The sequence below is a fragment of the Vulpes lagopus genome, chromosome 8, assembly GCF_018345385.1.
Source record: "Vulpes lagopus strain Blue_001 chromosome 8, ASM1834538v1, whole genome shotgun sequence".
Lineage (NCBI taxonomy): Eukaryota > Metazoa > Chordata > Mammalia > Carnivora > Canidae > Vulpes > Vulpes lagopus.
In genome coordinates, this window is record NC_054831.1 from 126,081,323 (window position 1) to 126,152,599 (window position 71,277).

The window sequence follows — 71,277 nt, forward strand, 5'->3', positions numbered from 1 at the left end:
GCATAACAAAAATGTCCTTGGGTCTCTAGCTCTAGACAAGGCTGGATCCAGGTACTCAGCTGCGGTGGTCAGGGGCCGTCGCTCCGCTCCCTCCAGCTCCCTCCAGCTCTCTCCAGTTCACCATTCGCCCTTGGCTTGCATTCATCCCCAGCAGGCTCTCCTAAACCTTGGCAGCTTTGGGCTTCTACCCCAACAGCAATCTCAACTGAAAGAGAGCGCTTTACCCCCCATGGCTACAGCAAATCTCCCAGAGTCCAATCTGATTGGCCTTGTTTCCGTCTCGTGCCCGTCGTCCCTAAACAGCCCTGAGATGAGGGCACTGTGACCCTCTCACTGGCCAGGTCTACGCCGCAGGTCCACTCTGCGGTGAGCCTGCCCAAAGCAGTGACCTGGAAGTTGGGGAGAAGAGGCTCCCAAAGGGTGTACACGCTGGGCAAGCAGAAGTAAAGATGTCTGCAGTCCTTGGGAAGAGGTCTTTGGCTGGAAGCTGCTCCCCACAGGAATGAAAGCCTGAGGGAGAGAAGAGGCACTCTTTGAGGAAAAGATATCATTCCTCTTGGCGAGGTTGGTCTTTGGAGGAGGGGGATCGTCCCCCCTGAAGGCAAGAGGATGGGTGGGAGGACTTCTCGGTTACTCCCAGCCCTGGAAGCCTCTGGTCTGCAGCTGTGACGCCAATTGTCTGCAGCCAGACACATTCCTGGACTGGGCTGCAAGGGTGGAGGCCAGCACTAAGCATCTAGAAGCACCTCTGGTTCTCACATCTGCACGCCCCAGACGCGCACCTCGGGCTCCCGCATCTGCACAAACATAGGCATGAGGAGAAAAGTGCAGCCTTACCTGCACAGCTCTTTGTGGCTGAGACAACGATGCTTCTCCAAGACTCAGTTTCCTTGAGTGCGTGATGGGGGAGAAAACGTCCCTGCCAACCCTTTGGGGACATTAAGACCATCAAACAGACTACAGCTCTGACCAGGCTCTGGAAAGGCTAAAGCCTCTAACCAGGATGCAGGGTACTGACCCCCACCCCTCCAGCTCCACGGACACCTGCGGGGAGGTCTCCAATCCCTCCGTGCACCGTGTTTTGAAGACGGGAGAACCTGTATCTGGTCTGGAGGCACGAAGGTGGACCAAATGATGTCTCGAAATCCTTTCATGCCTTCAGTTGTCTGGTCCAGCCTGGAGATCATCATCTCCAGAGTCCCACTGGTCTGATCCCCCAGCCCCTTTGTTGTCTCTCCGGCATGTGCTGAGCGCATCATAGGAGCTCAGAAAACATGTGCCCACAGAGCAGAAGGCCACAAGTGACACTTCCTCTTGCCTTCCCATCCAGTCTGCCTGCTGGTCCTGGAGACTCTCCTCCACCTCCCCCCTTGGATCCACCCACTTCTCACCACATCCATGGTTACTAGCCTGGTCCAAGCCACTCTCTCTCTCCTGGATGACTGGCCAGCCTCCCCGGCCTGCCCGCATCCGTTCCTGCTGCCCCAGCATCCTTTCTCCACAGAGCAGCCAGGGTGATTCAACAAAACAAACAAACAAACAAACAAACAAAAAATACATCTAATAGTTACATCAATCCCTCCCGACGGCTTCCCGGTACTCAGGAAAATATCCAAACTCTTAACTGAGGGAAAAAGATGATCTGATGTCTCTTTTTTCAAAATGTGGTTAAAAGACACATAATATAAAATTTATCCTCGTAACCGTTTTTTTTCAAAGATTGTATTTATTTATTTATTGGAGGGAGAGTGTGTGAGAGAGGGAGCACAAGCTGGAGGAGGGGAGGGCAGAGGGAGACGGAGAGGCAGGCTCCCCGCCCAGCAGGGAGCCTAACTGGGGCTCAATCTCAGGACCCTAGGATCCCAGGACTCCAGGACCATGACCTGATCTAAGTTGAAGGCAGACGCTTAACCGACTGAGCCCCCCGGTGCCCCTCCATCCGACCCTCATAACCACTCTTAAGCGTATAAATCAGTCATATTAAGTATATTCAGACTGTCGTGGTCCCAGACTTTAGGACATTTTCATCTTCCACCGCTGAAACCCCATTCCCGTTGAACAAACAACTCCCCATTCCCCTCACCTCCAGCCCCCGGAAAACTCCATTCTACATTTTTGTCTCTATGAACTTGTCCGCTCCAGGTCCTCACAGAAGCGCAATCACTCCGGCTCTGTATTTTTGTGGACTGGCTCGTGTCATTCAGCATAGTGTCCTCAAGGGTCATCCAACGCTGTAGTGTGCCTGAGAATCTTTCCTTTCTAAGGCTGAATAGTATTCCACTGCAGGTATAGTCTATACTCGGTTTCTCCACTCCTCCCTCGATGGACATTTGGGGTTTTTTTTCTACCTTTTGGCTATTGTGAGTAATCCTGCTATGAACACAGGTGTACAGATAGCTCTCTGAGTGCTGCTTTCAATTCCTTTGGACCTGTGACCAGAAGTGGAATCGGTGCATCACGTGGTAGTTCTCTTCTGAATTTTGGAGGAACAGCCACACTGTATCCCAGGGCTGCTGCACCATTTTACCCTCCCACCAGCAGCGCCCAGGGCTCCAATCTCTCTGCATCCTTACCAACTCTTGGTGATTTTTGGTTTTGTTCTGGTTTTTAATAGTAACCATCCTGATAGGCAGGGGGTGGGGTCTAATGTGTCCTGATAAAGGAAATAGCAGGACTGTGCAGGACCCCTCCGTATCACAGGACGTCTGTCATCCTCCCAGCGCTACATGCTAGTGGCACGTCCCCCAGTCCTTGGGACAACTGAGGGGCATTCACTGGGAAAGGTGGTGCACCCCTGGCTGAGAACCATCAGTCCTGCTCACTTCCTCTGCCTCGACTCGGACAGCACTCCCTCTGGCTCACTGCCCCAGCCACTCTGGCCTTCCTGTTCTTCGGTCATGCCAACATCAGTCTCGCCACGGGGCCTTTGCACTTGCCATCCTTCTGTCTTGCACATCTGCTAGATTCTCACATGACAGAGCTCAATCTTCAGGTCTCGGTTCAAATGTCCTCTTCCCAGGGAGCCCTTCTTGGACCTCCCCACCTAAGGAAGCCCCCTTGCTGTCTGTCACATGACCCTGTGTGTTGTCACTTTCCACCATCTGAAATTACCTTCTTGGTTGTTGGCACGTTCACTGTCTCTCCATCAAAACCAAGTTCCCCAAGAGCAGACCTTTTCTTTCTCCTTCCCTTGTGTCACCCGGCAGCTAGAGCAGTGCCCTGGGCGGAATGCCTGTTGACCGAGTGAATGGCTGGGGCACCCAGCGACAGAGCTGAAAGGGAGATCACCCACTCTTGCCACTGCTGTGTTCACAGAGGGGATCGTGAGGCCCAGAAAAGGGAAAGGACTTGATCTAAGTCATACAAGGTCAGTCCCGGTTTTGTGAGCCCAGCCTAGTGCTCTTTCTCCCACGTCTCACACCTGGAGGCCCTCAGTGCCAAGGTTGGCGCCCAGATGGTGAAAACCACAGGCTGTCAGCCTGCGTGGGATGCAGTCCATTGTCTCCAGCCCGTGGATTTTTCCCCTTCCATGTGGGGTCCATGTTCTTTCTTTGGGGACTAGAAGATACCGCTGATCTGCTTGGAGGCCAAGCAGTATGAAAATCCAGTCTTTTCACTGCAGAACCTGTTCAGCTGGGTGAGAGACTCCCAGGGGCCACGGGGACCCAAGGCTGCCTGCAACCTGCCAGTGCTCCCAGCCCCAACCTCACACACAGCTAAGTGCAGACCGTGGAGTGGGCCTCCACGGGGGTGCCCGTCACCCCTCCCTCTCTTCTCTCCTCCTGCTCCACCCCCTGCCTCTCCATCCTAAAGGAATACAGTTGAATTTAGGTGTATAAACTGCACAATCGATGTGTCCTCCTTTTGAAAAGGCCATAGCTGCCCCCACCCGGCTTCCTTCACATCAATTCCATGGAATGAAACTTTGGCCTCCTTGGTGGGCGGAGCTCTCAACCAGCCTTAACCTGGCATGGGCTGGAAGGTACTTCTCCAGCCAGGCAGCTTAGTGCAGGGCCAGGCTGATGTGGGGTCATATCCCAGCTGAGCCCCCGCAGGCCTGAACCAGGTGACCGGTTCCTGGGGCTGGGGTTTCCTCGTCTGCAGGGTGCAGCTACCTCAGGGGTGTTTGGGGCACAAGGATACTTGTACAAGACAGCACCGTCCGTCCTGGCACATAACTGAGGACTCCATTAGTCACTGTTCCCGTCCAGCGGTTGGGAAGACTGCGGGGCACTGTCCTCACTCACCAGCCTTACCCAAACTCCCTGAGGAAGTTCCTCCCATTTCCATTTCCAGAGGATCGGACAAGACTCAACGGTCATTGCTTCTAGAGGAAAAGAAAAATAAAAATGACATAAATGCAGTAATGCTGATGAATATGGCCCCACTTCTGGAGCATTGATGACATGCAAGGTGCCGTTCTGAGCCCTCTGCAGATGATAACAGATGGAATGCCCATGGCCACCCTGGAAGCAGGTATTATTTTATCCCCATTCAATAGAAGAAGAAACAGAGGCACAGAAAAGTTTATCAAATTGTCCAAGGTCATAAGGCTAAAAGTGGCCGGGGCCAGGTGGCCTGAAGCCAAGACGAAGAGTACACAAAGGCCATGGGGCACCAGAAGGATGCCCGGCCCAGCCTGGAGGTTTAGGTGGGCTTTGCTCCCAGGGCCTGAAAAGGGAGGTGACACTCTGCTCTAGTGTCATCTTCTTAGAGAGGTCCCTTCACTGACCACACCCCCAAAACCAGCAATCCCTCCCCTCCAACTGCCTTTGCCCTGCTTTATTTCCCCCACAGTCCAGAGCATCATCGTTTTTTGTTTTTTTTTTTAGATTTATTTATTTATTCATGAGAGACACAGAGAGAGGCAGAGACACAGGCAGAGGGAGAAGCAGGCTCCCCACAGGGAGTCCGACGCAGGACTTGATCCTGGGACTCCAGGATCACACCCTGAGCTGAAGGCAGATACTCAGCCGCTGAGCCACCCAGGTGTCCCCCAGAGCATCATCTGACAAAAGTTTATGGGGCTGCAGAAGTGGACAGAGGCCAGTCAGGAAGGGCCTAGTTACTAGGGCCTAGTGGGGTGTAGATTTTGGACTTTCTCCTTGGGTCCCCAGGAAGAGCAAGGAAGATAATAGGAAGACAGCCCCACAACACACACACACACACACACACACACACACACACACTCCTTGCCCCAAAGAAGGATTTTGGCAGTTATCCAAAGGGGCAGCCTTCCATCCACACAAGGATCAAATCCAGAGCCTGGTCCTCTGGACCAGGACAGGACTGAGCCAATAGTGACAATAAGGCGATGGCAACAGGAGCCTGCCCATGGAGCGCCCACAGTCCTGCAGGAGACACAGGTGGACTCACAGTACAATGGCCTTTTGTAGACCAGGTGGCTCGTCCACAAGTGGTGCCAGACCAAGGCATGCCTCCACACCTCTGCTTATACTGCCCCTGCCTCCTGGAATGCCATCCACCCATCTAGCAAATATTTATTAAGCTCCTGTTATATACCAGGCATTGGGAAAACAGGGACAATCCAAGGTGGATAGAGTTCCTGCCTTCACAGAGCCCTGGAATGCCTAGAAAACTCCTGTTCATGCCTCAAAACCCTATTCCAATACCCTTTCTCCAGCATGAAGCCTTCTTTGACTCCCCCAAGTAGTAAGCTGCTTGCTCTCCAGTGTTTTTCTTGATATCCTAGGACTTTAAGTGTAGAAGAAAGAGGAAGGGAACAACCAGCCACTGAAAACTCACTGTGTACCAGTCCCCAGCCTGGGGACTTCACAGGCCATATCCCACCTCGGCTCTCGGTGAGCCTGCCAGGGAGGAAATGGTCTCCCTTTTCACAGATGAGAAAATGGGCTCAGAGAGGTTTACTCTCTGGCCGAGGGTCACACAGTCAGCTGGCGAATGGTCACACTACAGGGTTGGCCGTTGCCCAAGCTGTGAGCACCCTGCAGACGGGGGGGGGGGGGCGGGGGGGCTGCCCTCAGGCCTCAGCACAGGCAGGCCGCCCAGTGGGGTGCTCCAGGTGTGGAGGGAGTGGGCGGAAGGTGCCCTGGAGCCCGGCTGGGGCTGCGCTGCCTTCCTTGGGGCCTAGGTGGCGATGTGCGCCCTCCGTCTCCCCAGCCCCTGCAGGCATCCACCTTCAGCTCCCAGCTCCCGATCCCTGGCCTGGAGAGCACTCTCCCCTTCTCCCCTCGCCCCAGCTACCTCTGCCTGGCATCCTCCCGCACCTGATGGGGGCTCCCCCCTCCCGGATGGTCATGACCGCAGGAGGGCCTCGGCGCAGGCCAAATCTCCTTTCCCCAAAATGTTGCGGAGGACCTCACTCTTCGCCAGAGTCAGCCCCAGGAAGCCCACCGCCTCAGGTGCCAGGGACGCTCCCCTGCCGGCCTCCCCTTCCCTGTTGCTCCAGGGGGGCCTCCCCACACCCTGCGAGGCCTAGAAGACCTCTCCGAAGCTCCTGAGACCCAGTCAGAACATCTCAGTGACTCCGCAGGGCCCAGTGGAGGCGGGGAGCGAGAGAGGACGGCGGCGACAGGACCTTGTCCAAAGCGCCCAGGAGTCGGGCCAGAGCTGGGATAGAACCTAGATTTCTTGATCTGTGCTCTCAGCAGTCTCCAGCACCGTTTGAAGCTGTTTCTCCAGGGCCCCGGGGGCGACTGGAGAAAAATGCAGTCCGACCAGTTATCTGCTGTGCTACTAATAAAAATAACAACAACTCCCCTCTCGGCCTGGAAGTCGGCCTTTTACCTACATTACCTGGCCTGCCAGGGGAGATGGGTGCTGCTGCCCCTCTCATTGCTGAGGCCTGGAGAGGAGGGGCGTGCGTGGGTCCCAGCTCCCTGGCCAGGGGTCCCACCCAAGGGAGGGATGGGGGTGGGGACTAGAGAGGAGAGCTGGGTTTTAGGGAGGGGGGAGGCCGTCAAGTTGTGAAGTACAGGTGGGGGACGCTAGGAGTGCTCCTCGCCTACCAGATGGTTTTACACCGTCCCCCCCCCCACACACTGAACCTCTTTCAAAGCAGCAGCCAGGCTCTGCCTGGGGCCAGACTACCTCTCCTTGCTCCCTACCCCCCTCAGCTGCAGCCCCCACAGAGCCATCTGGGCCTCCACTGACCCTCGGGGATCTGGTTTACCCTATGTGCCCTTGGGCAAGCTCCTTCCCCGTCTTGGACTCAGTTTCTCCATCTGTTTAATGAGTGAGTTGGGCTTTGAGTTTGGCCTTCCAGGTCTCATGGCCTGACCTCTCTGAGGAGAAGTATAAGGCGAGAGCAACACAGGAAAATGGGAACGGCTGCGTACAGGGCATCTGGCAGGTGTTGGGCACCAGGCGCTGGCTTCTTTGCTGGTGGCACAGGGTGGCCAAAGGCACAGGTTGCCCAGGAGGCTCAGGGTTAAAGGGCATTACCCTCCCCCCACCTTCCTGGGCCTCTGTTGTCTTATCTATATAGTCAGGACAATAAAACTACTTCATAGGGATGTAAGGAGAAGCCCACAGTGCTGACGCATATGATGTGCTTCAAACAGCTCCCAGCACAGAAGCACTCAAAAGTTACTATCACCACCGTCACCATCGCCATCATCACCATCATCCTTGTCATCCTCGTCATCCGGGTCATCAAGATTATCACTGCCATTGTCACGACTGTCCATCCCCTCCTTCTGGTCTGCTCCAGCCCCTGCAGGGATCAGTCTGTAAAGAAAGCCCCTGACTGGGCACCAGAAAAGCCTGGGCTCTGCTCCCATCTCTGCCCCCCCCCCACGCCTCAGTGTCTTCCCCTGAAAAACCGACCAAATAAGATGTGCGGAAACTATCCTGGGCACACAGCAAGGTCACGCATGGAAAGGTTCCTAGCACGGGGCACGGCAGTGGGAAGCGCCTGGTGCACACTTGTTTCCTTTCTCCTTTACTGAATCAAAGTACAATTTTCTGACAGAGCCGAGCAGGCATGCAGTAACACCCCAGCTAATATTCCCGAGCGCTTACCGTGTGCCTGACGTCGGCCTAAGGGCTTTGTTGATTTAAGTTACTTCGTTCTCCTAGATGCCACTGTGAGGTGGACAGAGACATTACGCCCATTGTACAGACAGAAACTGAGCCATGGAGAAGCAAAATGCCATTTTCTGGAAGCCTCCAGGGCTGCTCAAAGCCCACCCAGAGTGAGCCAGTCAGCTTCAAAACCCTTCCCTCTGCTGCCTTCTCCAGCGCTCCCACCAATGCTGCAAGGTAGCAACTGTCATTGTTCCTATTCTACAGGTGAGAAACTCAGACACAGAGAGGGGAAGTCATGCCTCCAGTGAACCAATGACTGAGTCAGGATTCGAACCCAGGTCTGGGTAACTCTTCTACCTGGTTCCCTTACGGCACCAGAACCCACCTGGAATCTGGCACACCCATGAGGCCTCCACAGCACCCAGGGGGTGCAGGCCAGACATCCCTGGCTCCAGGCGGCTATGGGGAGGTGAGCCCTTATATTTAGTACCCCCGGCCCCAGGAGCTGGAGGTCTCAGGTGGGGGAAAGCTACACTCTCTCAGGAGGGCAAACAGTGTTTCTCCCCCAGCCCCACCAGCGTTCCAGACATCAGGGAACAGGTGCACAGATCCCCGGGCCTGGGCTAGGTGAGGGGGGAACTCGTTTGGCAGCCAGAGCCCTGCGTGAACAAGAAGAAACCCAGCCTGCAGCCCCTTGGCCCTGGCAGGAGATTAACAAAACAAATACCCGAGCAATCTCAATTTCAACACTCGGGGAGGGGGGCCGAGTGTCAGGGCCCAGGGGGAGGGAGGGAAATGCAGAGACATTTTACCACCTAAATAACTTTCCCTCTGTTTAGTTTCACACGAACGTACACTCAAGTGCACGCTCACGCACTCTCTCTCCCTCTTTTTACATTTTTATTTTATTTTTACAAATGCTCAAACTTTCCTGCCACAAATTATTCTTGGCCGGGTTACAAGTAGAAAGGCCGTGTGTATCCTTCACTTGACAAAAAGAGAGGGGAGGGGGGAATGTGCGGGCTCTTATGAAATATTTTGGTTGTGGGTTTGAGGTGGGATTTCTTCCTTACTTTTCCCGACTGTGCCTTCGCCTGGGAGGGAGGGTAGGAGTGTTGGCCTCCTGGGTATAAGCAGCCTCCACGCTGGTCTCCATCCTTCCACTGGTGGCCTCTGTGCCTGCTTACCTCCAGCTGCCCCAATGGGGTCCTGAAGGCTCTGGTTTCACCAAGCTGATTCGGAATGGCATTTGGGAAAGGCAGACTGGAGCTGGCGTGGGGGGCATCTCCCTGCACTGGAGAGTCCTGTCTGGAGGCCTGGGGGCCAGGACATAGGTCCCCAAGTCCCCAGGTGGTCTCATCCCTCTCTATCTGGGACCCAAGAAAGGGGCTGGCCCTGGGCCCTCCCCAGCCATGCAGAGGGGGGTGAGCTATCCAGTCACCCCACTCCCCATCCTGCAGTCTCATGCCCGCAGATTTGGCTCCTGCCCCTCCCATCCTGCCCCCCACCCCACTTCACCTCACCACTCTGCTCCCCCCACTCCTACCCCCACCACCCCCTTGAAGTTCTTCGCTCTGGCCACGTCATTTCTCAAACACACTGAGCGTTTCCCACCTCAGGGCCTTGGCCAGTGCTCTTCCCTCTTCCCAGAACTCCCTCCCCTCCGCTCTCCTGTGAATCGTCCTGGGCTCAGCTGGATGGCCACCTCCTAGGAGAGACTTTCCTGACAAGCAAGGACCTTATCATTTGCCATCTCGGCCCCTTGTTGGCTTTCTTCACGGCAGGCAGTTTGTTCGAGGTTGCCCTGTCCACACTCTTGTTTTGCTCTGGTCCTGGTCGCCCCCCCCCCCACCGCGTGAATAAACAACCAAGCAAGGGAGGGAATGAGCAAACGAAGAACTGAATGAATCAGTGAGGTCCTGAAGGCTGGACCAATATTCCGTTCCTTCCACTGACAATTAACCCCGGGTTGTCCAAGGCTGTCCTCTGGGAGGGCTGCCTTTCCCGAAGCTGGTTCAGAAGGCACTGGCTAGAGGCATCTGGGGTCCACCAGGCCGGTGGGGGTCTCTGACTAGGCTCTGAGCCCCCCAGGGACCCCACTGCATCACCAAAAAACATTTCCTAGCCATTGCTGACAAAAGCAAAATCACACATAGCAACGGCCAGGTGAATGCATGCCCACTTCTGTGCCCAGGGCCTCAGGGTCAGGCCACACTCATTCCGTCAGAGAGAATTTATGAAAACCGTGCAGATTTACATAGATGGTGTTATGAACTTCTCAATGCTTTCAAGGCTCACCTTCGGAGGTGCTGTGGGGGAAGAGATTACAGATGAGGAACCTGGGGCTCGGCGGCGGGGGGCCCAGAGGCACACAGAGCACCCTCGTCGTGGCCTCTGCACCATCGCTGGGCCTGTCCTTCTGCTTTGACTGTGACTGCGCGGCTGTCCACCTTCCCCAGCTGCGTGGCCCAGACACTTGGAAGCCGGCCTCGGTGCCTCCCTCCCCCTCGACTCCACACCGGAGCAGCCTGAGCCCCGTGAGGCCTGCGCCCGGCGCCTCATCTATCCCACTGCTCCTCCCGTGTCCCGGGATTACTGTTATCAGCCTCGACTTGTCTGGCCACAGGGGAGCAGACAAAAAAAAAAAAAGTGGCCCCTGATGCCACCTTGGGAACTGTGTCATTTTATTAGTGACGAGCGAGTTTATGGAGCTCTGTGGTGTATAATTATGCTCTCATTTTATCGATCAGCAGCTTGAGGTTGGAACTTTCTCATCCCTTAATGGAACCCCTGGCGCTCCTCTCCACCAATTACAGTGGAAATTAATGGCTACTTACTTATGATTGAGCTCATGAGCAATCATCCGGGGGCAGGTTACGTGTGAACCATGAGGAACAAAACCATGGCTCTTCAGACGGGGTGTCCAGCCAGTCTCCTGGCCAGCACCCATTTGCCCTGGTCAAGACCTTCAGAGGGTTGCCCAGTGGTTGTGTGGGAGGAGTGGCGTACGGTGTCCTTGCTTAGATGGATTGTCAGCGTTCTTTCACCCATCCCCGGCTGGGGAGGACAGAGATTAGTGGTGTGTGTGGGCTGTGGGGAGATGGGCAAGAAGAGATGCCAAGTAGGAGAGCAGAGGCCCCCAGACTGGAGGGAACTGCACAGGGCGAGGGCAGGAGATGGGAAGAGGCGGAGGCTACCTTTGCTAAATACCTTCTCGGTCTTCAGAGTTATGGGCGCTGCCTCCGTCCCGTGAACCAGGCACCTGCTGAGTGCTGTAGAACAGAACAGGCAGGAATATCTGTCCGCAGGAAGCTTCTCATTCTCATGGGCAGCAATGGGCAATGGGAGGCGAACATACACTAACCGTGGGGTTTTGGGTCAGGAGCAGATGAAACAGATCAATGGGACAGAAGGAAGAGAAGCCAAGCCTCAAGACGAGACATGGAAGCCCGAAGGGGAAACATCTTCATGATCCTGGGTAGGGAGGCCCTTCCTCAGCAAGGCACAAAACCCTGAAGCCAGGAAGAAGAAACAGATGAATTTAAAAATATGTAAACATTAAGCCTTGAGGAATAAGGCCTGGACAGAAGGGGCTGGGGGTGGGGAGGGGTGAGAGCGATGTTCACCAGGCTCACAGTCCCAGGGCGCCGCTGGACACAGCCTTGGCCCACATGTGTCCCTGCCCCTGCCACTCCCTGCTCCCCTCCAGCCCTGAGAGACATACCAGGGGCAGGACCTGAGGTCTCCCAGCCCTGTTCTCAGCCCCACCGCCCGCCCCATCGGGGACTCTGGGCTCTGGCTACCCCTGGCCTGGACAGCTACTCAGCCCCAACCCCTGCACAATCCCCCACTGAGAGGGCAGGTGGAATGGGCCGCCTGGGCCCTGAGGAAGGGACCTGTCCCAGCTCTGCCCGGGTCTGTCCAGGGCCTCCCTCACCATGCTGAGGACACCACGTCTCCCTCTCTATGGCTGCCTTCCCTGCTGCTACCCCATCCCCACTCCCGCCTGGACATCCTGAGGACCGCTCCACCCCGGCCCCAGAGCCACCAGCCTCTTCAAAGATGTGCCGGACATCGTCCCTCGAGTGGTCTTCCAGGATCTGCCAAGAGGCCTTCCCCAGCCCAGCAGCTCACTCACCTGTGGTCACACAGCCAGGAGGTGCAGGCAGGATCTGAACCCAGCTCTGGCTGGCTCTACCCTCCTTTCTCCCTCTGCACCTGCCCACTGGTGACCAGCCTGCAGGCCATACCCAGATCCTGCCTGGAAGCTGGATTGCCTTACCTCTTGGAACCAGAGACAAGTTGAAATTGTGGGGGTGCCCAGGTCCCTAAAACACAAGAGTGGGGTCTAGGTATATTAGGCAGGCAGGGAGGAAGGAAGGAGAAGCCTGCAGGCTGAGACAGAAAGGACAGAGGAACAGGAGAGTTGACGGAGAGGAACAGAAGCAGAACCAGGGGCAGGGATATGAGCTTGGACCTAGAGCCCCAGTGGTGTGCCCTGGACCCTTCCCTGCAGGACAGGATGCCCTCAGCGCACCTGTGGCACAAGGCAGCCAGGCCGCTCAGTGGCAGGGATGGGGCAGCAGGGCCCAGCAAGGCCATGTGGGAGAAAGAAGCTTCCTCCAGGGTTACTGCACCCTGCTACCCCACACTGGCCTGAAGCCCCCCTGGCCAGCCCTCCCACTGCAGCCCCCAGGTGTGGAGGAGGGAGTCTCTCTAGGGAAGCAAGCAGATCAAAAGGAGGAGCAGCGGCTCAATCACCAGCATGTGCCTCCCTCCCTCTCTCCACGCACCAGGAAGCCTTCCCACAGCAGCTCCGATGTGGTTCAAGGACTCCAGGGAGGTCCCAGCCCAGCGCGGCTCCTTCCAGCCATTGCCTGGTCCCTCTGCCAGGCTCAGGCTGTCTCCCACGTGGGTCTCAGCTACCCTTCCCACCCTGCCACTGGGCACATGCACGCACTGCCGTGCACAGGTGATGCACACACCCCAGAGCAAGCAGCTGTGCACACCCACTCTCTCCTTGCCCAAACAATGGCCATCTCAGAGGACAGCGTGCCTGGGGCCTTGGGTTACACAGATCACCCCCCACACACACACACCTTCTCCCTGACATTTGTCCTGGGGAAACTGCATTGAAATGAACACCCAGTACCCTACTACAGGGAGAATGGGGAAACGCCATGAGGAGACGCGGGGCACCATCGTCAGGCCCCCAGGCATGCTTCCTGGACATGTGGGTCAGTCTTCAGACCTCAACTCCTCCTTGCCTGTACTTTCCTGGGCAAGTAGCAACCAGAAGCCATGCAGGGAACACAGCGTGGAGCTGGCTTCAGTGCCAGCTTTGCCCAGTCTGTGTGGCCTGGGCAACTCACTCAACCTCTCTAAGCCTCAGAATCCTCATTTATGATTGAAGAGGAGCCAGGCATGTAGGAAATATCACTTTCCTAAGCCCTACCCAGCAGAGGAAAGTGAATTGTTCAAAAGGTCTCCCCCCTGCATTTCAGGGTTGATGGGAACAGTCATCATTAACGGGCAGCCGGCCTATTCTAAGTTGGGCACGTACGCCATCTCATTCGGTGCCCACAGCTGCCCCGCCAGGGAGGGCCCCCTATCGTTTCTGCTTGGCACATGGCATGCCACCACTCAGTGGTTGAGGCTGGCCTTGATGATCCGAGATTGCACAAAGCTGCACACCCAGGTCCGCCAGTGGACCTCTAGAACTGTCACCTTACCCCTCATGCCTCCCCTGTGCTGTGGCGTGGGACTGGGGCCCCCCTGCTTACGGCCCCTGGCCACATCAGGGTGCACACGCACACGGACACACCCGAGCAAATGCACGATGTGGCTCCCACGTAAGCTGGGCTCCAGATGCTCTCCAAACACTAATGGCTCTGACCTGTGTCTCTCCAGGTGCGGCCTGTCAAATCCCCTGAGGGCTAATAATTATGTCGAACTCAGCGTCTCTGAGATGGGCCTTCCCTTGCCCACACAAGGCACAATCACCAGTCACCACCATCACGCATCAGCCTCCTCACTGGTCTCCCTGCCTCCTCTTAGTCCCGAGTGATCCTGCTTCAAGTCCTGCAATGGCTCCCCTGCCACTCAGAGCAAAAGCCAAAAGCTCCCCACACGCGATCATGTGGCCCCGTGACTTTGCTGACTCCTCTCCTCCCGTTCACTCTGCTCCAGCCATACTGGCTTCTCTGCTGTCCCTAGAACACCCTAATTGCATTCCCACCTCAGGGCCTTTGCACTCACTACACCCTTGCCTGGGTCACCCTTCCTCCAGACAGCCACGGGTCTCCCTGCCTCTCACCCCTCCTCAGGTCCCATCAGCCCTCAAAGGTCCCATCTGCGAGGCCCTCGTGCCCAACCACTTAGAATAACCCTCCCAGCCCCATGGTCCCTCTCCCCTCACTGCTTTCCACTATTTCCCTAGCACTTATCATCCCCTAGCATGTTACTAATTCGTATTGTTGTTTAATGCCCATCTCATCTCAGGAGGACACGCACTCCTGTGAGACCAGGCATCTCCGTCTGTTCATCTCCTATTGTGCTTGGAGCCTAGAACAGTGCCTGGCACATGGTAGACCCTTAATAAATATCTTTGCTGGAAGGAAGGAAAGGGAGGGAGGGAGGAAGGAGGGGAGGGAGGGAGGGAGGGAGGCAGGCAGGGAGGGAGGGAGGAATGTCATCAGAGTGGTGGAGTGGAGGCTGAAGAAAGTAGGGCGGGGAGAGGAAGGGAAAAGAGGAGGAAAGGGATCGGATCAGCACAGGAACAGACATGAGACAGATGCACAGCTGTGGCCCAGCATTCAGAGATGGATAGGTCAGACCGCACACACGCACATGTGCACACACCCATGATGCATCCCTAAATATGCATATACGTGCAAATCCACCCCTGTACATGTGCATACCCACACAGGGCCCTCTAGCAGTACCCCGTTCCGGCCCCGCACCCCTCATCCCCTCCACCCTACCCCTGCCCTCCACCCCTTCCCAGGCAGGGAGAGACGCTTCTCCAGCGGGCCCCACTGAGTGGGGCAGGAAAGCACCAGCTCCTTCTCAGAGCTGATTTGGCTCAGCGTCCCTGCTTGTAATCTGCTCCTGGATCAGCGCTCACAGGGGCACTGGCCCTGGCCTGAGGGCAGGACCCTCACCTTCTCCCAGGAAGTCCCACAGAGTGCTCCCACCCCGAGTCCCCACTCAGCTGTGCTCCGTCCCCTTCCCCTGACCAGTATAACCTGCTCAGCTGAATTCTTGCTGGGCATTTTCAAACAATTCCAATTATTTGGGGGAGGAGTGAGACTGTGACTCCCAGGAGGGGCTTGGGGGGAGAGGAGGGAGAACAGGGGACCCCCTCCAGGATGGGGCAGCCTCTAAGTCGCTAGTTCTGCAACCAAGAGCCCCCCGGCCCTGTCCCACCCTTACAGCCTCGGTTCTCTGAAAATAGCAGATTCAAACGCCCAGGCCTGTGCGCCCACAGTGCTTCCTGCCTCGAGGGTCCTCCCCGCACTTCCCCACTAGCAATCTCCTCCACCTCCTTCAAGGCCTCCATCAGGTGTCTGACACCCTCCACCTGTCCTCATCTCTGTTATCCGTGCCTGTTTAGGTGTCTGCCTCCCCAGCCAGAGGGGGGTCTTTGAGGGCAGAAAGCACGATGATGCATCCATACCTGCAGCAGATCCCAGCACGGGCCTGGCTCAGAACACGGGCCCCAGAAATTTGTTCTCAGAATGTGAGAATGGGATGGGAAGGGCATGCAGGGGCCTGGACCAGTGGCCAGGGTCCTGCGTCACTCACTACTTTGCTTGTGACCCTGGGCAAGTCACCCACCTTCTCTGTCCTGCCATCCCTACCAGGGCTGTGGGCGCCTGTCCCTGAGACCACTGTCCCTTTCTCCAGGACTGCTGCTGTCTCACCCATTATTGTGCCAGCACCATCATGGGCACCCACACACCTTCTACATCACCCTGTCTGCATGCAGGGGCTTTGTTTTCCAAAGCAGAGCTGCACCTTGCCCCTCTCTGGACCCCAATCAACCAGCAGAGATCCCAGCACATTCTGGAAGCTCCATGTTGTAGACAGAAGGAAGCATCCTTAGTTTGGTCCCATTCCCTTGAGCTGGCATTCCCAGTAGAGAAAGCTAGAACAGGGCAGGGCCCAAGCTCTAGGATGATCCCAATGACCTCATGTTGCTGCCCCGGCCCTGGCTGCCTAGGACCAGCAGGGCCACCAACTGAACGATTTCTCTCTGAGTCCCTATGTTATTCTACGGGAGCTGGGGAGAACCTCCAGCCCGAATTTCCAGACTCACAGAGCATGTGAGTCACAATGAGAACTCAGAGAGTGAAGCCCCCAGCCTCAGTTTCCCTGTCGGTAAACCAGAGGCCATGTTCCTGCCTTTCAAGGTTGTTGGGAAAATGAAGGGAGTGACAGCAGAGGAGGCAGCTGGGCCAGTGCCTGACATCTGACAGGAGACACCCCTCAATCCTCCCAGCCCCTCTCCTCAGCACCGCACGACTGCTGGCAATATGAGGACTGGTGCTTCTCTAGGGTTCGGGCTCCAGGTGGGGGGGTGTTACACCTTAAAATGCATTATTCTTGTCCTAGACACAGTCCCTAGATTATCTCATTGGCCTGTCACACCAGCCCTAAGAGGAAGAGTCTGCATCCCCATTTTACAGATAAACAAATGGGGACTCACTCAAAGTTACCCAGCCAAGAGCAAAGAGCCTGAGGCGATTGGCTCCCGTGACTGCCTCGGCAGGGAGGGGGCTCGAGGGATGTCACGAAGGCCAGGTCAGACCTGGCGCCTGGACCCAATGCCACCACCCTGCTGGGCAGCAGGACACTGGAACCTGGAAAGATCCAGCGTGGATGCCGCCTAGGAAAGAGTCCACACAGCTGCTCAGACTGGTGAGCCCGGGCTGCGTGGGGAAGCTCTTCCCACCCAGTAATCTCAGTCAGGATTTGGGCAACTTGTGGTTCGGGAGTCATCCCTGCTGCCCCTGACCCTCACATTCATCAGGGCGACAGGAAGACAGAGATGCTAAGCCAGGCCCCACCTCTTAGACCACTTCCTCTAGAAGATTAAGACTCCTGGGTACCCCCACTCCACCCCCCACCCCCCCACCCCACCTTCCACCCCTCCACCTCCCCACCCCCCCACCCCCGCCTGCCTCTCCCACCATCAGTGCAGGAACAGTTTCCTGTTTTGCCAGGATGGGCGCCTGTTGCTACGGTGACGGCAGGAGGTGCCCCCTCCAGGTGGCTGATACCAGGCTGGGCCCCTCCCTGGACCTGCCCTATCACTGCCGCAGCCTCTCTAGCAGCTGGGCTGGCAAAACCATCTGGTCTGCGATCAAAGGGGCCGCAGACGGGCACTGCCCTGGGGCCTGGGCAAGGCACCCCTTATCTCTCCCAGGCCTGGGGAACTTTCCAGACTCAGGACAGCAGGAGCCCAGTGGGGCAGGAGGGGCAGGCTGGTGTGCACGGGAAAGACACTCCCTGGGAGTGGCAGGAGGGACTTGAAACTTGCCAGGAATGAGGCCTGAGCCCAGAGACAGGACAGGTCGGTGGCTCGTCCTTGTGGTTCTCTGTGCCCATGTGCTCCTCATCCTGCGGGAGCCCCAGCCAGCTGTGTGATGTAGGGCACGGCACTCCACTTCCCTGAGCCTTGGTCTCCTCTGCTGCTAAGTGGGAATCAATGCAACGGTTGTGAAGACCCCAATGTGAGAGGCCTATAGGACATTGGGGTAGGGGGACTCAGCTGTAATAATAAAGATATTAGTTACCATTCATTGATGATAAGCCCTTAAAGGGCATTATTCTCATTTCATCCACATGGCCACCTGAGATATGGTCCCTACCATCACCCACATTTTACAGACGAAAACACCAAAGGTCAGAGATGTCAGGAAATTGTCCCAAATAGCACAGATCCTAAGTGGCTAGTAAATGTTAGCTGCTAATACTGCTTTTTCCCTTCTACCATATTTTGGCTAAACTCACAGCCACCCTGACTGGTCCCTGACTCCATCCTCTCTCCTCAGTCCCTCCTACTAGACCACCCACACAATCCTCATCCATTGGTTCATTTTTTAAATCCACCTAACAATAATTAAAGATTGATATTTGCTAGCCCTCGATAATAGCCGGCAAGTGCTGAGCTCAAGCACTGAGCCAAGGGCCCTATAACCTTAGTGACAGCCCTAGGAAGTCAGAACCATTCATTATAGGGCATGAGGGATTGGAGGCCCAGTGTCTACAGACACACGCACACACACGCACACACACACACACACACACACACACACACACACTGCTCCAAATGGACTGAACTTCCATTTCTGGAACATACTTCACTCTGCCTCACCTCCTGGTCCTTGCCATGCTATTGTCCCCACCTGGAACAAGCCATCCACTGGCAGTCTGCGTCTAGGCTGGAGGCTGGGCTCCCGGAGGACAAGGAGGATGTTTTCACTGTGCACCGTGCCCCAGTGCAGGACCTAGTGCAGAAGCTAGGCAGATGAGGTTTTGAGTGTGGAAACAGTGCAGGACTAATTAATAAGGGAATAACTACTTTGGGATCTTATTCATAGAAACCTGACAAAACCTAAGAGACAATACCCAAACCCCTGTGTTTTCTGAGTTCTTTCCAGATAAAACAATTTCAGCTCCTATAGCATTTCCATATGATAACGGTCAGGACGCTGAGATTCCCCTATAGCATTTCCATATGATAACGGTCAGGACGCTGAGATTCCAGCAGAGGAATAAATGAACGAGTGAGTGAGCAGCGGGATGAATCCTTGGGTGAGTGTGTTAGGAAGCAAACAAGTCCGTGAGCTAGAGCATGAACTAGAAACTTGTTGAAACGGCAAAGTCAGTGGATGAATAGAAAGATGAGCCAGTGAATGGATGGGGCGGGAGGAAAAGGAAATGAAAGAAACCCCAGCAGCGTCAAGTACACGAGAGCAGGTCAGGGGCCTCCCCTCCACAAGCATCGCAGAGGGTCACCCCAACACTGCCCAGGGAGCCCAGCACCACAGGCTCTATAGGGTTGGCAAACTACGGCTCCTGGGCCAAGTCTGACCCACTTGTAAATAAAGTTTTATTGGAATACATTTTTGCCTGCATTCTTTTTTATGTGTTGTGTGTGGTCACTTTCATCCTGCAACAGCAGAGCTCAGTAGCCACAACCATGACCATACGATCTACAGAGCCTAAAATATTTTCCACCTTGCCCTTTCCAGGCAGAGTTGGCCCGTCTCTTTAGCAGAGCCCCTTGCTGGAGGGACCTGAACAGGCATCCTGCCTGGGATCCTCCCATTGCTGGCTGGACTCCTCCCCGCCTTCAGGGGGTCCTTGGGACCCCACCTACACATCTCCGGGCCTGGGCCCACCTCGCCTCTCGAGGCAGCCCTTCTTGCTCTAGGGCAGCTCAGGCCATCAAGAGCTCTTCCTTCCGCTGAGTGGAAATGTTCTGTCCTCTTTCTTGCCCCCACCCTCATCCCGACCTCCCGCCTTGACCGCGGGTGTTTACCCTGACCTCTGCCCTGTGTCTCGTTCCCCACCAGCCAGGACGGCTCAGGCCCGGCTGGATCCATTTCTCAACCAGGGAGGCAAGTGAGTCACCGAGTCCAGAGAGGGGACATCTGCTGGGCGCCGGCCTTCAGCTAATCTCACTAATTCTGTGAGGGAGGCCCAAGCCACCCCTGCTGCTCCATGTATGCACTTGGACATGGCGTGGAAGCCAGCCGGCTTGAGAGGATACTCACTTGCCCAGAATTGTGGGGTGTTTCGGCCCCGAGTGTTTATTTCAAGTTTGGTTTTGTCTTCAGCTCCTGGGATCATTTCCCAAAAGAGCTGCAGAAATCTGGCCTCGACTGGGCATGTGCACGGGGAGGGAGAGGGGCTCCCATTTGACTCCCACAGACTTCCTGGGCCCACTTCACAGAAGAGCACACCCCAGTTATCCAGTTACTGGTCCAGGGTGCCTGTTTTCCTGTTGCCTCTCTCATTCTGGAATCTTCTAGAATCATTCGAGACCCATACAAGCCTCAGTAGGTTGCTTCGGACCCATTTCCATGGTATTCCACTGACACCTTAGCTCCATCGCACAGGTGGGAAGCCTGACTCGTGATACGCATGGCCTCAGGACCCTGATTTCCATGAGCAGGTCACAGACCAGTGGGCCCCCAGACAGAGGAGCAGGGTGTGTAGAGGCAGGCTGGGGGTTACAGAGCATGAGGCCCGGGATCCTAAACCCAGTGGGAAGAAGCGAAGGCATGCCAGGAGGGAGCAGCCCGGGCAAAGGTGTGGGGGGTCTGAGGAGCCTCCTTCCTCACCAACGCTAAAGGGGGTGGTTTCTTGTCTGTTCGACATGCCCATTGCCTCTGTAACCATGACTACACGGAAAGGATCTGGGGACAAGAGGAGGGAGAGAGAAATAAGAGAAGGGAGGGCATAGTAGTGATGCACATGGGCTGTGGGATCAGACCGACTGGGCGCAGGCCTGGCACCACCGCTTTTCAGGCGAGCCTCACTGGCCCCGTCCGTCCAATGGGGCTCATAATGCTGAGCTCACAGCTTTTCTCAGGGCGAAATGAGGTAATGCAGTGTCGAAGCCTGGGCCCAGGGGCTGGCACGGGCCAGGCGCTCGGCCAGCGGACACCCTTTCCTTCCCCACGGACTCGGGGGATCACTTGTTGTTTGAATCTAAAGCTTATCCGGAGCCAGGCACTATCTAATCACCGTGGTGTGAACCCTCCACCATCACCCGTCCGACCCAGCGAGTCTGGGAGGGGGCCACGCCGCCGCGAAAGCATACCTGGCCTGCGTCTGCCCCCGTGGCGTCACCTGCGCACATTAATGAAAAATTCACGGCGCGGAGCAGAGCCAGGCCAGACCAGGAAATTGCAAAGTCGCGGGCGCCTTACCTCAGCCCCGCTGCACACTCTCTGCTTTTATAGCTCCACGTGTAATAACATAAAAGCATAATTTATTAAAGTATCACTTTAAGTGGGGATGGCAGGAGGGGGTCCGTGCCCGAGGGACCTTGAGTGCCACATTGACTGGAGATGCCAATGGAAAGGGGGGGGAGGCAGTCTCGGGGCGCTCGGGCTGCCTGCCCATCACACTCACCGTGCAATGGGCGGACAGCCCGGGAAGTGTCCAGAAGCAGTGAGCAACAAGGGCGGCACGTCCAGGAGTCGTGAGCTGGGGCGTGTGGGTCTGCATCCTGTCTGCGTGACCCTGGATGGATCACTTCTCCCCTCTGAGCTCCAGTTTCCTCATCTGTAAATGAAAGGGTTGTGGAGAGCTCCTGAGTCCCCCGTTAGCAGCTCTCCTACTAGGCCTGCTCCTCCCAGAGCGAAAGAGACTTCCAGGCACTGAGCCGTGCCAGGAAATGGCCCTGGGATTGCCTCATTAACCACGGAGGGGTATTTACACTGGGAGAAACAAATATTTATCTCTGAACCAAGTAGGAGGAAGGTCTTTGGAACCCCAGTCTCGTATCTGGCTCAGCCCCACTTGGGAGAAAGGGACCAGGTGGGGAGGGGAAGGGAGGAGGGGGTGGGAGGGAGGGTGCAGGGACAGAGGCAGGGCTGGGAGTCACGCGAGCCTGGGTTCAAGTCTCAACTCTGCTGCCCTCCAGGGTCATGACCCTGAGCACAGGTCCTCATGCCCCTGTGCCTCTGGGTCCTCCCAGGAAACGTGGCTCTCAGGACACAGTTAGCTTTCAGGGCGAGTGGACATTTCAAGGAGATAACGTGTGCCTGAAACAGGGTAGGTGTTCAGTTATTACCGACTCTGTGCCAGGCACTGTCCGGGGCTCTCAAGATCCTGTGCGGGGGGGGAAGGCAGGCAAACAGCAGGTATTTTTATTAGGAAAAATGAGGTGGGGGGAAGGAGGGTCTCACCCAGAGACTTACAATACTCTAAGCTGGAAGCATCAGGGGGATAGCAGCCCTTTAGCACATGGACCACACAGACTTTTTTTTTTTTAAGATTTTATTTATTTATTCATGAGAGAGACACACACACACACACAGAGAGAGAGAGAGAGAGAGAGAGAGAGGCAGAGACACAGGCAGAGAGAGAAGCAGGCTCCATGCAAGGAGCCTGACGTGGGACTCCATCCCGGATCTCCCAGGTCTCCAGAATCAGGCCCTGGACTGAAGGCGGCGCTAAACCACTGAGCCACCAGGGCTGCCCCACACAGACTTTTTAAAAAGCAATAAATATACACCAAATGATGAGACACACAATAGCCCCCTTCTGACTTTCATTCGCCCACCTTCCCAAAAGGCATAGTGGATGGGGTGCCTCACAGGGACAGGATACAAATTTTCCGAACCGAATTCAGGAGCCTTGGTTTGTCCAAAGAATTATATGGTGTTTCCTGCTTGGGGTCTGGTTAGTGAAATGGGAGAACTTCTGGAATCCGGCTGGTTCTCCCTACCTGCACGGCTACCCCCCGACCCAGGCCAATATCCTCTCCTGCATGGCTATATGAGGAGCATCCTGGCTGGTCCCCCCACTTCTACCCCCACCCCCAGTCTGTTCACAGATGCAGTGTGTTCTTGTACCTTGAAACCAGTTGAGGGTGGTTGGGGTTGGCTGACAAGATGCCCGTGAAAGGGCTAAACTAGGAGACATGGACACAACACTGGAGATGACGTGGTTGGACGTGGGAAGAACTTCTTGACTTCAGGGAAGAAGCACCTGTAACGTACCCTCAGGGGAGCTGCAGAGGCTTGAGCTCCCAGTTCTGCAGGGCGGCATCAGGTAGCTTCTCGGTGGGTCCCCGACACGGGGTGAGCCCAGCAGACCTCAGAGTGTTGTGGACACCAGAATAGCGCCAGGCTGGACAGATGAGGGCGGAACTCTTTCCCGAAGCTTCTGGGGCTGAGCAGTCACCTCACGTACCAGACCTTATTTATTTAAAGTTGTGGTTGTTGAGTTTAGTGTTTGTTGAAATGACTCTGGGGCCCTCCTCCCGCGAGCTCTGGGCCCCACTGAGAACTTGAAAGTGACATTCCTCAGGCCAGCTAAGAGGGGTGGGGGAGACACCTCAGGGTGCTAGCAGAAAACAGACTCGTGCAAAAGGGATAACAGAAGAGGGGTTTCAGAGGAGTGGGTCCATTCCCATCCAGCAGGGGATGGTGTGGTGCCCAACTGGCAACAGTGGGGAGCTGTTAGCACCCCTCTGCCCCGGGCGGGTGCCAGGACTGGGGCAACACACCATGTGGAGAGCTGCAGAGGACTAAGGCCAGCCCCTGAGAGGGAGGCTGCAGGGAGGGAGCAGGCCCCCCTTCCTGCTCCTACCCACCCTCCTCCCCACCCCATGCTGGCTGGACCCAACCGGAAGCCAGAGAGCAAGGACCCCGGGGATGCATAGTGCTGTCAGGTCCCAGAGCCAGGAGCAGGCCAAGACGGGGTGGACTGGGGTGGGGGCCGGGGGCCACTCACACAGGCCCCAGGGCTGCTCCTTTTATAGAGTAGCTTGAACAGGGCCTACCACACGTCTGAAGTTTCTACTCCACCATGGCTCCTGATTCTAGGTCTTTCCCAAAGACCCCGGGCCACAGGTAGCTCTGTTCCCCAGGGGACTAATTAGAAGCCCACCTCCCTGCTTTTGCTCAACCCGAGACTTCCGCTGGGGTCCCCTCTCCCCTGGGCTCCCCCTGGAGAACCTGCTCCTCTTGTACAAACTGGTTCAACCCTGCTCAATACTCATCGCTAATGCAAAGAGGGGTCAGGAACCCATTAACGGCCAAGCTCACCCGAAGTCAGTCCCGGCTCCACCCTTCCGAACTGTGGGAGTCCAGGCAAACGACCTCGCCTCCAGAGCCTTCTGTCTGTCCCTGAAATAGTCCCACCTCCCTCAGGGGTGGATACAGGACTGGGTGGGGATTGGGTGAGGCCCCAGCACTGGCCTCGTGTTGGAGGTGTAGGAAGCTCAGGGCCGTCGTCTATGGTTACCGCACTCCAGTTCCTCACAGGGGAGAAACCGAGGCTCCTAGAGGCCCGTGACTCACCCGGCGCACACGGCCAGGGGACCAAGCTGCGGGCCCGATCCGATCTCACCCCAAGCCAGCCTTCTCGTGGCACCAGGCTGCTGCCTTCTGCGGGAAGCCCTCCGGGGTTGCTCAGTGAGAAGAAATCTCTCCTTCTGGGTGTGGTTGCTCTAAGTACAGTAACAGCTGTCACAGCCATGGCCTTACAGCGCAAGGCCCCGACACCTGGATACACGTAATCTTTGTGACAACTCTCTACGGTTGTCCCGCCGTCCTCCCCTTGTGAGGACTCGGGTGCACAGAGAGGTTAAGGCGCAGCGCCAGTTGGATCAGCACTTGAACCCTGCGGCCTAGCTCCAGCGTCTGGACCCCAGCTGGGCCTGCCGCCTGCCACACTGGAAGGAAGCTCCCGGAGGGGAGAGCAGCTCCCGCGCACGGCCTCTCCTCTCTTGGCTACGGCTGGGTCGACCTGTCTTGGGGGGAAGCTCATGCGGAGGCGGTGAGCAGTGACGAAGGCCACAGTTGGGGGGGCCTCCACTCAGCAACCCTGTCTCCCCAGCCCATCAGACCCAGCTCTTGCCCAGAGTGTGTGTAGCCTCCTTGACGGCCAAGCCATCCCTCACCCCACGGACGGCAGGCTCGGATCTGCAGCGGCCCCAGCCCCCCAGCGTTGCCTGGGAGCCCTCGTGGCACCCCTATGACACCCCGCATCCGCCCCCTTCTCTGGAAGCCCCTCCAGGTCCGGGACGATGCTTCCCAGCCAAGCAGCCTCCGCCCCTTCCTCTGCCTGGCCCGGCCGGGAGAGCTCCAGCCCGCCCATGGGAGCCGACGCCGGGAGAGGGGCTCTGGGCCCGCCTGGTGCCGCTAACTGGTCCGGACACACCCCCGCCCCTCCCCGAGCCTCAGTTTCTCCCCGCGAACCAGGAAGGACTGGAACAGCATAGCACGCTCCTTGGGTGGCTCCCATGCTGCGGAACGCTCTCTCGCCCACACTCTCTCACGCACATACTGTCTCTCCCACACTCCCCCCCCACGCACACACAGTCTGCCGCACACACTTTCACACTCGCACACTCTCACATACACTCACATACTCTCACACTCACGTATACACTCTCCCACACACTCACTCACACTCACATGTACACTCTCACACACTCACATACATTCTCACTCTCACATAGAATGTAAGACATAGTCTTACACACTCACATTTTCATTCACAGTCTCACACACTCACATATACACACTCTCCCACACACGTTCTCACTCTCACACGCAGTCTTACACACTCACACTCTCTCACACAGTCTTTCACTCTCTCCTACACACTCTCACTCTTACATACACACGGTCTTGCACACTCACAGTCTCTCACACTCGTGCACACTCACATCCTCACTCTCATATACACACTTTCTCACACATACACACGCTCTTTCTCACACACACACACAGACCCACACACGCACACACAGCCCATGCCAACCTCTCCCCAGGACACTGAGTCTCTCCGTGGATTGAATTACCAACATTTCCTAGTGGGAGGAAGGGAGGCGGGGCAGGAGAAGGAACTGTGAATTCTGCACACCAAGCCTGTCCCCAGAAGGCCTGGACCAAATGCGACAGCGTGTCTGTGCCCCTCTGCCCCTGGGTGGGGAACAGCGTGGACAGAGCACAGACAGGAGAGGTTCCCCAAAGCCGGAAGGCCAAACAAAAGATGCCCAAGGAACCTCACACAGATTCACACTCACTCCTTCCTCGTTGATATAACCACACACCCACACAGTCACACGTGTGCACACACGGGCTTAAACACACATGTATGTACCCTACACACACATTTACCCACATACACGAGCCTCTTTTTTACTCAGTCAACAAATATTCATTGATCCATTCTGCTATGAAAACCTCACTCCCCATTTCTCACTCTCAACCTCACACTTGGTCACACCCTTACACACACACACGCACACGTTCCCCACACAGACTCACGCATCCCAAGGCTTAAGCTGTGGGCTCCTTCCAAGACCCTGCAAGGGCCTAGCAATGAGTTCACATGATGGTCAAAGCCAAAAAGAGGTAGGAAAATCGGCAAGACAGAAGTGTGCCAGGAAGTTCATTAATAAAAATATTATGATATTTTCTGGATTTGGTAATGTTTGTGGTATCTGTCAACTTTAAAAACCATCGTAATTTGTTGTGGTTTCATTTCTCATTTCAGTCTTTAGCATTTACAATTTGTATTATTTTTCACAAAGAAATCCCCAAAACTGAATAAATTTTTGGCCACACCAGGCCTGATCTGCCCCCATAAAACCCCAGATGTTCAAACAATCACACTCACCATCTCTCACATCCGCAGTGTCACACAGGTATTCACATCACCACATCGTCTTTCAAGTCAGAGCCAGTGTCACACACACACCCTGGACACACTCGATCTCTCACACCTGCCTTCTCATTCCCATTTCAGACAGGTGGACAGGCAGAGCACCTGCAGCCCACCTGGCATCAGGGCAGATCCCATCACTCCATCTTTCCCAGGCTGCTGTCCTGACCTGCGAACATTTGGCCGTCCCTGGGCCACCCCCAGCACTCACTGAAGCACACAACTAGTCCCCAAGATGCCAGCCACTCGCCCTCCCACACCATCCCCAGGACGGGACCATCACACACCCTGACTCTGCCCCCACACTGCTATGTGCCCACTGCCACCTCAGCAGGAAACTGCAAAAACCCACAGAACATTCTGGAATTTTCTTGGAGACCCCCCTCATTCCCCAAAGGCAGCGGTATTGATAACAGGATCTGAGAACGGGAATTAGACAGTCTTTCCTGACTCCAACACCTGTTCTATGCTCACCGGGAAGTGAGTCAACCTCCCAGAGCCTCCGTTTCCCCGTCTGTAAAATGGAGCCAATAAGCATACCTCATAGGCATGTCATAAAGATGAAGCAAACCCACGCAAAGCACAGAGCAAGAACCCAGTGCCTGGGAGTACCCATTCTATTTCCCTCTCATGACGGCAGGAAGGCGAGATGGGAGCCCTGGCCCCTCCGGACCGGCTCCTCCTGCGTCAGTCGGCCAGTCCACACCCGCCCCCAGCCTGTTGCCTCAGCCACATCACCCTCTCGGCCACCCGAGTGCTGGGATCACCAGCGCACCTGCTTCCAAGGGCTCTAATTTCCTGTAAGTGTAAGAATTCAGGTCAGACACGGCCCGCAGCCTGGGGCCCCCCTCCCGGCGGAAACCCATAAATAGCCGGGCTCAGGCTGCTGGCCCCGGGCACGAGACTTTCTCTCCTCATACACGGGCACCCCGGGCCTCAGCACGGCCCTGCGAGGCCTGTACGCAGACTGCCGCTTACACGTGGGGACACTGAGGCTCTAGGGAGGAACCAGTGTGAGAGCCTGACCACCCTTAGGATATGCCCCCCGACCCCCCGATAGAGGCCCTCCTGTCAGCCCCCAGCTGGCAGCAACTTAGGCCTGAAAGGGAAACTATTCTATTTTCAGGGTTTGAGGGCCACACGGTGTCACAATGACACAACCGTCGATGGAGCCACAGACAATCTGTAAACGAGCGTACGTGAGTGTGTGGTAGGGAACGTTCTTAAAAAACCAGGCGACAGGTCTGAGCAGCCTGGCTTGCCCACCCTTGGTTGGTGCGCCAGGCCCCCCACCACACTGGGTAGAAAGCCAGTCTAGAACTTGGCTTGTGGGGCGCCTGGGTGGTGCAGTGGTTGAGCGTCTGCCTCTGGATCAGGGCATGATCCCGGGGTCCTGGGATCGAGTCCACACATGGGGCTCCCTGCAGAGAGCCAGCTTCTCCCTCTGCCTGTGTCTCTGTCTCTCTCTGTGTGTCTCTCATGGATAAATAAATAAAATCTTTAAAAATAAATAAATAAAGAGAAGCTTGACTCGTGAGAACCCAAGGGGCCCTGAGAGTTAGAGGTTTCAGCTCGGCGCTGGCCAGAGGAGGACACAGCTTGTCCCCCCCAACACCTTCCTCAGCATCAGGGATCCTTCTTCAACCAGAAGATGCCTACTGGCTCCTCTCTGGGCTCCCCTGCTCTGGGGGTCAGGAAGGAGCCGGGCCCCTGTCTGCCTCTCACACTGGTCGGGGGCGGAGGAAGCAGGTCCTGAGCACCAGGATTAGACATGGGGCCGTCTTGGGTCTCAGGCATCCAGTTCGGGGGTTCACCACAGCGAGAGGCTTAAGGAGAAAGTGCAAAATGGGGGCCCCAAGCCGCTGCTCTAGCCCTAGGCCTGGATTCCTCAGGTTTGGGGTTACTGACATTGGGGGCCAGCTAATTTTCTCGTGGGGAGTATCAGTATAGGAAGTTTAGCTGTTCAGTATAGGAAGTTTAGCTACTGGCCTGTACCCTCTCGGTGCCAAGAGGACAGTGTGTCACACACACACACACACACACACACACACACACACAGTTTTAACAACCCAAAATGTCTCCAGACATCTTGCCCCTCACACCCCCGGTTGAGATCCACTGCCCTAAGCCGAGGTGAGGGCAAAAGCACACCCCACATGGAAGGTTCTCCCCTTCCCCTGACTCTGCCCTGGCACAGCTGGGAAACCCACCCGTGGGGCCTCAGTCTCCACAGCCTGGGATGGGTCCGCACCGTCAGGGGCAGCTCCGGCCAGAGGGGGGCGGAGGGGGAGGAGGAATGTGGCCACAGCTGCAAGGTCCGAAAGTGCCGAGGAGACACGAAGACATTTCTCTGTGAGTCAGGAGCCAGGAATGTGTCGCCCAGGGTGGCCACGAGCCAGAGCCCCCCGCATGCTACCCCCGTCCGCCCCCCAGAGCATCCGCCTTTAATTAGAACAGAAAAGGCAGCAGGTGCCAGGTCTCGGAGAGCCCGTTAAGGACCCAATAAAGGCTGAGAGCGTCAGGGAGGAGGCGCTGGGGGGTGGCGCCCCAAGGAGGAGAAGCATCATGGGCGCAGAGATGGGAACCCTGGATTCCCACTCCTGCTCAGTCCTGCTCCTGTCCTGGCCTTGTCACCCCAGGCCGGTTGCTTTGGCTGCCTCATCTGCATTTCCTTCTTTTTAAGACTATTGTTTTTAGAGACGCCTGGGTGGCTCAGCAGTTGAGCTTCCGCCTTTGGCTCAGGGCATGATCCCGGGGTCCTAGGATTGAGTCCCATGTCGGGCTCCCTGCATGGAGCCTGCTTCTCCCTCTGCCTGTGTCTCTGCCTCTCTCTGTGTGTCTCTTGTGAATAAGTAAAGTCTAAAAAAAAGATTACTGTTTTTAATCTTTATCTGGGGATTTTTTATTTCAATTTTGCTATGACAAAGCCCAATACACCACAAGCTGAAAGCCCTCCCCATCTCTGTGGGGCCACAGGGTGACTAGCTACCCAAGACCCCTCTGTGGGCCACAGCTTTCATACCTGTGAAAGTGGGGATCACGCATGTGTCATCCCTCCATCCTGCTCCCTGTTTTCAGACAGAACCCAGCAAGCCCATCCTCTTGCTCCCCACATACTCCTCAGGGCCAGGCCAGCAACTCCTGGACCTCCCCAGAGCTCCCTACCCAGGAGTCTCCTGCCCTGCTCCTCCTCTGGGCCTTATCTCCAGGGGCTCCCACCTGAACCCTTAGAACAGCTCCAAAAGCCACACTTCCTGGGAGAAGCCTATCTGGATGGCTCGTCCCTGACATAAGTCAAGTAGAAACTGCAGGAAGCATCTCTGAGGACCCTGACCCTCAGCAGGGACATGGTCCACATGCCAAGTGCCAAGCCAGGCTCTTCCCAAATACCACCTCCCACAGCCTTAACATCACGAGGCACAAACCACTCTCCCCAACTTCCAGATGTGAACACTGAGGCTCAGAAAGGTAGAGTGACTTGCTCACAATTCCATTTCCCATGGTGCCAGGAGGCCCAATCCAAAGGTTTCCAAAGTTCCCACTATAGAAACTTCTGATTGTTTTATACTATTCATTCGAATTAAAATATTTTAGAGCTGCATCAAACCCTTTATGAAGCCCGATAGATTACATTTAAAGACACTACAGATAGGTGATAGGGTAAGAATGATAGGCAGTCAGGGGCTCCTGGGGGCTCAGTTGATTGAGCATCTGACTCTTGGCTTCAGGAGTCACCCTCAGGTCATGATCTCAGGGTCAGAAGATGGAGCCCTGCATAGGGCTCCACACTGGGTGTAGAGCCTACTTAAGATTCTCTCTCTCCCTCTCCCTCTGCCCCTTCCAGACCTCCTCTTCTAGAAGAAAAAAAAAAAAGAAAAAGAAGAATGATATGCAGTGAGTTAAGATAGCACTCCTGTGTATACACACACACACACACACACACACACACACACACACACACGCATGCACACCTGAATGTGCCCCAAGACGTGCCGGGGCTCAGCAGTCCCCTCCTACTTCTCAGGGTCTCAGAACCACTTGAAGATTTCCAAGTGTTTCTCCTGGTGGGTCTGCCCCACACGGCAGATCCAAGAATCGTATCTTCAATCGGCTGCTTAGACCCAGCCCCACAGCCAGCTCCTCATCATCGACTGGTTAGTGGGGAGTTTTCACCAAAGGGAAAGGCAGCTGTGGGACCTCCGGACCGAGTCCCAGGCCTTGACAAGACAGAAGGGCCGAGGCCTGGCCCTGCCACATGGGAGGCACCGGGGGTCACGGTTCTGAAGCACCTCAGCTGGCAAGTCCCCCTTCCCTCCCCATAGGTTGCCCCCATCTCTATCCTGCAGGCCCCCATGAACATTGGGTCTGCGAGCCATGGTCCTCTGTTCAGCTCACTTAATGCAGGAATGTCATCCCCATCTTACAGATAAAGAAATAGGGGTTCCAGAAGGGTCATGTGGGTCATGTGCCTGGGGCATGGGACAGGGGTGGGCTGGGCAACCTTGGGGCCTCTCCCCCATACCACCACCCCAGACCTCGCCCAGGCCAGACTACTCTCCCCTTCTCCCAGAAGCCCTGGCTCAGCGACATTCAGTGAGATCACAGGCCCAAGGAGACTTTTCCTGGGGTCCAGGTGACCCCTGGGGAAGGCAGCCAGCACCCACCCAGAAGGCTACAAGGGAGGGGCAGGAGCCCGGCTGTCCCTAGGGGCTCCCATGTCCATGATAACACTCTCACTCTGCACCTCTGGCGGGCACTACCCCAAAGCAGCAGCCCAACAGCAGCTGGGTGGGTCCTGGCAGAAAAGCCAGGGCAGGCAGCGGCATCAGCTGGTTTCCTGGCCTCAGTTCAGCACCAGAATGGCCCAGCCCATAGGGCCCATCTGTGCCAGTTGTGACTTCCAGAAACCAACTGGCCTCTGCTGACCCTCCTATCCCCACGTCCCCCCACTCCCAGGGCCCTGCACTCCCCTGGGCTGTGCTCTGGAGGCACACATGCCTTCTGGACCACCTAGTGACTGGAGTCTTAGCTACCTAATCATCCCCCCTATAACCCAGAGCGTTTGAATCATTCTTCTTATCCCTAGTCTTAGAAAGTCAGAATTCTTCCGTTGATCTTAAAATATTTTAACCATCCCCTCTGTCTCTAGAACCTTAGAGCATGAGGCTCTCCTTCTTTGTCGCCAAGATGATGGAAGCCCAGAGCTGGATAGGACCAGAGATCTCCCAATAATACCACTGAGGCCCAGAGAGAGAGAGCGACGTGCCCAAGGTCACAGAGAGAGATGGTTGCAGGGTTAGGACAAGCACCCAACTTGGGCCCAAGGCTGGTTGGTGATTCCTTAGTCCACACATGTGGCCCTGGAGCCTCCAACCCCTTGAGCAAGAAAAACTTTCTCTACGGACCCCTGCCCCACCTGCCAAAGCTTCTCAGCAAGCACCAGGAGGAGGTTCCCAGTCCCTGCGCTTGTCCTGACCCTCTGGAATGGCCCACAGTCCAGGGCCTACATCCTATGCCTGCAGCAGGGGCAAGAGACACCCCTTCCCCCAGTCATGATGCCTGGGCCTCCGGTGCCACCCCCAAAATAGCCCAGCTCTCCGGCCCACAGATCATGTTGCAGCCTCCCCGTCCAGATGGGGCGCCTGGCAGGGCGGGAAGCGCTCCCCCTCGCATTGCTTCCACCTGCTCCCCTCTCACGCGTCAGCGCTTGGGCCCAGCCTTAAATCACGGCCTCCCTCCAGAGGACCAGCCTATTTTGGAGGCTGTGGGGACCTGAGTGTCTAGAGCTCGGGGGAAGGGTGAGGAGGGTGTGTGTGCCTACTGACAAGGGGAGTGCTCCAGAGAGACCGATTTAAAAGTTCCTGTGCGGCCGAGGATCTGCTGTGTGGTGGCCAGAGAGCCAGTTGCCCTCTCTGAGCCCGGGTTTGGCCGTCTGTACCATGGGGAAAGTGCTTGGGGCTGTGATACAGCAGTGACCAGATAAAAGGCCCCATCTCCAAGAAGTCCACAGTCCACGATCAGCAAACACTGGCCCAGGCTGGTCGGGCTCCAGAGCCCACGTTCGTAGCCCAGGTAACAATGGGCCAATGGGACCTGGGAGCCAGCAGGAGAAGGGGTGGTGCTATTTTATTTAGAGTGGTCCAAGAAAGATTTTCTGCAGATCCCCACCCTGGACCAGGGAGGTAGAATTATGGGTGGGCCCCGAGGGACCTTCTCCCTTCCCCCGGACCAGCCCTGTAGGGGTGTGACTTCTCCTGTTTGCAAGCCTGAGCTGCCTTCCAGTTCCCTGAGACTCAAGACTCAGCAATGCCTGGCCCCTGCTGTTCAGAGAACCCAGCCGGAAAGGGGCTGGAGAGTCCGGGTCCAATGGACTAGAGCGCCCAGTCCTGACTGTCCCCAAGGCCCAGGAAGTAGTTGGAATCCCAGGTGAGAAGTCACCTGGGGAGAAAGCAGGAGGCCACAGCGTGAAGGCAACTAGCCTCGAGGACACCCCTGCATTACAGGGCTGGGACCCCAGAGCTTCAGGGGTACAGGTGTCTGCGGTGGGTGGGAGCTGGGACGGTCCTGTAGTGAAGAGCTCCTACCCTCTACGAGCCTCACCCCTACTCCAGGGGCTTGAATGCAGTATCAACACCCCCAAATTCACAGTCATGGCCCCATGCGACCAGATGGGGAAATTCAGACTCAGGGAAGCAAAGTGACTTGCCCGAGGTCACACATCTGGGAAACAGCAGAAGTCGGAGTCCAAAATTTACATGCTTGAGTTTTTAGGGAGAAAAAAAGATGAATGTAATTTTTTTTTTAGATTTTTTTAAAATTTATTTGACAAAAAAAAATTATTTGACAGAGAGAGAAACCACAAGCAGGGGGAGCAGCAGGCAGAGGGAGAGGGAAAAGGAGGCTCCCCGCTGAGCAGAGATTTCCCCCCAATGACCCTGGAATGATGACCTGAGACCAAGGCAGACATGCAACCAGCTGAGCCACACAGACACCCCTGAAGAATGCAATTTTTAAAAAACTCATGCTGGGGGGTTTTGTTGTTGTTACCGTATTTGCTTATTTAACCTCTTTTTGATTTGAAGATTTTCTTATCTGCTTGTTCAAAACACAAAATAACAGATGCATTTTGGGACAAGTGGCCCAGCGTCATACCAGATGCAGGAAGGCAAGTTAGCCATCTCTTCCCCACTCCCGGTGTTAGCAGCCCGTGAGTCTCCTTCCACACCTTTCTCTGGACCCAAGCACCCCCAGCTCCACCTGCCTTCCAGATGGTTCTTTCCCTCTTCAGTAAGGAAACTTTTCCTAGGAGCCTTCTGTGTGTCCAGCTTTGTCCTGAGTACTGGGCAGGCTCACAGCAAAATCTTCCCTCCCTGGAGGCTGGGGGGGGGCAAACGCATGAATAGAAAAGCACTAGTGGGTCAGCGCCCCAAGGACAGGACATGTAGGTCTGTTTGCTCCCTGGTGTACCCCACGCACCTAGAGTGGGATCCAGCACATGATAGGTGGTCAATAAATATTTGTTGAAAGAATGAATTCGCTGAGATGGAGAACCCAGAATGTGAGGCAGTTTAGGGGGGTTGAGATAGAATTTGAGATTCCCAGGGGCCATCTATGGGGTGGGGCTGTCAGGTACCCGCAATGTCGATGTCCAAATGGGGCTCAAACTCAGCTTCTCTCGCTGGCCTCCAACACCAAACCAGAGCTGTCCTCTCTCCCTGATGCCCCGCACCCCCCTTCCCAGGGAACCGAGAGGGGGTTCTGAACACTGCCCCTCCCTATGGAGCCCCTCCAGCCCCAGACTGGCCAGCCCTGCCGCCCTCCCTCCCCTAAGCTGCCCCAACAAAAGCTGCTCTTGTAGGAGCCAAGACCATCGTAATTAAAAAGGAAACATAATAAAGCCTCGCTCCGAAGCCAAATCCCCAGCCCTAGAGCAGCCGCCCAGCCGGCCCAGCACTGCCCATGGAGGACACATGGCTCTTTTGTGAGCCCCCCGGGTGAGGGCCACTCCTGCCCTGCCCCGCCCAGCCACCCTCCTCCCTCCCCTCCCTTCCTGCACCCGACTCCTGATGGGCCTAGCTCCCCTGCTGAGAGGGCCCAGCCTCCTCTTTCCACAGGTAAGAAACTGAGGCCCCAAAGAGGCCTCCTGACTCTCTGCTCAGTATCTGCCCAGCGAGTATCCTCTCTCCTGGGCTCCATGCTCCAGAGCAGGGGACCCAGATGGATAAAGAAGAGCTCAAATCATGGAGCCCTTCCCACACAGCCAAGCCAAAGGGGACTTCAGCAATTGAGTGGCACCCCCCACCCCAAGGGACAGGATGCTAAGGTCACAAGCAAGGAGGAGGAAGCCCTAGGACCAAACCCCTAGTGGCTGGCTTGTCCTGAGCACAGAAGCCAGAGAGCCGGGCTCCAAGCATTGGTATCATCAGGTCTCTGGCTGAAGAAGAGGGTTAGAGAGGAGGAGAGCTTCTAGCCCTCTTCCTGTGGCTGGAGTCAGGACTCTTGCAGAAGGATACGAGTACTTCCAGGGGCTTCCAGAGCTGCAGGCAGGCCTCCCCACACTAGCAAGAGTGGAGGGCGGACCAGGAGCTTTCAGTGAAGACCACCCTGGGTCATCTCTTCTGAACTCCCAGAAGCTAAGGAGTCCTTGCAAGGCCCAGCTCAGCATCTTTTCCCCAGATCTGCCCACCCAGCCACCCTGGCCACCAAGTGGCCACAGACAGGGAGATCAGAGCCACCTGGCCCTTTGGTTTCATCCCAAGGGGTCCTCTCCCAACATCCCTGGGGACACAGCTGGGAAGAGCCTGTGGCAAAAGTGTGCCACTGGCTGAGGCTGTGTGGGTACCGGCCCCCCCCTCCCTCCCCCTGACCCCCGCCTGCCTCACATCCTGCCACACCTAACACCTACTCTCGACTCTCTTATCCTCCCTAGGCTGTCAGGGACTCCACACACAGGCGGTCACAGCCAGCAAGGAGACACCATAGTCTTCAAGTGACCAGGGAACAGGCTCCCTCCCTCATGGTACAATGTTAAGGGATCTCCCTAGGCTGGTGCACCTCGGCCGAGCCAGGTGAACACATCCAAACAGGTGTCTGCCTGAGGTGGGGGCATCAGTAGGCATGTAGAGAGGCAGCTGCGTCCCGCACGATTAATTAATAAACTAAACCACCACCGTTTATTTGCATTGACTCCAAGAGCTCTATTTTGCATTTATGTCCCCCACCTCCACCCCTTTGGGGGAAAACACTCTCATTATTCTCAATTTATACAGAAGGAAACTGCCCAAGGTCACAGAGCAGTGGGTGGGGGAGTCTGGAACCAGAGTCAGGCCTGTCTGACCCCAGCCCCTGCAGGGGTTCTACAAGTGTTTGTCAGCAGTGCATCAGTCCGAGCTGGTGTCATCTCGCCAGCCCTTGGTACTGCCGCCCCTTCAGAACTAAGTATGGGCAGGGAGGCAGGGACAGAGATACCAGTCACCTGCCCGATTTATTCATGCCAGCCCACTCCCCGAACCCCAAGACATGTGTGCACATGTGTGCTCAGGGAGCTGCTGGCTGGGCCTGGTACTCAGAGCCCATCCACAGCCTGCCAGTCCCACCTCTCCCCATGGTCCAGCCCCCTTGGCCGGAAGGAGTGAGGAGGGGACACCTCTGGGTACCCAGGGCCAAAAGCAGCCAGGAGGGGGGACCGCATGGGCCCCACCTACGCCTGCCCCCACCCAAGGGGGAGCCAGCCAGGGCGGGTAGGGATTAGATAGATAATGCCTCTTGTACGAACAAGGGATTGATGCAAAGGGGATGCGAGAGTGGGGGCAGGGGGGGCAGTTCAGATTTCTCCTGGGGTGAAAACCGAGCCCCCCGGAGGAGGTGCCCCGCCTGCGGGGCCCTAATCCCTGTCGTTCTCACCAAAACCCCAAAGAAGTGGCTGTTCACAGGCAGCAGATTCCTGGGATTCATTAATTCGGGATTTGCAAGAGGGATGGCCTGGGGTTCCTCCTGCAGGCAGCAGCCTGAGCAGAGCAGGTGGGTGCTGCTGGGGGGTGGTGTGGGGAGCACCCTGGGAGCCATGGTGAAGGGCCCCGGGGCTGAAGGCTCAGGCCTTTCTAGCAGAGCTGGGCCCTCCTGGGCTGCCATGAGAGGTGTGCGACAGGTGGCCCGAGGGTGCAGAGTCCACTCCCACCCTTGACCACCCCAGTCTCCAGCGCTTCATAAGTTCTCTCTGCTCTTCATAAGCTATGATTTCCACCCGGGAAAACACACAGGTCTTAGACAGTTTGAAGAGTCTTGAAAAGTCTCTGTAGCCAGGTAACCACCACAATGAAGACTGGAACATTTTCAACCCCGTAGAAGGTTCCCATCGATCCTCCAAGCTGGCACCCACCCACCTGCCTCCTGTGCTCAGCCGTGTCTGCAGATCCACCCACGTGGTTGCATGAGACACCGGGTTTCTGTGGAAGAGCTCACCTGAACAGAGGGCTCCCTGGCTAACATCGGTCCGCAAACCCTGGGATCTTCCCCGGCCCCAGGATTCTGGGCTCCTATATGTCCAACCCTGTGGGTTCACCCCCTGGATTTTTTCCAATCCTCGACCCACGTCTGTCCTCACACCAGGTCCAGGTCAGCACCTGCTCCTGCCACAGCCACCTTGACCTACTGCACCCCTGCCAGGAACCCCCACTGCTCACCCCATCCCTGCCTCAGCTCTCCCCATTTCCACCCCAGAGCAGCTTCTCAAATGCGTGTTACTCTCCCTTCTAGACGCCTCAGTGTTTCTCCACAGCCCATACAAGGTCTACACTTCTTTACTGAGCAGGCCAGGACTTCAGGGTCTGGCCCCTCCATCTCTAAATATCACCCTCGCATCAGCCTTGGGCTCCACCCACAGAACCACTCCAGGAGGCCAAGCCACTCTGTTCTTTTTTTCCTCTCTTTTCCATGGCTCTGCCATGCTGTTCCCTCTGCCAGGAATACCTTCCCCAGGAGCTGTCCAGACCGAGCTGAAGTACTGCCACCCCAGGAAGCTTGCCTCTACTCCCTAGCCCCAGTAGGGTCAGGGTCCCATCCATCCCTCTCTCTGTCACCAGGCCTTCTGTGCCAACCCCACCTTGGTCTGCTCCCCTCCCCCAGCTTGACTTCCAGCCTCCAGGGATGGTGTCATGTTCAGATCTGGATCCTGGGGCCCAAGCCAGGGTTGGCACATAATAAGTCTCACCAAGGTCCTGCCCTTACCCTATCCTTAGCTCTGCCTGGCACACGCCTGGACACAGAGAAATGGAATGGAATGGAATGGAATGGAATGGAATGGAATGGAATGGAATGGAATGGAATGGAACTGAATTGAATCAAATCGAATAGAATCAAATTGAATCGAATTGAACTGAAACATGGCACTGGGGCAGAACTGAGACCCAAGAAGGAAGGAAACGCAGGAAGGAGGGAATCATGTCCCATTCTCCAAGGACCTGTGTTCAAATTCTGCCCCAGCATTTGCATGACTTGGGGAAGTCACTTCAACTCCCTAAACCTCAGCTTCCCCATCTGCAAACTGGGTGTGCATATAGCATCCACTTCACTGTTTGGTTTTACTTGTTTGTTTTAGGATCCATTGCTACTCAGTGTGCAAAGTTCCTGGCATCATGTTGCCCCTGACTATCACTGTCAAATGGATAGGAGGAGAGAGAACAGGGAAGGGAGGTGTGGATGCGAGTGGGAACAAATGAGGAGGTCCCACCCCCTCGGCTAGCTACCCCTTCCCCCCCAGCCTCCAGAATCCCATTGACATACAGAGTCCCTGCTTGTCTAACTGTCCTCCATGACTGGCCTTCCTGCCTCCTGACTTGGTTCAGAGGTCAGAGGCTAAAACGATCAAGTCAGGCATAATCAAGTGGAAAGTAAGGGCTCAGTATTCATAACAGTGCTCTTCACGGTAGCCAAAACCTGGAAACCACCCACACGGCCATCAGCAGGTGAGAGGGTAAACAAAACGCGGTACATCCATATGTACCCATAAGAAGGAGGCACTGAGGCGGACTACAACATGGATGAATCTGGAAAACACTAAGCTCAGTGAAAGATGCCAGCCACGTAAGAGCACGTATTATATGATTCCACTTACACAAAACGTCCAGAATAGGCACATCTATAGAGATAGAATGTAAATTAGTAGTTGCTCAGGGCCGGAGCAAGGCGCCAGGGGTGAAGGGGGTGGAGGAGACGAGGTTCCTTGTGGCGGTGATGAGAATGTCCTAAAAGTGACTGTGGCAATGGTGGCACTATCTCTGAAGATAGTGAAAGCCATTAAATTGAGCGCCTGGGTGGCTCAGTCGGTGAAGCGTCCGCCTCTTGATTTCGGCTCAGGTCGTGACCCCAGGGTCCTGGGATCAAGCCCTGCATAGGGCTCCCTGCCCAGTGGGAAGTCTGCTTGGGATGCTCTCTCGCTCCCCCTCCTGCTTGTGCTCTCTCTCTCTCAAATAAATAAATAAATAAATAATAAATAAATAAATAAATAAATAAATTTTTTAAAAATTGTGTGCTTTAAAAAAAATTATCAGTACGTGAATTATAGCTCAATAGAATTGTTTTTTAAAAAGAACAGATGAGGGCAGGGGAGGGAGTCAGCCTCCAGCTGAGGGAGAAGAGAAACGGGGTGCCGGCTCAGCAGGAAAGCTAAGCCCTGGATTTCACAGAGTCTTATTTCATTCTCCCACCACCACACAGGGAGCGTTGTCATCATACTCATTTTACAAAGAGGTAAGCTGAGGTTCAGGACATGCCAGCCAAGATCACATGGGAAACTGGAATTTGCAATTACAGAGACGGGTCTGGCCCATGCCTGCCCACCGTGCCCGCCCTCGGGCTTCCCCAGCACTCCAGGGGTGTGAGGCTGGGGTCCCCCGTCGGGCAAGAACTGCCCTCCCTAGGCTGGCACCAGCCCCAGGCAGGTCAGCCCAGGTGCAAGCATCCTGGCACAAGCATCCTGGCTCGGCCACACAGCTGCTACCCAGCCCCGCACCCTGGGCCAGAGCCGTGTCCGCAACCTGGGCAAAGCCCAAGCAGCTGGAAACCCCTGCCCCACCTGAGGGGAACCAGCCTGGTGTCCGAGTTGCCCAGGGCCCTCCGGGTGGTGGCCACCAGTGAGGGGGTCCTGGGTGTGTGACTCGGGAGGAGACATGGGCCCTATATCTCGAGAGTGTCTCCTCAAGGGGAGGGCACCAGTGGTGTGTGTGGACATGCGGGTGAGGACAGGTGTGCCAGCTTGAGGGTGGGAGTGGATTTGGGGTGGCAGGGCCTTGAGGAAAGGGGGGAGGGATCAGAAGTATGCACCTGCCGGGGTCTAAGGCGTGAGTGCAGGATCCCAAGCGTGAGCACATGTGAAGGGGTGAGGCTGTGGTGTGCCTAGGAGATTGGGTACTCTGAGCACCCGGGGTGCCAGCGGGCCAGGGACCAGTGAGTGTGGAGTGAGGTGTGCTCTCAAAGATGCCTTGGGACCCCCATACTCACTAGTGTCGCCTCCTCTAATTGCCATCACCCCGCAGGGCCTGCCCAGTGGTTTTCCCCTTCCTCTTGACTACCCCTCAGGCTGTGAGCACTCAGAGGTCAGACACATCCCTCCAGGCCCACCAGGTCAGACACATCCCTCCAGGCCCACCAACCACCTCTTACAAACTGGGAAAGCACTTGCCCTTTGGGTCTCGGCTTACACATCTGTACAATGGAGATAAAACAATTCCTTCTTTACGAGGGTGCTTGAGACAAGGACAAGAGTAAATAGCGAAAGCAGGTAAAGAATTCAGCAACCAGGGGCACCTGGGTGGCTTAGTGGTTGGGCATCTGCCTTTGGCTCAGGGCATGATCCTGGGATTCGGGATCGAGTCCAGCACTGGGCTCCCTGTTCAGTGGGGAGCCTGCTTCTCCCTCTGCCTAAGTTTTTGCCTCTCTCCTTGTGTCTCACATGAATAAATAAATAAAATCTTTAAAAAAAAATAATCAAAAAAAAAAAAAAGAATCCAGCAACCAAATGAATGAACAGACAAATGACTGAACAGAGGGGCCAGTCAGCAGCCATCTCCTGCCCTAATCTGGCCCTGGCCACCCACCTACAGTCAAAGCCCCAGAAAGTTCGAGGCTCCAGCTCTCTCCCTGCCTAGACAGCTTAGGGAGGTAGGAGATGTCTGGGGTCAGGACCTACCCTCCAGGGAAGACAAGGGCAGGCCCCGCAGAGCCAGGGCTCCTGGGGACACGACGCCCAGAACCCCAGGCACTCTGCCCCAACAGGGACAGGTGGAGATCACAGGACAGGCTCTGGGCTCATTACCAGCATGTATTCATTCAGCAAACCCCTCCTGGGCACTAACTCTGTGCCAGGAATTAGGGATGCCAAAAACAGGGCCCCCACCCCTGCCCTCAAGGGGTCTGGCAAGGGAAGGTACACATAAATGGAGGTTCTAATCCAGTGGGGTATGTGATGGAATTGCAGGAGCCTAGAGGAGGGCCCAGCCCCAGCCTGGCATGGTCTGGGAGGAGGCAACACTCCTGAGTGGCAGGGAGCCAGGTGTTCTGGCGGAGGGAAGAGCTTGAACGAAGGCCTGGCACCACCTGTGCATCCATCACAGAGCGAGGAATTGCTGGGGAGGCCTTCAGGCCTGCACATGGAGCTAAGGCCTGAGGTTGGGTCCCAGCCATGAGACTAGACACTGATCTGCAAAGTGCTTCCACGTGCAAGATCTTACTCGGTCCTGGTGGCAATCCTTCCACGGAAGTAGGATAAAAAGCCCACTTATCCCTTTTTACCTTGGCCACTAGGGAACTCAAAGACTAAATTGAACCCTTGCTTGAAATACAAAGACATCCCAGAAGCCTCTTCTCTTTCTGAACCCTCTCTGATGTCTCCTTTCTCTCTTACTTCGTTTCCCTGGAAATCTTTTGGGGAACAAGGGAGTGAAGGAGGGGGTGAAGGAGGGGCCAAATCAACTGTCACCTGGTGGTATATGTTGCTGGGGTCAGGGAAGGCTGTGTGTACGCCCAGGTATACACGTGATCATTCATATGAGCATGTGTGTGTGTGTGTGTGTGTGTGCGCGCGCGCAGGGGTCTGCATGGAACTGGGGCACACCTACTCACCGGCAGCATGTGTGTATGTGCACGGGCACTCAGGCAGCCATGTGACTGCAGGCATGTACAGCTGTGTGCAGAAATGCCTGTCCAGAGCTACACGCAGCTGAGCTTGGGCTACACCACTGCATGGGTGATAGTGTCTGTGGGCCTGGCGGGGTCAAGGGACATGCACCCTGTGGCGCCCGGGGGTGCTCAGTAGGTTAAGCATTTGCCTTAGGTTCAGGTCATGATCTTGGGATCCTGCGATCAAGACCCACGTTGGGCTCCCTGTTCAGTGGGGAGCCTGCTTCTCCCTCTGCCCCGCCCCCCACTCATGCACGCTCACTCTCTCTCAAATAAATAGATAGATGATAGATAGATAGATAGATAGATAGATAGATAGATAGATAGATAGATAAAAACTATCTATAAAAAGAAAGGGACACACACCCTGACCCACCCAGGCCCCCAAATCCCTCCTGCTCTATCCCACCATTCCCTCTGGTGGACCCTCATTTCACTCTTTGCCTGGCACATGGTCAGCTCCAAGGGAAACAGAGAGGCCCAGAGAAACGATGTCACCTGCCCAAATCCCTCAGCAAAGCCACAATCTGGGTCTGTCGAGCCCCGGTTTCGGGGTGTCCTACCCTTCACCTATAGGACTAGCCCTTCCCCGCTGTGTTACCTCTCTGAGCCCCTGATCTGTGCTGGCTTCCACGTGGACTGGAAGCCATTCAAAGAGCTTGGAGATGCGGCTTGTTAGATGCTGGGCGAATGCAAATAATGAAAATGCCCCCCTGTTCCTCCTCCAAAACAGTTTTCAGCCCCACAGCTGTGAAGAGGGTGTCTGCAACCTGGCATAGAAAAAGCCCTGGCCAAGGGGCCACAGGACCTCAGGCTGTGGTTCCCCTCCTCTGTGCCTCAGTTTCCTCATCTGCAAAATGGGAACGGGAATGCTCTCTAGGTACATGCATGATCCTTCCTGAACTTTTTGCAGATGGTGCCTCATTCCATCCTCCCCAAAACAACAGAAAGAGCTGCTACGGTGCCGTGATGAGGAACCCGAAGCTCAGGGAGGTACCATCACCAGTCCAGGCCACACAGCTGAGTGAACTCACAGCCCACTACCCTACACCACCTCTCAGAGTGGAGTCATTGTACACAATGGGGGCTCCCTAAGGGTCAGAGGCCCCTGGGTTCCCCACTCCCATCCAAGAACCTCAGGGAGGGAGCCACTGGCCCCATTGTGGGAGCCCCTGGGCTGGGCACCACATGGGCTGAGCCCCATTAAGGACTTGTCAGCCTTGAATGGTGCTGGGCAATTACACTGCCTAATGGGGAGAAGGTGCCAAAAACACATGTATTTACAAACCAGCCAAGCTGCAGCCCAGGATGGTTGCGAAATGCAGCCTGGCAGGCACTCCTCAGAGTGGCTCCCTCCCGGGCCAGCGCCGGAGCCCAGACTGGCACCATCTGAGCCAGGGAGGCTAAGAGCCGACCAGGGTCATGGCAGGCAAGCAGGTGACACCCCGAAGGCAGTCCCACAGGGAGGGCCAGGCACAGCCGTCCCCATGCTCTCGGGCTTCCTGGGCCCCTCATCTCCCAGCTGGGAGGCTGGAGGCAGAGCTGAGTCAGAGGGACTCCTAAGGCTCCTTCTGCCTCCATCTCTTCAAATGTCAAGTCCAGCCTCCATTTTGGGGAGAGGGGGACAAGGAAAGGGTCAGGACCTGGAACATCCCCAGCCACCCCTCACTGGACCCCCCCTCACCGGAACCCTCCTGCTCTGCTGCTTGTTCTAGATGGAGCAGATGACCTAACTCCCTGGGTGCTAACAGGGCCGACCTTCCAGGATGACGCTGAGAGGGCACGATGCCCGCAGAGCCTGATGCCACCCGGCTACCGGGCTCACGGAAGCCGTCGCTGAATATCATCCAGTGGTGTGACCTGGTGAACCACCACCAACAGGCTGTGGCTGTGCTTTGCACCCCGGGCCCACATCCACGGCATAGACACTCTGCAAGCTGAGTGCCCCTCTGAACGCGAGGCTGGGGGAAGGGAAGGCACGTTCCGTTACACCATGTTTCTACCCCACAGATAGAAGCAAATCGACTTCAGAGGACGGGTAACCATTAGACAACTAGCAAGTAATCAGCTTTGAAGTTTCCTTTTTCTTGGTAATGCAATTTGTTTAATTGTAAGTGTATATAATGTAATTTTTAGTGATGGCTATGCCTAACCACCAGTGTGCAAATACCTGCACGTTTAACTAGCAGCTCAAGCGAGCCAATGCAAGCCACCTCCAGCCCATCACGGATTTTTGCTCTTCGTACTGTGTCCCACCGTTCTGCCTCTGCCATGAGCCCTTCCCTCTGCTGGGAATGCCTTTCCGGCTTTCCCGTCCTCTTGGCAAGCTCCCACCGTTTCCTCAAGGATACAGTTCTCTGTGAAGACACCAGGTAAGGTTCATAGAATCTCATGACCCTGTGAGGTAGGCGTTTGTGAACCCATTTTTCAGATGAGGCAACTAAGGCTTGGCAAGGTCTGTCCATTGAATAGTGAGCATCCTGGGTGGGGACGGACCTTCCACACTGACCAAAGAGGCAGATGCCTTCCCGGCATGGTTGGAAGAACGTTCCACTTGCCCGTTTGCGTTTTCCTCTCACGCCTTTGACTCAAGCATTGGGCCTCCATTCTTCTGGGCTAAGTGCTGGGCCCAAGAAGCTGCAGGAGGCTCCTGGGATGGCTCAGGAGAGCCCTGCAGATCCTGGATGAGACTGAGAAGCCAGGGGAGCCCTGGGACCCACCGCCAAGACCTGACAGCAGAGCGGGAGGGGAGGGCTGTGCACAGGGAGGTGCTGACCCGCCCGCCAGCCTGGGGGAGAAGCTTCTGGAGGAATGTGAGCTATGAGGAAGGAGGGGCAGGCAGGCCCAGGCAGTCAGTCACAGCATGGCCCCCTGGGGAAAGTGATGGGGGAGGGGGACAAAAGCCTGGGGAGGGGGGAACCCTGGCAGGGCCTTGGCCTTGGCAGCGGCCCTGGAAGGAAACATCCCCAGACCCATCCATCATGGTGGCTGGGAACCCTGGCCGGGCCTAAGGGGAGAGGCGCACCCAGTGGGCCCGGGGTGACCCAGCAAGGGTAGATCTGCCCTCCTCCGTCTCTGCTGAGGTGGGAGGTGGCACCGGGTAGCCAGCCAGGTGCGGCAGACATAGTCAGACCCTGCCCAGTCACCTGGATATGTGACCTGGAACGTGGTACCTCCCAGCCTCAGCTTCCCTCTCTGTAACCCACCTCTCAGAGTCGTGGGGGAACACTCAGATGACATTCAAAGTGTCCAGCCCATGGCAGATGATGATCATAGCCACACTAACAACCACGCCAGCCAGCCCCTCTAGACAGCTTACCTGGGCACAGCCCCATGCCGGGGACCTCACCCAGGTCCACGGCCTCCGGGGAACACTAGGAGGTCCTCCCCCAACAACTGCCCCAGATAGGAGAGAACACAGAGGCACAGAGCTCACGTGATGCTCCCAGAGTCCCACGGCCCAGCAGGGAGGCAGCTGGGAGTCTGGCCCTGACCCAGGCTCTGGAGCCCGCCCCCCACTGGCTCCCCCACAATAGAAATGTCCCATTTCTGAGTTCTCAACCCTGAGCATAGGACCCGGCAGACAGCAGGACTCAGTGATGTGGAATGTACTCTCCCCAGATGTGCTCCCTGGTGCCCACATTATTAGACCCCTGCCCCAAAGATCCTCAAGACTTGGGACCAAGTCTATTTGGGTCTCCAACCCAGCAGCCAGGCCTCCCTTTGCCAACGCAGACCTAGCCGTTTGCCCCCACACCCAGCCACGGCATCAAGGGGCTGTGCACCCTTGGCCAGGTCTCATTCCTTCTCTGGGCCTTGGCTGTGGGTGTTGTGATAGGAACTTTTGACGGGGTGGCGGGGGGAGCTCCAGGGGGCTGCAGTTGGAGAAAGAGCCAGAGGGGGGTGAAGGGACGTTCTTCCTGATAGGGACTCAGAACTGAGCAATGCGTCACTCCCCAACACAACCTGGCAGTTTCCATGTCATCATTACAAAACCCAGAGATGACCCACAAGTGCCCCTAGCCCCTGGGGGACAGCAGGAAGCTGGCTGAGTAAAGACAGCCCAGGAGAGGGGGAGGAAAGGACGGCAGTGAGCAGGAATGACCGTGGCCACCAGGCCCCAGCCCTCCGTGCATAAAACATTCACTGGCTCCCACATTCAGAGTCAGGCCTGGGGAGCCCCTTCTAATGTCCTCCAAGCTGTCTCTCCTTTCCATTCCATACTTCCTTCTAAGGACTGGGACCCCAGGAGCTCTCAGCTGTGCTTCCTGGGGGCTTTGGGGGTCCTCACAAATGCCTTAGGGGTTGCCAGCAAAGGGCAAGGGGGTGGTCTAAGAGATAAAACACCCACTCAGCTCTTATGGGACCAAGTCCATGGTTAGCAGCTCTTTGTATTGAAATCCAACATACTGCTTCCCTTGGAGAAAGAAATCTGTGCCCCCAAATCTGAAAGCCACCAGGCCGGGCTCATACGAGTCTCTCCAGGCAGGGAAGAGGCCACCGTCCTGGTTAAACACCACCAGCTAATAATCAGCGCCTCCATGCCTCGAAATACATACACATAATCTGAGTCTTTTTATTCCTCTCCACTTATTCAGAGAGCATCTATGAACCAGGCACAAGGCACATGGCCCTTTGCACATCTTGTCCCATCTCCGACTTTTGCTCTATCCTCCCGGCAGGAAGGTGCTTATTCCTCCCTATCCACTGATGAGGAAACTGAGCAGCTCAGAAAGGTAAGGTAACTCACCCAGGGTCACACAGCAGGGAAAGAGCAAAGCAGAGACCAGAACCCAGGTCTGTCCTACTCCAAACTTGTGCTCTATCTGCCAGGTGACAGCTGTGGCCTTTGGGGGCTACTTGTGCTTCCTGGACCCTCCATCGCGTTCATGTGGCATGGGCTCTCGAACTGCAGCCGCTTGGGAGGGAAAGAGCCATTCAGCCCACCTCCACCCAGGCAATGATGACGATGATGATAATATTGAAGGACCAGGATATGAGCCCGGGGCAAACTTTGTCTAAGCAAGTGGCTTCCGCAGGCACTGAGATAACAGAGAGGGAACCTGGTGCCAGTAGCACCCATAGCCCTGCTCAGTTCCTCAAGTCTGCCCAGCAAAGACCCAGTGGGTGTCCTCAGCCTAAACCAGGCCCCTGTCCCCATGAGCTGGCCTGGCGGGAGAGCCAGGCACAGAGCCCCCACTAGCATCAGGACAGGAGAGAAGGCGCCCTAGGGTTGTCAGCAGCCAATCTGTGATTGGGGGCTGTGGTTCCTCCCACGGGCTTCCAGGAAAGACAGAGGCACAGGCTACCTCTGGGAGCCTCCATGGGGCTGGAGGGCCATGAGCCCAGAATGGGAAAGCAGGGTGCTGGTGGCCACAGGGTGCTGCTCCCACTATACCTGGTCACATCAGAGCAGCTACCAGCAACACAGCCCCTTTGCAGAGAGGGAGGGACTTTGGAATGCAGGCATCTCTGGACCCCTAGGGCCTAGGATGGTGCACAGCACCCAAGAGGACTCAGGGGATGATGCATGAATGACAGACAGATAGACGGACAGATGGATGATAAACAGAGATGCACAGACGCATGGACAGATAGATGATCAGATAGATTTAGGTTCTGAAAAGCCAGTTTTGAACACTTCTCCAGCAGAGGCTGCTAGCACCCAACCTGCGCCCTTCAGGAATTCACCGTCCTGTGAGTTTCTCAACACCTGTGACGCTGCGTCTCCAGCCACAGGAACTTGCTGGGTCCAGAGGACCTGGAACAGCCTTCAGCCACATAGATGGGAATCAGGACAAGTACCCCAGTGCCTCCTCCACTTGCTCCTTGGAGATCCAAGGCACGTGCCACACTCTCCCACAGGTCCCCAGGGGGACCCGGCCCCATCTTTCCCACAGCACCCACCTGCTTTTTGACATGCCCTTTGTCAGCTTCTTTCCCTTCCTCTCTCACTTCCAGATTGTCCTACCTATACTTCTGGAAGTCACCTCCCAGGCAAACTGTTTTCATCAAATTCATGACTCAGGGTCTACTTTTGGGAGACCCAATGGAACAACCATTTCTGCCACTTGCCTGTTCTAGGACTTTGGATGAGCCAAGTGATTTTCTGTGCCTCAGTTTCCTCATCTGTAAATGAGGATGATTATCTAATATTCACAGCAGACCCATAATGGTTGGCACTGGGCAGGGTCTATGCCACATGACACATGTACTGGGTGCTGAGGGCCCAGAGGGAAGAGCCACCACAATTCCTCCCTGGAGGGGACTCATCAAAGACCATGGAGATGGTGGGTCTGAGCCCAGGCCATGGGGTTGGAAGACCCAGAATCGAGCCGTGGTGCCAAATGGCCTCACTGAGTGCTCTTGGGCAAGCTATGTAACCTCTCTGTGCCTCGGTTTACCTTTCTGTCATGTAGCAGTAACACAACCCACCTCATGGGGCTCCTGTGGAAAGAAAGTAAGATCATACAAGAGGAGTAGCCAGTGCAGGGCCTGACACACAGTGCTCAACAAAGGGAAGGCAGGCCATCGTCCCTTACGAGATGCATAAAGAAACGCAAAGTATATCCCTTAACCCGAGGGAGACCATCGGTGCTCTAGCGTTCAGACAGGAAAGGAAGCAGGTGGCCCAAGAGTGAGGCTGAGATGAAAAAAGCCTCTCGGGCCTTGAGCTAGGCCCCCAAGAAGGCGTCACGAGCTCAGATGAAGACAGGGTGAGGCCCTTCACCATTGGCCTACCTGTTCCGCCCTCCTTCCACCAGCACCCCCATCCCCCACCCATGCTCCCACCAACTTCCCAGAAGCTCACCAGGCTCCCTGGCCTTGCTCAGGCTGCCCCCTTTGCACACGCATCCTTCCCCCCAGCCAGAGCTGAAAGAAGCCCATGAATAGAGCCCTCACTGACCCTGGAATAGCCAGAGGGCTCTGGACCAGCTGCATTGGTGCTCGCCACGAGCCTTAGTTACACATTGTCCTGGGCCTTGTCCCCCTCAGATTCTGCTTCAGTGGGTTTGAGATGGGGCCCAGCAAGCCCGGGGAATGAACTTACTCGGACCCCTGTACACCCTCTATTACACGTGGGAAAACTTCAGCCTGAAGAGCTGATGCATAGTGTTCAAGGGGACACAGCAAAGCACTCAGACTAGGGTTCCTAATTCCTAGGCCACCAAGCTTCCCCTGCCCTCGTGGACAACCCAGTGGGGCATCAGCATGGTGCCCTGGGGTCCTGCTTCAGGAGGCACATGCACCAGCCCCCTGCCCAGTCTAGGAGGATGCAGAGCTCTGTGAGAGGCCACCAGGTGTGCAGCCCCAAGACGCCTCCCAGAGGCTCTGCCAGTGTTTGGCAGGTGGCAGGGCCGGGCTGCGGGGGCGGAGAGGGCCTGCCTCGAGTATTTAAATATTTACTTTCTTACAGAATGGCATTCTTTGGAATATTAGCCAATTTGTATAGAATTAGTCAGTGCCTACCCCCCACTCCCCGCCACAGGAAGATTCCAGCGGGGAGGAGCGTACCTGCATGTGGATGCCCCGGCAAGCCCTAGCACACGGTCCCCACCTGCCTGGAACAAGGAGAGGAGGTAGGCGGCAGTTAGGCAGGCGGGGACCCAGATGCACCTTGGGCAGCCTGCGCCCTACACAAATCAGGAGTTGCAGCTGCCAGAAACCTTCTCCAGAGCAGCAGGGTGAGGCCACCACCTTTTCCTTCATGTATGTGCACACACGTCCTGGCCAAACAAGCTCAGGACCAGCCCTGGGGCTAGTGTCCCAATGGGCCAGCCCGCGGGCCACTGGCGAAGAACACAGGAAAAGCCAAATTCTCTGCCTAATTTCCAGAAGTCTCAGAGTTTATACTAGGGCTACATCCAAATCCCAACACGGCCTTTTTAAACTTGCTGTGTGACCTTGGACAAGATATTTCACCTCTCTGGACCTCACCTTCCCCCTTATAAAACAGAAAGAATAGAAGTGTCTACCTGCAGTCGTGGAAATGAACATGCTTTCGGACACCATGGAGTGGCATGCCCATGCTGGCAGTCAAGGCGGTACTACCTGGGGCTCGGCCAGCGAGCCATGTTCCCTCTGTCGACTATAATGCGTTTGTGTTGGTTCAACCACCAAGCACTTGGGGAGCACTTGTTGGGTGACTTTGAGCAAATTATTCCTGTTTTCTGGGCCTCAGGATCTTCTTATAAAATGGGCAGGTTAGAGCCTCTGACATTCCTCCTCTGTAGAGAAAACACCGTGTTTTGCCTCTGACAATCATTCTTGCAAAATTCTCTTACTACGAAGAGAAAAGGTGATGAGAAAGGAATTCTTGAGAGGACAATCTTAAGCAAAAGGAATGCACATCTAAGAGTGCAATTTCAGGCGCCAAGAATTTCAGAGTAGCGTGTGACTAACGGGGAAATCCAAGGCCAGCAAGGATCTCATCCTGCATGCTCATCCTCCGGCCCAGGAGCCAACACCACCAGCTGGGGTAGACTACCACTTGAAAGCTGCAGGGCTGAGGCCAAATTATCAAACCTCTACCCCCTGGTCTCCTGGTCTGTAAGAAGGGGGTAATACTACTGATTTCATGTGGGTGATTTAAGCGTTAGGGGAGATTACCTGATACTCAAACTGAGCAGGATCACCCCACACACACCAGGTTTTCTCCTTCACTCCTCCTTAATTAACGACCCTTTCATGTCCATTCACTCACTCAGCACATATTACTGAGAACCCATAGTGCATTGGGCATTTTTCTGGAAACAGGAATTTCCAGGAGTGCAGAAGATGATGCCCCTGCTCTCAGGGGTCCCACATCCCAGTGGGAGGAGATAGAACAAGGAAAAGCAACAAATGAGACCAAGACACAGGGTGATGTGACAATGTGACTATGGGGCCTCTGGGAAGGTCTCTTGGGGGAGGTGACATGTGAGCTGAGGCCTGAGTAATAAGCAAGAACAGCCATGTAAGGATCAGGGGAGAAACATTCCAAGCAAAGGGAAAGCCTGTGCAAAGGCCCTGAGGCAGGGATCTACTTGGTGAGTTTTAGGCCCAGGTGGCTAGAGCCTATCAATGGGTAATGAGGTTAAAGAGGAAGCTCACATGGGACCTTGGAGGCCATGGTCCCCAGGCAGGTCTCTATCCTCTCCAGCATCCCTTCACCCATTTCTTTGATGGAACATCAAGGCCCAGGACTCAGTGGGTGGAGACCATGTTTCCTTCGAGGAAGCAGGTCAATCACTATGGCTTCTCACGTGGCCGTTTTAACTTTTCCTGAACTTGTTAATGCCTTCAAGTCTTTTTTTCCTCCAAGGGTGAGGAGCACTATCTGGGGAGGGGTGAGATCCTGAGGAGTTCCCTCCTAGGAGCGGGGAGGCTATGGGCAGGAATGTGGGCCCCTCTGGGAGCCTTTCAGGCCAAAGTCAGATCTTGAAAAGGCTCAGCCCCACGGGTGGGGATTAGACAGGCTGCAGGGAAGGCCTGGGATTATGGCAAATCCCTCAGGCACAAAGCCAAGCAGGGCTCCCCCTGCCCTCACTGGTGCCCTGGGAAGCCCCCTCAGCTGACCCCAACCCCGACTGGGGGCTGAGCCTTTGTCCCTTCCTGTCCATCAGCATGGGGGACTGTGGAGGTTAGATCTGAGGCCAGAGCCCTGGGGAATGGGAGGTCCCAACAGAGCCCCCCCACTCCCACACACCCCCAACCCCACATCCCAAATGGTGGCCTTCCCTGCTCTGGCCTGCCGGGAGGTTCCAGGACTGCAGCCTCCCCTCATTACACACCCTCCAGCTAGATGTGATTCCGGATGTGCCTGGTTCACCCTGCACCCTGCACATGTCCCATTCCAAACTGGTGGCTTTTTTTTTTTTAACTTTTTACTGGGGTCTAACGCACAGAAACATGTACAAGCCATAAAAGCACAGCTTGGTCAGATTTCAAAAACTCCTCCATGTAAGCAGCACCCAGATGGAGAAATTGAAGCAGCCCCAAGAAACCCAATCTTCAGATCCCCTCCGGGTCACTGCACCACCCCTGCCCAACGGTATCCTTTATCATGACTTCTTTCACTGTAGATTAGTTTTGCCTGTTTTTGTACCTTGTTTGAATAAGGTCACACAGCACGGGTTCTCTTTGGTCTAGGCTTCTGTCACTCAGTGTGTCTGTGAAAGTCACCCACCTTGTTGCCCGTGGCGATGGCCCACTCCTTCGCATTACCGTATAGTATTCCATTGTGCCAAAACACTGTCATCTGCTGCTGACAAGCGTTGGAGCAGCTTCCACCAAAATAAGTGTGTAAGTGTATTAGCTACCTGTTGCCGCATAACGAATTAGCCCCCAACTTAGCAGCTCGAAGTAACAGTAAACATCCATCATCTCACAGTTTCTATGGGTCGGGAATTCAAAAACAGTTTAGCAGAGTGATTCTGGCTGAGTGTCCTTTACTAGGTATCAATCTAGACATCATGCGGGGCTGCACTCACCCGAAGGCTCAACCAGTGCCAGAAACTCTGCTTCCAAAGTGGCATGCTGCCCTGGCTGTTGGCGGGGGGCCTCAGTCCCCACACGACGGCTTGAGTATCCTCACGGCATGGCAGCTGGCTTCCTCCAGTGCGAGCGAGTGCTGTGGAAGAGGGCAAGGAGGTGGCCGTGATGCCCATGCTCAAGGAAAGCAGAATCAAACACCTCTCTAAGGAAGAAATACCAAAAAACTTATGGGCATATCTAAAAGTCACCATAACAAGTGACAGCTCCTTTCTGCACTGAGTCCAACCTTCCCCTTCCAGGAAAAGGAAGCCAACACCCTCCCCTCCCCATTCCCTGCCCGCCTCCTCCTGCTCGGTCAGCACCCAAGAGACACAGCCAGAACTGGGTTCTGGTGTCGGCTTGGCCAAGAGCCTCTCTGAGCCCCAACTTCCTCCCACGAAAAACAAAGAGAACAGCAGTGCCCACTCCAGGGCCATTGGAGGATTGAGTTCCTCTGGAGAAGGCCCATACCTCTGAATTCCATTCCCTCGTGCCACTTGTTTTCTAATTCTTGGTGTGAAACTGAGCCAAAGGCTTTCAGAAGGTTCCAAATAAGCCAGGCAAATCTTACAGAAACCTCATCATCTCTCCTCCCTCCCCAGGGGCAGGGGTGTAGACTAGGATGCTCACTGACTCCGCCCATTATTGTGCTCCTGGTTCCCTCATCTGTTCTGGGACTGAGACCCCAGGTACGTGGGACCCATGCTCCCCTTGGGACTCTGCTCGTGCCCAGGTGCCAGCCTGGCCATCCTCTACTCAGTTCCTCTCCTCGACACCATGCCAGGCACCTGCAGATGCCACTGATGCTCAGCAGAATCATCCTCCCAGGGCTAACCTATTGACAGAGAAGTCGGATGCAAACAATTCAGTTATTACTTTATACTGTGAGAATCTCTCCCTTAGTCATGCCAGCTTAAGCCTGGACACTTGGTCTTGCCAAGGAGGGGTGGGGAGCACCCAATGCCAGGCTCTGGAGGGCAGGGGTGAAGCCAAGGGAGGCGAGCCTGGCACCGAGAAGAATCCTGGTGGCTGGAATTTAGACAGTGAGAGTCATCAATCGTAGTGCCACCTGGGGCCAGAAGGGTGGTGCAGCCCAGGCCAACGGGTGTCAGTTCAGGTGCTTGGGCTCTATCCTGGGAGCAGTGGCGGCGGCTGCTGAGTTTCAAGCCAAGAAATAACATGATCCATTTTGCACTTTTAAGTATGTGAGGAACACATTCTTCAGTGTGTTCCTGATTGCTCTGAGTCCTGGTCATTCCCGCCCAGCCAGGGAGCCGTGTGATCCAAAAGAATCTGCTGCTTGACCATTTCCTGGCTGTGTGACCTCAGGCAGGTTGCTTACTCGCTCTGTTCTTCAGTTTCCCCAGCAGATAAGAGCAACCCTCCAGGGTTTCAGGGTGACAGATGAGGGAAGGACATGGAGCACCTGCTTCAATGCTCAGCATCATGGATGATGTCTTGGCAGCAGCCCTACCCCCACTGTCTCCCCTAGCCCCCCCTCCTCCAAGGCTCCAGGGCATCATAATGGGCTACTCTTCCCTCACCTTGCAATGCCTTGGGCAAGGTGGCTCCTTCACCCTTCCTGTACCCCTCACCCTATTGATCTTCCTATGTCACCCAACTCTCCAAGACTGGCAGTAACAAGACACAATGTGAATTTCAACCGGTTGACTCCAAGTACATCTGCCAATCAGTGGAGGGAAGCAGTTACTGTAAATAGAGTCTTCACCCTGGCCACACTCTGGCTACTGACTATTGCTATCATTTTTTAGGGGCCCTGAGTGCTGCTGGGCACCATGCAGGGACTTTCTATGTATATTTCTACATATGATCACCTTTATCCTCACGACAACCTGGAGATTGAGACTGGGATATTATCTGACCTTACCTTTCAGGTAAAGAAACAGAGATCAGGGAGACAAATCATTTGCTCAAGTTCACATAATGAGACTCAAGCCCAGGTTCATTTGCTTTAAAGCATCTCTCTCTCTCTCCCTCTCTATCTCTCTCTCTCTCTCTCTCACACACACACACACACACACACACACACACACACAAACAAGCACACACACGCACACAGGCGCACGCACACACTCCTTCACACAGCCACGTGTATGTTGCTGCCTCCACTGCTTCAGGACATCGTGATTTTATCAAATGCTTACTACGTGCCTGATTTCATTTAAGCCTCATCACAACCCTGTAAGGAAGACACTGTGTCACTGCCATTTTGCAGATGGAGAAAGTAAGTCCCCAAGGGGTGGAGTCATGTGCCCAAGTGTTTGCAACCACAAATCCAGTGTTTGCACCAGGTCCTTCCGACTGTGCTGGGAGACCACTTATGGAGATGGACTTGCTCGGCCGATGCCAGGCCGCCAGGAGCCTTGGCACACCGCCACAGCTATGCCACCTGGAACTCAAAGTCCACGAGTGGGGTCCATCAGGACCTCTTCTCCAAGCCTTGCAGTGACTTAGCTGGGATCCACCAGGCCCCAGACATGGTTGACCCAGTCTTACCCTACCTGGCCTGTGGGGCTCGCTCTCACTGCCCATGAGGCCCTCCACCCACAGGTTCCCGGGCCCCAGGCTCTTCTTCTTTTCTTCTTTCACTCCGAGCCAAGCAGGTTAAAAACACGCCAAAAATGAGCCCCCTCTCGCTTTAGTGCACTCACATAATGTGTGGCAAAGAAGGCTGCATTAATCGCTCGGGACCCACATTTTTCAGTGACATTAATCTCTAGCCGGAAAAGCCTCTCTGGACGGTTCTTTTCAGACTGAAGGCACTTAACGTTGGCCAGGGGAGCACAAGGGGCCCGCCTGGAATTCCTCTCTAACTCCCAAACACCACACCCACCAACCCAGCCTGGCCAGCTTCCCTGCTTACGGCGGGGTGGGTGAGATGCCTGCAGGGGATGTGGGGGGACAGAGGGAGGGCAGGGTGGCGAGTGAGCCGTGGGTGTGCCGCGGTGTCTATGCACGAAGGTGAGAAAGGCTGAGTTTCAGCTGTGCTTGTTCTGTGAGCAGGGCATCTGCATTCACACCCCTGCATCTGCTCACTCAGAGAAGTTATCAGTGTATGTGTGCACCTGGACACACACATGAGGGACTGAGACACCTGGATGTAAACATGTGTGTGATGTGTGTGTGTGTGTGTGTGTGTGTGTATGTGCATGAGCGCCAGTCAAGGGCGAGCACGGGTGTGTACATACCCATTAAAGAATGTATGTAGGAAAAACACAACTATGTACACGAGCCAAACTGTGTGTGACATTCTTCAGGTCTATGTGCGACTTCTGTGTGTACACGTCGTTGTGAGCAAGGTGTGTGCAAGAGTGTGTTTGCACTGGAGCGCGCCAGTGAATGTGAGCTGGCGAGGGTACGTGTGACTCTGAGTGTGCACCAATGTGGGGGAGGTAGTGGTCCGGTCTGGGGTGAGTCAGCAAGACTTGGTGCCCCTCATGGAGGCACACCATGCATTTTGACACACATTGCTTGAGCCCTAACCCCGCGCTGGCCATTGCGTCAGGCAGTAGGGAGACAGTGATGAGATCAGTGGAGATAGTGTGGGGTCCTGGAGCCCAGTGGGACTTGATCCCAGAGCTGATTGCACATCTCTTCCCAGCTCCACATTTAGCAACTTCACGCTAGTAGCTTGAAATTCACACTGGGGAAGAATTTACACCATGGAAATAAGAATTTATACCATGGAAATGGGCAAACGCCAAAGCAGGCCTTTCTTGACCCAGAGAGCCTGTTGTTAAACATTTATAGCACACTGCTAAATAAAATACTGTGCGTCCTCAATCTAACAGGAGCTCATGTGTGCTGGTGTTCTTGTTCGTGAGTGAGCACGTTTGTGCATGTGTCTCTAGGCACCATAAAGGAGCTCTGGAGCTGTGCAGGACCAGCACACAAAATTAGCAAATATTTAGAGAATTGGGAGAAAGAGGAGGATCCAGGAAGCTTGAAGGACACCAGTTTTCAATGCTCCAGTGGGTTGATCTCTTTGTAGCCCATGGTCGACTTGTGAAATTCCCCCAAAATGAAAACAACCACCAAGGAAAACAATTTCAATTCATAAACATGAAAACTGCCATGATCCTCTCTCAACACTGGAATTGTCAAACCAAACTGACAAGGTCACTAGGCTGTAAATGATGAGTCTGGGTTCTGAGTCCCACTGCTCTGGCTCCAGAGCGCAAGCTCATTGCCATACCGACCACAAGTGAGTAAAGAAGACAGAAGGCATGGCCAGAGAAGTAGGAGGGAAATGGGAGTGTCCCGGGTCACCCAAGCCCAGAGGAGAAGGAGTTTTGAGAAGCAAATGACCGGCAAGTCCTTTCCCCCATTTCACACAGGAGGACCCAAAGACTCTGGGAAGTCGGTGTCATACAGCTAGTCCAGGTTCAAACCCAAGGAGGTCTCAGGCCAGAATGCCCAGAAGAGGGCTGGGGCAAGAAAGAGGACTCCAGACTCTCCTTAGCTTCCCCAAACCCCAGACCACAGGCCCAAATTCTCTGCTCTCCTCTGAGCTTGGTTACCAGCCCAGCTGTCCAGTCACACTGACCATGACCCATAGCCAGGCAGGACTGAAGCTCAGGGAGCCCCTTTGGGAACATCAGCCCTAGCCAGCTCCCAGGGAGCCAAGCAGCAAGGGAGCCAGGTGGCCCTGGGGGAGGCCACTGACACCCCCATTCCCTGGCATCCCCCACTCCCCTTGGCCATCATTGATCTCCCTGGCGGGATGACATCAAGGGATGTTTTTAATAAGAGGGCAGGAGGCCTTGGGAGCTGACCGGGCCGAGGCAGTGCCGAGCAATTAATCACCCGGTTGAGAAGCCACAGCCATGGGTAACTGGATCCCCGGAGAGCGGTTAGGCACCCCGCCTTTCATCTCTGCCCATGGCCACTCTGCGTGGGCTCTCTGTGCATCTTCATTAACTCTGGGCCCCAGAGAACCAGGCAGGCATGGGCGTCTATGCATCTATCTATGTGTGGACTCCTCTGAGTGTGCGCGAATGCACTGATGCACACAGGTATGCGTGCACAGGTGTGTGTCCCTGCACGTGTGGGCATGCTTCCTTGTCCACGCGTGTAAGACACACCAGGGCACTGGCTTCAGAATCAGACAGATCTGACTTCAAGTTTAGTGCCCACCTCTTTCTAGCTGGATCACCCTGAGCAAGTTACTTGTCCTTTATGAGCCTCCATTTTTTTCATCTGTAAACTGAGGATCCTAATAATGATAGTAACTGCCACACGTGCTTGTAGGGATCAAGTAATAGTATTCATATAGAAGTGTCTGGAACTTAGCGCATGTTTAATAACCATGCGCTCTTATCCCTATTACACGGATGGGTGTCCACATCTGAGTGGTAGGCAGGATCCTAAGAACGATCCCCAGTAACCCTTGTATAGTCCACCCCCCTGAGTGGGGGTAGAGCCTGCAGATACAGTGAAATATCACGCCCATGATTATGTTCCATCATATGGCAAAAGGGAGATGATCTGAGTAGCCAAATCTAATCACATGAGCCCTTTATTTTATTTTTTTTTAAGATTTTATTTATTTATTCATGAGAGACACAGAGAGAGAGAGAGACAAAGAGACAAAGAGACAGAGACACAGGCAGCGGGAGAAGCAGGCTGCATGCAGGGAGCCCGACATGGGACTCCATCCCAGATCTCCAGGATCGTGCCCTGGGCCAAAGGCAGACAGACGCCCAACTGCTGAGCCACCCAGGCATCCCTCACATGAGCCCTTTAAAAGCTGAGTTTGCTCCAGCTGCTAGGCAGAAGTCAGGGCGATTTGAGTCATAAGAGGGATTGGCACAGGGAGTGGACTTCTCTGGGGCTGAGTTGGAGGGGGGCCCCCCGTGAGTGACCCCTAGGAGCTAAGAGTGACCCCAGTCCATAGCCAGCAAGAAGATGGGGGTCTCGGTCATACAGTTGCAAGAATTCTTGCAAAAACTGAATTCAGGGGATCCCTGGGTGGCTCAGCGGTTAAGTGCCTGCCTTCAGCCCAGGGCGTGATTCTGGAGTTCTGGGATCGAGTCTCATGTTGGACTCCCTGCAGGGAGCCTGCTTCTCCCTCTGCCTGTGTCTCTGCCTCTCTCTCTCTCTCTCTCTCTCTGTGTGTGTGTGTGTGTGTCTCATGAGTGAATAAATAAAATCTTTAAAACAAAACAAAAACTGAATTCAGCCTAAAAACCTGCATGAGCATGAAAGCAGATTTTCTCAGGAGCCCCTAGATAGAAGCCCAGCCCTTCGGACTCCTTGATGTCAGCCTTATAAGTCTAGAGGGGAGAAGCCAGCCAAGCCCGTGCGGACAGCTCAGGTCAAGGTGCCACTAGTGAGGTTTCATCAGCTCTGGGAGCATCCTGGGCAATTCCCCAGGGCCCCTGGTAACTCACAGTGACATACACATGTCTGCTTTGGGCTCTGGAGGACACATGCTCTAGTTTCCAGTCCAAAGCTGTCAGGGACAGAGAGGACAAAAAGGGAGGTACAGAGCAGGGGGAGAGGCCTCCGTGTGCTCATCTGAACAATGGGACACCAGCCCCAGTACCACCCTCATCTCGAGGATAGCTCAGTTGAACAAACGGACAGCGTGTTCACTGGTGGGTGGGCTGGAAGGGCTGTCCAGCAGCAGGAGAGGCAGTGGCCCAGCCCCTGAGTCAGCAGTCAGGCTCAGGCCTGCTGGCCAATCTCCGTCTGTACCAGGGCACCCGTGGGAGAGGCCTGGGCCTTGCCCTCACCAGCTCCCTGCTCCCCCGCTCCTCTTACTCACTCAGCTCCATGGCTGCCAGTTCCACCTCCCCAAATCTTTTCAGTCTCCTCCTCCCCCCTGCCCCTGCCTGTGGTCCCATGCCCCAGGCTTGCCTGGATGACCACACGGCCTCCTCCCGGCATCCCTGCCCCCAACCCCAGCCCCTCGAATTCAACTGCCACTCCCCGCTCCCAGCCCTCACTGCACTCCTACTGTTCTTGAGGTAAAGTCTGAACTCCCCTCTGAAGATGAAGAACCATTTTCATTTTGCCAAAACAAGAAAAAATAATACTTCAATTTTTATTTCCCTGATTCTGGTTCAAGCCACTTTGCATATGTTTATTTCCCTATTCCCTTCTTAGCCACTAATTCCCACTCATTTTTAAATTTCTTAAGTATTCTAGTTTTTAAATGTACCACTTGTGCATGGGAACAAATTCAAAATGTATAAAAAGGCAGACACAAGGGGCACCTGGGGGGCTCAGTTGTTTAAGCTCTGCCTTCTGCTTGGGTCATGATCTCAGGGTCCTGGGATCTACTTCTCCCTCTCCCTCTGCCTCTTCCCCAGCTTGTTCTCTCTCTCTCTCTCTCTCTCTCTCTCTCTCTCTCTCTCTCTCTAATAAAGAAATTTAAAAAAATAAAAGGGTCAGCTTCCCTCCAGCCTCCACCCCCACCCGTCCAGTTCACCACTCCATACAAGTTGCTCTTACTGGCTTTCGGTGTGTGCATCTAGATTTATCCTAAACATATACCAGCAAATATGTACACACATTATTTTTTATGCAACTAATGGCATATCATACCTAACCGATTTCAGCTACCAATACACGCCAGCAGTTGTCCCTCTTGGAACAGAAAGAGTTCCTCCTTTCTTGTTAATGGCTGCATGCGGTTCCATGGGAGCAGAATGATACGACCCCTCTTCTCCCGATAGGTTTTTAGGCTGTTTCCCACCTCTTGCTATCAGAAACAATATGTCACTGAAATGTCACTTCACACACATGCATTGAGTTTATTTCTGAGAAAAACTCCTAGCAGATTGTTGGGTCAAAGGGAAAGATTTTGCCAAGTTGCTTTCCATGGGAGGTACAACAATTTGCATTTCTACCAACAACTTATGAGCACTTCTGTTTCTTTGTACACTTGCTAAGCCAGCGATTTATTCAATTTCATAATTTTCATCTGATGTGTGAAAAATGACATCACAGTACAGTTTTAATATGAAGTTTTCTCATTTTGAGTAGGGTTCACTGTCTTTTACTACTAGTCTTTTCTGAGAACCATTGTTTTCCTTCTCTGTGAGTGGTCTGTTCATATACTTCACCTATTTTTTATGGAGTCATCGGCCACTCATAATTGATTTACAAGAGCTCTTCATATATGAAGGAAGTTAGCCCTGGAGAAATTTAAACAATTTAAATCATTTCAGTAGTTCCTTAAATGTTGGCTCTGGTGAAACCATCTGGGCCTAGTGATCTTTTTAGGAGTACGTATTTCTCTTTCTTCTATGATCATTGGTCTGCTCAGATTTTTAGTGACTAAATGTACTTCCAGGTACATTTTTATAGTTTATATTTTAAGAAGTATCCATTTCAGGGTTGCCTGGGTGGCTCAGTTGGTTGAGCATCGTACTCTTGCTTTCAGCTCAGGTCATGATCTCAGGGTCGTAAGATCGAGCCCCATGTCAGGCTCCATGCTCAGCACAGAATCTGCTTGAGATGGTCTCCCTCTCTCTGCCCCTCTCTCTGCATGCTCTCTCTCTCTCTTTCTCTGTCAAATAAATAAATAAATAAATAAATAAATAAATAAATAAATAAATAGAATTATCCATCTCATCCAAGTTCTTAAGTATATTTGCATACTTTGTTGATTTCCTCTGAAATTGGGGTTATTCTCCAAAACCACTTCTTGCTTTATGAATTTATGCCTTTTCCATTCTTTTCTGGAGCAGAGTACCTAACACCTCAGCTGCTTTACTTGGCTTTTGAAAAAAATAATCTTTGTTAGCTCTAGTATTTTCCTGACTTCCAATTCATTAACACTCATTTTTATCTTTATATGTTTTCTTTGTGATTTCTTTAGGTTTATTTTATTGCCATGTTCCAAACTTTTTGGGTTGGACACTTAATTTGTGAACTTTCAATCTTTATTATTTATCAAAATATTTAGAACTGAGAATATTTGCTACAATTATCTCAGTTTTCTGGACTTTTTAATTCTGTTCTGATTTTCTTTCTGATGAGAGAGATGTTTGAGAGAGAGTAGAGGAAATTTACCCCTTGTCAATTTGTCATATTAAACTGTGAACAGCGACCATTATTAGGAGTAATGATAGAATTAGTTTATCTTTATTCCTTCCTCTTGCCCTCCCTCCCTGACTTGAATTTATTATTTTATATTCCTTAATGTTTACTTTCATCTCTGTAATAAAATTATATCTATCACCTTATTTTTCATATTTAAATTATGTCCTTTGCCCTCTGGCTACAGAAGATGAGGAAATCTGGATATTTGCGTTACTCTGTACCTCCTTTCCCCCTCTTCCCTCCCAGTATTCGTCTATTACATAATTTCTCTTTTTTTTTTTTTTTAGATTTTATTATTTATTCATGAGAGACACGGAGAGAGAGAGAGAGGCAGAGACACAGGGAGAAGCAGGCTCCATGCGGGGAGCCCAATGTGGGACTGGATCCCAGGTCTTCAGGATCAGGCCCTGGGCTGAAGGCAGGTGCTAAACCGCTGAGCTACCGGGGCTGCCCCCGTTACATAATTTCTACACAATCTCACTGGATTCTCCGTGTTTCCCTCTGCTGCATAATCATGACCTTCACCCAGTTTTAGGCTTAGACTTGGAGACAGATGAATTCGATTCCCCACTGAGTCTGTAGTCCTTTTGCCACAGTTTTTCCTTTCCAAGTTCATCTTTAAGAAGGGCACAAGGGTGTTTAATCCCTGAGTTCTCATATATTAAAAAAAACCGGATTGATTTCTGTAGAGCCCTATACTCCCTGACCGGAGGGGGAAGCCGAGACCCAGCACCAAGAGCCACGCCCAAGTCACCCGCCTGCGCCAGGGACGGAGCGGGGACAAGAACCTGCAGCCTTCCCCCCAGCCGGCCCTCACCCTCCGTCCTCCTTCTTGGACAGGGGAGGGAAAGGTAGGTGGGTCCCTCTGCTGAGCTGCAGGGACCCTCTTCCACTAGTCCCCTGGAATCTCACCTGGGACCCGTGGGAAGTGACTGGCAGGAGCATTTTTACCCCCACCCCCCCAGGATTAGCAGCCATGGCTGGGCCCCGGTGGCACAACCTCCCAGGAGAGGGGGAAAGTGTGAGCTCATCCCTGCCGCTGCCGCCGCCGCCGCTGCCGGGCAGACCGGGTGGGGCGAGGGGCTCCACCTGTTCCCGATAATCTCTCTAATCCAGCCCATAATTATTCTTTATTAACGGAGGCCGCTGCCTTCGTTACGCGCTGAAAGGAGGGCGTCAGGAGTGAAGACACGAGGATCAAAAGCTGGTCACATTTTCCAAAGGGGTTTATTTGCCACGACCAAAATAACCTCACCAGGGGACGGCCGAGTTCCTGTCTCGCCCCATCCTGGTGCCCAGCGTGGGAGCCCCAGGCCCCCTCGTCTCCCGGGCCGGCCCAGAAGTCCCTGCCCGACTCCACGGCCCCCCAGTCTTCCTCCTCCCACATCCCCTAGGAGCGCGGGTCACACGGGCCTTGCACTGGGCTTTGCAGATATGGGAGCTGACCGGGCCGAGGCAGATATACAGTAAATAAGCTACGACACCCGCCCCCCCCACCCCGGGCTCAGCGGCCACAAGGGAAGGGGCTGAGTACCACAGTGATTGCCACACAGGCTGCTGAGTGCCACACGGAGCAGAACGGGTGACTGCGGAGCCAGGGCTGCCTCTGAGGCCAGCCACGGGAACAGGGAGACAAGCCTTCCTAGGGAGGCACATGTTAGAACCCCATTTTAAAGTGCAGCTGGAAGCTCCCCAGGCCATCCTGTAGAAGAAGGACAAGTGAAGACCAAGTTGAACTGCGGTTCCGTGTGGCCAGAGCAGAGGCTGGAGAGGGAGAAGAGTCTGATTGGGGCTGCAGGGGGGCCAGGGCCGGGCCACACAGGACCTGTGGGTACTCGGGAGTCACCAAAGGTTTTAGGCAGGGAGGTGATATGGTCAGATTGTGCTTTAGGAAGATCCTTCTAGCTGCAGAGTAGAGACTGGATTGGGGATGCTCTGGCAGCAAGGTGTCTTTGAGGACACTTGCAAGGGCCCAGGTGGGAAATGTGGAGTTTGGAACCTGAAAATAACAACAGGAGTAGAGAAGGGAGGCCGACTAGGGGCCTCAGGCAATGGGGGCACAATCCCTCTGACTCTAGTGGCCCTGTTGTCCATTGGGCCCCTGGTCAGACAAGGGATCACGATGGTCCGTAGCCCATTTGTGCCCTCAACCCTCTCACCATCCCCCTACGTTCAGCCTGGCGCTCGATCTATGGCCTGGGGCCACACTCCCCGCCCAGAGGCCCTCACAGCCTGGGGAGATGAGGCCTGGGGGCTGGAGACCATGAAGCCCCAACTCCTGGCTCTCTGGCCTTCCCAGCCCACCCTCCCTCCCTACAGACAAGCCCTGTTCACTGCTTGCTCTCTGTTCTTCCCAACTCGCCCATCCTGGCCCACGTCCCATCCACACCCAGGTCCCACTGAATGGGTGGGCGTGCAGAGCCCCCTGCCCGGAAGCCCTGTCCCCCAGCCAGCAACGGCCACCGTCTGCCTCCCCGTGCCCCTGCCTCTCTGCCTCCTTCACCTTTCCTGCCTCCATCACCAACGGCTGTCCTCTGCATTCCCTCATCAGGGTGTGAATCCCAGCTGCAGCTTGGGGTCCCCCTCACTGGTCCTCCCCGCCGGCTCCTCTCCATCCCTCTTTCTCAATCCACACCTAACCTCCTCCCTGGGGGTCGCAGAGATGGACATGAGAATGCAGCTCTGGCCCTCGCTGCCGTCCCCCGCTGCTCCAGCTCCAGCAGGCAAGAGGGGGCGGCGCTAGCCAGAGCAGTGCTAGAAGGGAGACCAGAGAGGTAGGATTGGGGTGCATGGGGCTCTGCGAGGCAGCAATCACATCGGAGCCCCAAGCCTCATTCCAACAGCCAGCAAAGGAGTTGGCGCTGGGGACCAGGGTCAGAGAGGAGGGCAACCCACTCTCTGCCCTCCAGAAGTTCAAGACCTGGTCCGGGACATGGAAACAGTGTGGCCTCATGAATGCTCCCCAGGGGCCCTGCAGTGCCATCTCACGTGGGGGATCACAGGAGCCCAGGGGGACCCAAGAGCCTTCTGAAATCAGGAAGGCTGGGCTCAGTCCCCCCAGCTGGCCTTGGCAAGCCACCCACTTCCCTGATCCTTGGCTGCAGCATCTGTACAATGGGTGTATCATAGTTCCCCGAGGTTAACACACGTACAATAGGGATCCCTGGGTGGCGCAGCGGTTTGGCGCCTGCCTTTGGCCCAGGGCGCGATCCTGGAGACCCGGGATCGAATCCCACGTCGGGCTCCCGGTGCATGGAGCCTGCTTCTCCCTCTCCCTCTGCCTGTGTCTCTGCCTCTCTCTATCTCTCTGTGACTATCATAAATAAATAAAAAAGTTAAAAAAAAAAAACACACGTACAATAAACAAGATATGGGCCAAAGTATACAAAAGTGGCTTAGCAAAGAGCCAGGTGTGGGGGCACATTGAGTAAATCGCACCTATTATAATTTTCATTGTTACTACTGCATTTGGGCTGTGGAGTCGCTTTAAGAGCCATATCTGGCTCCAGTCTTGCCACTACCCAGCCATGTAACCCTGAGTCCCTTCCTCACCCTGCCACTGTTTCTGCTGAAAGAGGAATTCAGATGAAGCTTCCGCCTGCCCTGGCCCCTGAGACCTGTGGGGAAGGCCTGCCTCTCAATCTTGTCTCTCCTGCTGCCCCGATCCCTTCACTCAGGCCACTGGGGCCTCCTCGCTCTTCCTCAAACTCCCCAGCCGTGCTCTGGCCTCGCAGCTCTGGCACTTGCGGTCCCCTCTGCCCTGAACGACTCCTACCAGCCTGCCCTGCCTGCAGGGCTCGCTCTGTCTGCAAACACCACCTCCTCAGAGGGGCCTTTCCCAATTGTCCTCATCACTTTCTCCTTCACTGGCTCCATCTTCCCTCAGAGCACTTATCCAAACCTGATGTGCATGGTTTGTGGACTCCACACTGCCCTCACCAGAATGCCAGCTCCGTGAGATCGGACAGTGTGTGTTTGGTCTACAGCTGGCACTCAACAGACAAATAAGGGCTAGAGCATGCCTGATGCTCTGGAGAAGCAGTGTGGGGTGGGGGGAGAGAATTCTCCAGAACCCCCTGGATGCCAGCTCCCGGCAGCCCCAGCACTCTGAGACTCACCTGCTGTGCCTTCTCACAGCCTGGAAAAGCACAAAGCTCTCTCCATCCCTGCCAGGCACATGCCCCCTGCCCTCGGGGTCATGGACCTGAGACGACCACCCCTGGCCCCAAAGCCTTCAGATGTTTCCAGGTCAGGCTGGGGAGGAGGGGGTGGCAGTCTCTGGGCCCCGTCCTTTGTCCCAGGCCCCAGCAGAATTTAATTCCAAGGTTCAAAGCGCCTTTGCCCCTTCCCAGATAAAAGGCCGCTCAGCCAGAGAGAAGAACTAGTTAATAGAGGACAGGAGGGGGGCTCTGGACAGGCGGGCCCACCACCGCCCTCTGCCCACACCCTCGGCAGTGAATGCTCTCAGCCCTCTGCCGCCGTTCCGGCCCGCTGCCCCACAAGAAAAGCCCATTAATTTAACACTAATAGGATTTTCAATTTGTCACAATCCTTGGAGATCCTGGGGAGGTGGTGGGGGGGGGGGATTCATATCAAGTCTGTGTTAAAGGAAATCTTTGCAGGGACACGGAGCTGACCCCTCCACAGTTCCCTACCCCCCAGGGCCTTGAGGCTGGCCACAGCCTCTCCTGGCCTCAGTTTCCTTGGTGCAAAGCAAGTTAATAAGACCTACTTCGAAAGGAAGCTGCAAGGATTAAGTGAGATTAGGAAGAAATAACATCCAGCAAAGGCTGCCTGGCCAGTAGTAGGCGCTCTGTAGCCGTCACCCTCTCCCAGGTCTGCCCCCCTGGGCTGTGGGCATCGCAGGCTGGAGATGTGCCCCCCACCCCACCACCACCATCCCCTGCCCCACCCAGCCACTGTGTCTCCAGGTCCGGTGACAGTTTCAGCCAAACACCCCTGGGGGCGGGGGGAGGTGTCTGGGAGCCCATGGCCTTTTCATCCTCGGTGGGATCAGCGTCCTGAATTCCTCGTTGTTCGAGGAGAGCCGAGGATTTGGAGCTTCCAAACACAGCAGCCCAATCGGAAGGCCCCAGCCCGTGCCAACCAGCTGCGTCTCGGTTACAGCTAAGAACACAGCACACCAGCTGCCTGAGCCCTGCTCTCCGGGCGAATTCCTCCTGGATCAGGAGATGCCAGACAGCGGGGACTGTGTCTGTGTCGCCCCTGGCCATGGGCTCAGCTCGGCACTTCCCCTGGTCTGAGAGTGAGGGGCATGCCAGCGCAGGGAAGGGGCCGGGGCTGGGGGGCCTGGGGGCAGGGGGGCCGTGCCTGTCTCTGCCGTTGACGAGACACTGAAGCGGACGTGGTGAAAGCGCTGCCCTCCAGGGCGCCCAAAGCCAGCGGACAAGCGCACCTGGCCGGGCCCCACGCCTGGCTCAGAGCCACACACTCCAGCTTGGCCGCCACCACCCCCACCAAGGAGAGAGAGGTGGGGAAAGAGGACGCAGAAGCCCAGCCCCCTCCCAAGCCTGGCTCTGGGCAGCTGCTCCCTCAGCAAAGCCCTCCTGACCAGGCTGGACAGGCCTGGGGCCGGGATGCTGCAGCCAGCACTGCCTGTGGTCCCCGTCTGCATTTGCCTCCAACCAGGCCCCAACCATGATTTACAGCATCTCGATTCCTCAGCATCACGTGGTCCCAAGCCAGACAGAGATGGGAAGGAGACATCAGGGAGACAAGACTGAGGGTGGTTTCAATTACTCTATATTTCAGTCGCCGCAGACCTACTCAGGTGCAAAGAGAACCATATATCTTGTGAATAAAAGAAACAGAAGAAGCAAACTGTTTGCTCTCATTTTAATGGTCATAGGAGAAAGCCTGATGGGGACCTCACACATGGGAATGCTAGTGAGCCTTCATGAAACCAGCACGAATGAAAGTTTGTAGGTCCTCAGACCCAGGACAAAATGCTGGGTGGAGGCCAGGGAGAGGATTCTACAAAGGAATGCTGTCCAAGTGCCCTGCTGGGAAGACTGTGGGAGGTCACTGTGGGTTCCAGGTGGAATTCTGGAAAGGGCAGCCTATCTGTTAGAGGAGGAGTTAGTGCTGCCCGTGCAGCTGATGAACGAGGCAGGGGAAGGATCCCTCACCCCCGGGCCCAGGCCCAGAACTTTTCAGAACATCTCTGCTTAGGCCTGGGTCACATCCTGGGCTTGAGCTGCGAGTGTTTGGCTCTGTTCACAAGTGGGAAGTGGGGCCCCAGGGAGTCAGTGGTAGCACATGCCCAGGCACCAGAGGGACAGTGTCACCATATGCAAGAGTCCCCAAAGCCTCCCCCCTCCACCAGACAGGATTCAAGTGCCCACCCACCACTCCTCACTCCTCTGCAGGGGCCCCCTCAATTGCCAGCTATCACATCAAGAACTACTCCCAGGGGTCCACCCATTTTCCAACTGCACTCCAATTGGGCTGTGTGAGCCTAGGTGAGTTGCTCACTCTCTCTGTGCTTTCAGTTCACTGGGTGAAAAATTTGAAGGAGGAGGAGGATTAAGAAAGATTTGCCTATAGAAGTGAGTGTCCTTTAGAGAAAAACTTGGTGAGCCATATTCAGGATGACAAGTCTAGTCTATCCCTATAATGAAGAAATGGTGGTATTTATTTCATTAGAAAGGATTTTAAGGAGGGACGAAAGCTATAGATTGAAAGTGTTATTTCTGTTGTTCCTTCCTCATATCACAGCTATTTATCGAGCTTCTACCTTAAGTCAGATCCCACTCCAGGGGCACAGTGGAGAATCAGAGACACCCTTCCATCAGGATCCAGACAAGTAAACAGGAACCTACCAGGGGATAGAGGCTCTGCCAGAGGCTACTCAGGGAGCTGGGAGGCACAGAGAAGGGGGCCAGTCTTGGGCAGTCAAGGAGCCTTTTAGTAGAAGTGACCTCTATGCGACAGCTTGAACGATGAGCAAGAGGGAGCCAAGCAAAGGGAGGGTGGTCAGAGGGATCAAGGTGTGGGCCTGACATGAGCAAAGACGGGGAGCATCTTCCTCCTTATCTCCCTCACTTCTTAAACACAATGCAATACCTCTCCAAAAATGAATGAATGAATGAATGGAAAAGTAATGAACAAAAAGCAGAAGGGTTATGGATATACATATTACAGAAAAAGCAAATACCTAAAAAATACAAAAAAAAAAAAAAGAAAAGAAAAAAGAAAACCACATCCCACCCCGTGTGGACAGTGAGCACTTTCCATAAGGGGGAGCCCACCATCTGGTTACCTCAGCACCAAATGGAATGGCCCCATGCTTTGACATCTGATTTCTTCCACAAACCCTGGGAAGGAGACAATGGTTCTGTCTCCTCAGCTACCAACATGACCTCTGCTCCCACATCCAGTTCCCTTCCATTCAAAGGTCGGGCCTGTTCCCATCCACTGGTTCATTCAGAACATCTCTTGATCATCAACCACGTGCCAGGCACATGGAGTGGTCACCAACGCGAAAAGCCAGACTTGGTGCTGCCCCTCAGTATGTCCTCCCACCTGTGCCAGTCTCCATGATCACAGCGGGAACCTGGCACCACCTGGGTGGATGACGGGCCACCGGAGCCTTCCCAGTAAGTCACCAGTCAAGGGCAGGATCGGGCCTGTGATGGAACATTCCTCCTCTGCTCTCCCGCCCAAACTCGTGGCCAAAGGCAAGGCACACGCACGGCTGAAATCCCATCAGTGGCACCCAGCCAACTGGCTGCCACTTGCTTATTTGGCTTGGAACAGGAAATACATTTTTCTACTATTTATACTGCTGATGTCAGGAATAAACTAATTACTGCTGCGAAGCTGCATTCCCACACTGTCCGCCTCACATCTGTAACCCCCAGTGGAGACCAAGGCAGAGGAGGTGCCAGGGGGCTGCTAGGTCTGGGGTCCCTGGCCCAGTAGCCACTTCTGCCCTGCTCCCTCGGTCTTCAGGGGTAGGGAGGAGAGGGACTAAGCCCACAAGTCACCCCCTGCTAGATCTTCAGCTCCAACTGAGAAGAGGTCTATCTGCTTCTTCCCTTCCCCTTGAGCTGCTCCCATCTCCATGTCTCGGTTTCTTGATCTGCACAATGGAGGTGTGGTAATGCTGAGCTCAAGGGACTGTCATTTGGAGTAAGTGACACCATGTCTGAGAAAAAGCTTTGTGTAAATGGGATTACCCCCAGAAGACCTACCGGCCTGAACGGCCGAGCCCCAGAAGGCAGCGTGGCTCAGGCAAGCCCCACACCTGGGCCAGCAACAGCATCCAAATGTGTTGCTGATTCCACTGCAGTCTGCACGTCCTGACCCTGCTGCCCACAGCAACCAGGCCAACCTCCCAAACCAGCTATTTGGACACAGGTGGGCAGGGCACTATCAAAGAAGGGCCAGGAAAAAAAGGGGGGGGGGCCAGGAAATAGAGGCTGAATGAATGAATGAATGAATGAATGAAAACAATGATAGCCTAAGTCATGACACTATTTTAACTGACTTTTTTTTTTAATTTAATGAATTAAACAACTATTTTGCTCAGGAGTCCACAGACTTAACCATAAAGGGCTGGATAATAAATATTTCAGACTTTGAGGGCCGTTCAGCCTCGGTGACAACTACTTAACTGCCACAATGGTACAGAAACAGCCACAGATGATACATACATAAATGGACAGAACTGTACGCCAATAAAACTTCTCATTTATGAAACAGCAAACCAGGTTTGGCTCACCCCTCTGGTTGAACTAGCCAAATAATTCCTATGTAACCTCAGCAGCATCCTCGATCCTTCCACATCACCCCTTCATCTGATGGGCCACCAGGTCCCGTCAATTCTTGCTTCTAAATGTTCTAAATGTCCCCTCCTTCCCACACCACAGCCATTGCCCTGGTCCAGCCCAGTCATGCACTACCTAGACACTCCAACAGCTGCCTACCCTACTTCTTCTACTCAGAAGCAAGAGAGATCTAAGTTGCCAGGCTGACTATACCATTCCCCTCTCCTGGCTCCCACTGTCCTGACCCCACAGTCATCTATGCTCTGGGTCTCACTGCCCCCCTCAACCCCCTTTATCAGCTCTAGCCAGACTATCTTTTAGTTCCCCAAACACATCATGCTCAATCTTTCCCTGTACCAGGAAACTTTTCTCCCTCCTCTTCCCCTGGCCAACTCCCGTTCATCCTCCAGATCTCAGGTCAGATGTCACTGATCCCGAGAAGCCTTCCTGAGGTGTTTCAGCTTACCCCTAACATAAAAGTGATCACACTTATGGCACAAACTGCCATATGTTCCACAAACCACATGTCCCTTTCTTCCTGGGCACACAGCTATACTACATTTCCTAGCTTCTTTTGGAGCTAGACGGGGCCACGTGACTGAGTTCTGGCCAATGAGAAGAGGGCAGAAGGCTTGGCTTTGACCTCCCACATGATCCTGCATGCCAGCTCTATTTCTCCAGATGAATGGAAAGGATGCTGATGAGCTGTAGGAGGGTAGAGACACAAGATGAAAGGATCTTGGGTCCCTGAGTCACTGCTTGAATGAAAGCAGCTGAAGAGAGTCACCTGGCCAGAAATTCCATGTTGTATTAAGCCACTGACATTTTATGGTTGCTTGTTACAACAGCTGGCCTACCCTGTCTAAACCAATATTCAAATGAAATTAACTGCTATTTGTCCACCTTCCTTACTAGACTGTGGGGACATATTAGGCAGGGACTTATCTATTTATACAACACCATATTCCCAGAACTTAGCACTATGCCCTGCATATGGTAGGAACTCAGTAACTATTTGTCGGTTGGTTGGATGAATAAATGAATGAATATAACCTCAGTGGATGGGGTAGCCTCCTATTATCACCAGAGGGATGTTTGCAGCAACCCAAAGCCCAAGCAAGCCAGTTCAGGGTGGGAGCTTAATTTAAAGCCTTGCCCTAAAAATGTCCACAATAGCCAAACTATGGAAAGAGCCCAGATGTCCATCAACAGATGAATAGATATAGAAGACGTGGTATATATAAACAATAGAATACTATTCACCCATCAAAAAAATGAAATCTTG

The 71,277-nt window shown here is 54.7% G+C and overlaps 1 long non-coding RNA gene across 4 annotated transcripts; it reads right to left on the minus strand.

The window, feature by feature from the left end:
• Positions 1 to 1,801: 1,801 nt before the first annotated feature.
• On the minus strand, positions 1,802 to 21,393 carry LOC121498239. Of its 4 annotated transcripts, none has more exons than XR_005989649.1 (4): positions 21,163 to 21,393; positions 11,375 to 11,522; positions 11,221 to 11,282; positions 1,802 to 11,100 (listed from the first exon to the last, which is right to left on the minus strand). It is a non-coding gene; the product is annotated as an uncharacterized LOC121498239 (long non-coding RNA). The 4 variants fall into 4 exon arrangements; XR_005989650.1 differs by having other exon boundaries at positions 11,208 to 11,282; XR_005989651.1 differs by having other exon boundaries at positions 1,802 to 4,327; positions 10,848 to 11,282.
• Between the last annotated feature and the right edge of the window lie 49,884 nt (positions 21,394 to 71,277).